The sequence below is a fragment of the Rhipicephalus microplus genome, chromosome 6 (assembly GCF_043290135.1).
Source record: "Rhipicephalus microplus isolate Deutch F79 chromosome 6, USDA_Rmic, whole genome shotgun sequence".
NCBI lineage: Eukaryota > Metazoa > Arthropoda > Arachnida > Ixodida > Ixodidae > Rhipicephalus > Rhipicephalus microplus.
This window is the reverse complement of record NC_134705.1, coordinates 110465252-110537340: the sequence shown is the minus strand read 5'-3', so window position 1 is coordinate 110537340 and position 72089 is coordinate 110465252. Positions and strand designations below refer to the sequence as shown.

Sequence of the window (72089 nt, the reverse complement as noted above, 5' to 3'; positions counted from 1 at the left end):
ACCTGTCCATAACAAGTTTTTTTTCGTTGCCATCTATACCTGCATCGGCCTGCCGCAGCATAATAAAAACATAAACAAGTGATGTATTATTACAGGGCCCCTGTTAAGTGCTAGCCTGCTCTTCAGTGCGGCAGCTCAGGGCGGAAAGTTAATTGCGGACCTATACGTGCCTTTATTATTAATCAATTTTATTGCGACTTGTGCGTTGATAATTGCATACGCGAGATAAAAGAAAAAAATACACCAAAGATAAGAAAGCAAAGATTTATTATGACGTGCTTGCAATATGGACAGTAAAAGAGCACAATATCATAATAGTTCGATACCTCACGCTGGCAAATCGTTGAAAACCCCTGCAGCGAGACAGAAGCTTTGAAAATTTGGGTTTGGCAGGCGTAGGGTAAAGCATCTCGTTGCTTGGCCTGTTGCGTTCACATGCAGTCACCAAAGGTGACGGCATGGCAGCTGTGCCCCCGCGAAAGCAGTTGGCAGTCACAGGAACGGTTATCTACACATTCTGGGAGCTAGTGGAGCTCTGAAATATAACACCAGTAAACAGCTGATAAAAAAATACGTAAACTACGAAATCATCACAAACAAAGTGAGCTATGCCTCGTTGACCAGGTAATGCGCCGAACCAAAGAACACACCGAACTAAACACAAGCTCTGATAGCATATTCCCTAGATACGCCCCCAAACCATTGGACCATGCTACCAGACTGCCTGCATGTGCCCAATGTTTCTGAAACCAAAGGAAAAAAATTGGGCACTCAACTACATACAAAAGTACTGAAAGTTGGGCGAGTTGGTACTCATTCATGACTTCTTTGCGCAAACACGTACACGGACACAAGGAAAAGAGGCAAACAACACGGGCGCCCGTGTTGTTTGCCTCTTTTCCTTGTGTCCGTGTACGTGTTTGCGCAAAGAAGTCATGAATACATACAAAAGCTTGATTGAAGTAATATAACACAAAAGCTTGATTCAAGTAATATAACACAAAAGCTTGATTGAAGTAATATACTAATTGTTTCCGTAACACATAAAGTTAATACTCCTGAAAATAAACATATATTATTTTTCGTTTTCATTGTTTGTCCCCTCCTCACTTAGTCGCACTTCAATCATCACGCGGCTGTTGATGCCTGTCGCAATAGGTTTCGGGACACTTTTCTTTCCAACTTTCACGACCAAATAGATTGACCTTGGAAGCACTTTGCACGCTTCACATGGTTTTAAAATCACAAATTATAAAATAAAAAACACAGCAAAATAAAAGAACAATTCTTTACAGTGGTATCGAATTCGTTTATTTGTAAAAACCTGTCAAAGCCAACACATGCAAACATGTGCATAAATCTGACTTCGTTCAACCAGATCTTAGTATTCCCGGCAACCGTTACGAGCGTGCATGCTCCTGGAGATCGAAACTACCACTGAGTTTTCGATGCCTGGTTAAACCTCGGCCAGTTTTGATTAGATGCGAAACAGCTTATGGTCGGACCTTGCTCCTTGGTTGTTGTCGTAGCCACGCTGGTACTCGGAGTGCCCTCTAGATCGCTTTGCGGCAGAGTACACATTCCACTCCAGCGTGTGCTCTGTTATAGGCACGACGCACTGGCCAGGAGGTGCGGTCTGGCTTTCACTTATTTGCCCAGTTTCACCGACATTGGCGTGTAGGGCTGCAAAAAAAAAGTGCCCTAAGAATAAAAAGACGCGGAGAGACGCTTCGTGGTTTATCACTCATCGCATGAAGGGCATGCGCACTTGAAAACTTGCAGAAGACGAACACTTGCTTTTTGTTAAAAAATGCAACATCACGGCTAATTTTTATCCCGCCTATCCATCTTTGCACCTTTCCCTCACTTCGCTACGCGTTGTAGACCTGCTATAACAGCAGGAAGTTCGAGTGCACCTTGCTTATCAGTGGATACCACTAGCGGCACAGCGCTGCTCACTATAACAAAAGCGCTTACTCCTCTCTCTCTCTCTCTCTTGGTCTCTCACACACAAACACACAGCTGAGTATTAGGAATGAAGGCATTAACACTATGGCGGCAGAGGCGAGGGCTGGCAAATCATCGACTATGTGCACAACCATTAACGTCCACGGGGATGAATAAAGCAGCTAAAAAGGTTGCTTGGGCGTGTTGGTACGACATATTGGGTGAGAACAGTGCAAAAAACGAGCAGCCAGACAAAGGACACATACAGAGTGCTGCGCTCTGTATGGATATGCAGCGCTCTGTATATGTACTTCTTCGTCTGGTTTCTCGTTTTTCGCACAGTTTCTTTCCAAAATGAATAAAGAACATCTCTTTACAGAACTATAAGCCGACGCATGGCTGTTTCACATACTAGTCAGGGTTCCTTCTTACGGGCAGATGCGTGCGATATGTTTTCTGCTCCATTGAGAACTTGTTAGTTCATATAGTTCATCTGGTGTTACAAAAGCTGTCTTCGGGCGGTCTCCCTCTGCCATGGGCACCTGCCAGTAGCCGGAGCGTAAATCTAACGAAAAAAAGAACTCTGCTCCTCGTAGGCAGTCCAAAGCATCATCGATGCGCGGCAGAGGGTATACGTCTTTGCGCGTTATCTTGTTGAGTCGGCGGTAGTCAACGCAGAACCGGATGGATCCGTCTTTTTTCTTAACGAGAACAACCGGTGAAGCCCAGGGCCTGTTGAAGGGCTCGATGATGCCATGTTTCAACATGTCATCCACTTGTTCGTCGATGACACGGTGTTCAGCAGATGACACACGGTACAGACGCTGTCTTAGTGGGGCTTGTTGAACGGTGTCAATACGGTGAACGACCGCAGAGGTTCGGCCTTACTGGTCACGATCGAATGAAGAGCGAAAGCGGAGTAGAAGATTTATAATCTCTTCGCGCTGAGTTGGTGTGAGCTCAGAGTTGAGGGCATACGAGAATACGTCGAGAACATCAATAGGCGTGTTGGTAGGAGTGACAGCACAAATTGGGAGCGAAACCGTAGAATCGGGTGTAGTAGCCGGAAGAATGCACTCGTAAGGTTCGTAGCTTCCTAGGCATTTTCCACGTAGTAGGGATGACGGGCTGTCCGAGGTATTGCACACACAAATGGCAGCGTGACCGTTGCGAAAAACGATGACGGCAAACGGAAGCATGAAATTTCGACGGCACACAGATGTGACCGATGGCATAAACAACACAGGCGACTTCGGAGGGGAGGCACACGACACCGAGACAACAATAGCAAAGAAATGCGAAATGTCAACGTCAGAAGCAGCAAACACTCTACACGAAGCACCAACGTCGGAGTCATAGCACGGCACAGATAACGCGAGTTCGAAACGAGCACAGTCGACCAAAGCAGAATTTGACGAAAGGAAGTCCCACCCAAGGATAACGTCGTGCGAAGAACGGAATAAAACTATAAACGTGACGACGTACATCGCACCTTGAATGACGACTCGTGCAGTGCAGAAAGCTGAAGGCTGAATATGATGGGACGTAGCGGTCTGCAAAGATAGGTCGGTAAATTGAGTGGTCACTTTCTTCAAGTTTTGGCACAGTTTCTCGCTAATTACAGATACAACAGCTCCAATGTCAACAAGTCCGTGCATCTTAATGCCATCAATATAGAGTTCGATTTCGTTCGGGGGACCACAATAAGGTCTTGAAATTTTCGCTGCCAACGCAGTTCTTGCCTCCGGAACTGCGCCCGCCAGTTTTCTCCTCGAGGTGGGCTGTTGCGATGTAAGATTGGAGAAATAAATAGACGAGGAGGAGAAGGTGAACGGCTTGAACCGCATGGTCGGCGACCGGGACGTACGTCTAGAGGTGGATTGGAAGGAACGGGATATCGCCGCTTAGTGGGCATGGTGGGTATGTAATGTGAGGCCCCTGCAAAGTCATGAGAAGGGAAGCTGCGACGACGGCAGTGACGAGCTACGTGGCCTGGATGCCACATGAAAATCATATCGGCCGATTATCCGGAGTGCGCCATTGGCTGACGGTAGGGGCACTGTTCGCTGAATAAGGTACCGTAAATGGTCGTGCAGGCGGCGGCGTCATATAAACGTTCTGAGCTGTTTCGTATATAGCCGGAGACAGGACGGTCAGCGAGCGGGCAGGTGGCATCGGCGAATAAACGCGACAAGTAGCTTCGTAGATGGCTGGAGACGCTAGCGCACATGGCCGAGCAACTGCGGCTGCATTCGTTAGTGGTGCGGTAACAGTTGGTGTAGCCTGAGCTGGCGGCAATGCTTCGGCAACTTGCGATTGAATAACCTGGCGAAACGAAGGTGACAAGGGTGCCATCGGCTCTGTAGTTCTTGTGATTATAGATAGCTGCCGGGTGACCTCCTCGCGTATGAATTGCTTTATGAGTGGCATCAACGCAGAGTGGTTGGCGGTGTCATGGTGATAGTCGAGGGATGAGACGTCCGCGGTGTCTTGAGCAGCGCAACGTGTAAAAGCGCGCTGCCTACGCAGCTCATCTTAGCTTTGGCAGAGCTAAATAACCTCGGCGACCGTCTGGGGACTCTTCGCAGCCAGCATTTGGAATGCACCGTCGTCGATTCCTTTCATGATGTTTTTTTATCTTGCCTGCCTCATCCAGAGTCGGGTTGACGAGCTTGCAGTAAAAGAGCACATCTTCGATGTAGCTCGTGAAAGTTTCATCTGCTCTCTGTACTCCGACCCGCAAGCGCTGCTCAGCACGAAGGCCAAAGACTTCCGAGAGGGTTTTAGCCAATTCCGACCAGGTACTGAAATCACTTTCTGTATTCCTGTACCATAGTTTTGCCGCGTCGGTCAGGTAAAATCTCACATTTGTGAGCTTGTCGGCTGCGTTTCACTTATTGTATGCGCTCACCAGTTCATACTCGGCAATCCAGTTGTCCACATCTTGGTCCTTTGTGCCACCAAATACGGGGGGGGGGGTCATTGTAGAAGGTCATTGTAGAAGGTCAGTCATTGTAGAAGGTCATTGGAGTGTGCGGCTGCGAAGTTCCAGGGTGAGCACCAGATGTACCCAGCACCTCCATCACTTGAAACGGCTTGTTGAACAATCAGGAGTTGACTCGACGAACGAGACCTTTATTTAGCGCAAGGGGTAACTGAACGCAAGCCTGCGATCACAGCAAGTCTTCTTCCTTTTCTATACTCGAGCTCCATGCCCACTGCCCTCGATACAATATATATATATATATATATATATATTTATATTTATATATATATAATGTGACTGAACGAGGAAACGAGGAGGGCGACCCACAGTTTCATTATTACACTTCAGTGCTCTCCTCAACGGAAAGCCAGTAAATGCAATTCTCGATACAGGAGCAACAATTACTTGTATCAGCGAAGATGTGTACAAAAAGCTAAAACTTCAGTTGATGAGAGACTCCAGCATCATGGTCCGGCAAGTTGCATCAAGCATTCGAACTTTGGGTCGCGTAAGCATTCAGTTACAAATAGGGAACGTCTTAAAGAAAGTTTATGCACATGTGCTGCGAGGCATGAGAACGCAATTAATTCTTGGTCTAGACAGCGCTTCATACTTCAATTTTTGTGTAAATCTGGAAAGCAAGTCAGTGACACAAGCACGTGAGAATATGAACCTTCATCATCACAATGAAAATAAAACTATTCAAGCCCCACTGATGCCAACCCTGACTTCAAAAAACTTATCAGAGCATGAGTCTGCGGCGCTCGACTGTCTTTTAGCAAGTATGATGAGATATTTTCGAAATCTCAGACAGATATTGGGTGCATAACTACTGAGAAACATAGGATCGCACATTACCAATGCTGTCCCTATTCGTCGAGCACCATACCGATGTTCACAGGCAGACAAAGTGGAGATCAACAAACAAGTTAACGCTCTCCTAAAGCAAGGTGTTGTGAGGCCTTCATTATCGCCCTACGCCGCACGTTTCATTTTAACAGAAAAGAAAGGTGAAGGACGCACTCGTCTGTGTACTGACTACCGGAAACTCAATGCCATAACGGTACCCCAGGTCGTTGAAATTCTGGACCCAGGTGGTTGAAATTTCTGGAGCCCTTCACTACGGCGTCTCTCGTAATCATGTGGTGGTTTTGGGACGTGAAACTCCACATATCAATAACCAATCAGGAGGGCACCATCAACTTAATTGCATTCATTCATAAAGTTGTGAGGTAACCATGATGCATAAAAGGCGTCGCGTGTAATGTTACTACGTGCATGAAAAGCATATATGTGTTGTCCCAGTACATGCTGCTGAAAACTTACTCGGCTGCTGACCCACCGGTTGCGGGATTGATTCCCGGCTGCGGCGGCTGCATTTACGATTCGATGATCTAAAAACTATGATGTGGTGCTTGTGTGTACGTTAGATGAGTGTGGACTGCTGCTTTTGCGTTTCGCTGCACCCATGAAGTCTGGAGCAAGTCTCTACACGTCACCACGCGGCGCTGTATATCTCTGGCTTCAAGATAGTCGCGACCAACACACGACAGCAACAGTTGGGGAGGCCAATATGGCGGATAAGAAGAGAACAGACCTATCGAATATATACTTCAGTCGGACTCCGGGCAGAAAACGGCGCTGGATTCTAAGGCAAGTAGGTTATCATTCTTTATTCTACTCTACTTTTCGCGTGTGCGATACGGATCGCACTTGCCGGCAACGGGCTCGGTCTTGTATATCGCACGCACGAAATGCATCGCGAAGGTCAGCTTCGGCGTCTGCAGTACGCCTGTGCTTTTCGACCACCTGGAAATTGGCTGCCATTGCCGTCTGCCTCCCATACGCTCGCTCATCGAGTGCTGGCCTCTCTTCGCCGCCGCGATAAGCTCCGGGCTGACGATTTTGGGCTGAGACTTTGTCGCTGTGTTGGGAGTGGTCGAAAACGCGTTGCGGGTTCTCGTAAAGAGCTTAGTTGTAGTATGTAGCGCGCTGTAAGTGCACCAACACGGGCTGGCGGGGCTTTCGCTAGCGTCGGAACTCACTGAAATTTGGTCGCCGTTGCAGTTGGCTTTCCTGTCAGTCGGTCACAAGCAGCTCGGCGCCATCCGTTGGTCCCGGCGGTGGACTCGCGTTTGCGCGCTGCACTCGCTCAAGTTTGTGGAAAAGGGCCGCATTACCGTCGATTACTTCAGCGCTACCTACTAACCAGCGCGGCGCTATTCGTGGTGGCAGCCAAGTGTACGCTCGCTCTTCTGTTCGAAGTTCGCTGGCGGCAGACACTCCGCGTGCAGCGCTTTGTTTGGTCTCGCGTTCGCTTGCTCGAGCTGAACGACGTCGCTCGTTTAGGAGTCGCCGACTTGTTAGCGGCACGGTGGTTCGCGAAGTCGTGGCATCGGCCGCTGCTCCCATAGCTGTCGCGCTACGGGGATCGAAATGAGTCTCTGACGATGTGTGACATCACGGTGAAATTATTAGCATGTCATATCTCACGTATGTTTTTATTTCACGTTGCACGTATTTCTCATATGAATTTGCATTCATCCTTTGTCACGGGCGACTCAATATTTTACATACTTATTGTGCAGCCGTGAGCACACAGCGTGCGGAAGACTGTGTGCGCTGGCGTCTGCGATGCCTGTCATCTATCTCTTTCGTCAGAGCAGCTTCAGAAGGACTGTGCGAGATGTGAAGGTAAAGTTATTTGTGTGTCATATTTTAACGCTTGTTTTTATTATAACGTGCACGTACTTGTCCTATGCGTGCATCTTCATTTTCTGTCACGTGTGTCTAACTAGTTTTACTATGTTTTTGTACGTGCAGCCGTGGGAACACAATAGGCAGAAGGCTTCGTGCGCTGGCGTCTGCAATGCCTGTCATCTATCGCTTCCTTCGGAGGAGCTCCATAAAGAGTGAACTAGATGTTACAACGAGAGTGGACTTTTACACTTCACCATAAATCACTTAGCAGAATGAAGAAACTTCATGTGTATGTAGAAAAATAAAAGATTTCGATGTCTCACTTGATTTTCGTTGTTGCCGTGACTGCGAAAACATGATAATAAGGGTTGCAGCGCGAGCACAAATGTGCTAGAAAAAACAGACGAAAGTCGAGGTATGTAAGGCAAAGAGGACAACACGAGCGCTGTTCTTCTCTTTGCCTTACGTACCTCGACTTTCGTCTGTTTCTTCTTTGCCTTACGTACCCCTTTGCCTTACGTACCTCGACTTTCGTCTGTTTCTTCTAGCACATTCGTGCTCGCGCTGCAATCCTTATTATCATGAATTCAAACCAACTAGCCCAAATCGCCATTCTTCACTGCGAAAGCAGTTACACATAGGCGGCTAACTACAATTTCGTGTGTTCTTTTCTGCGCAATTTGTTGCTCACTGCGCAGAAAAACAGGCGAAAGAAGTATTCGGCCTGCCAGAACATAAACAAAAAACAATGTTTGAACTAGGGACAAAAAGTTCATCCGATTCGAGTATTTAAGTGAATCAACTGTTTTTGTGGCAAGGTGCAACTATGAGGACAAACGGTTTCCCGGTAAGTTGTAAATGTGGGGATTAACTGTTGTTCTTTAAGGTGCAACTGAGAGGACTAAATGTCAGTCTTTTGAGGTGAATCGTGAAACTGTTACTCACTAAGGTGTAATTGTGAGGACTAAATGTTAGTCCCCTGAGCTCGTCTGTGGGAACTAACTGTTAGACCTGGTGCCATTAGTCCTAAAAAGGATTAATGGTTGTGGCAGCCTCATTAGTCCCCAAAAAGACGAACCACATACCATTTTAACACCCTTTTGCCTTAGAGTGTAGTGTAATCTCTCTAAATTATTTTATATGCAAAGAAGCTGCCGCTTAGCGTTGACCACATTACACGCTTGACAGTCGCACCGGCGCCATCACATTCCCGAGTTGAACTCGGGCCTTCTCAGAATCAACGAGTTGGTAACAAAGTTCACGCCTCAATAAGTTTGATTGACAGACGCCCGCGGCGAAGATCAGGTACGCCCACCACGTTTGCTCCTGCCGATGAGCAGTACTCACGTCGAGTGGCACAATTTATCTATCAGCTTTATCGCTCAGGCTATGCACACACACAGGAAGATGTGAAAGTGGCTACGATGATTCGAATTCAATTTCACAGCGCTCACGACGTATTCACTAAGATACGGATTGCCGCCATGATGCAAATTAGCCTGGTGACCAGCTGTACCTATATTTATAGGCAATATTTGATAGGAGCAAAATGAGCAGCACAAGAATGCTCCGGGTGCACCCCTGCTGTCTTCGAGAACGGAACTTTTTATGCTGCAGGTGAAACGAAAAAACCTGTCCGAGAGAGAACAAACGCCTATGAACACGCCACCACGTGTTCAGTTGGCAAAAAAATGCGACAATCACGCTTACGTTGCTGCACTGTTAAAATGGTGACTGAGTGGCGGCGCTGACGTGTTCGCACATGGTGTTTTTTTGATAATCGTTGCAAATGTCTCACATGCGTTTCTTATGCCACGTGCGTTTCTGTAGCCATTTTTATCAATGCTGCTATCACGCGCTCCACACTGTCTTCATGCCGGGGCCGCCGCAGAGCGAGCTCGGAGCTAACTCGTCTGCCCGAGAATCCAGGCCCATCCTGCATAGCACCCCTGTTCGAGAGGTATTACTCTCGCCTAATTTCAACAAAAGGCTAAACACTCCTGCTTCAATAATTTCCAACTCATCAGGGGAAGGCAAGGTTTTAAATGCAACAAAATGAGAGATGCGTGAGTTATCGGTTGTGATGACTTAAGTCAAGTGTTCATAAAAAGTATGGATATTCCTGTTTTATACAGCATTAGGCAGCTCTTTCGCCCAAAGGTATCACTACGAGATGTTTCTGGCAATGTATTGACTCACATTTGCTCCGTACCTTCAGCTCAAAGCTGCAACACAAATGATTATTGATGTTCAGCACAACATAGCCTTGACATCGTTATAATTATTGAATCAACATTAGGTACAGCAGAGAAAAGTGCAGCATGAGGTCAGCACGAATTCACAGCAACAGTAATGGCTAGCCTCTTTTGCACCAGTGCCGCAAGCAATAAAAAAGCTTGAGCGGTATGATTAAGGACAAGGCAAAGGAAGGTAAATGCATCATACAAATGATTCAATATTGTATTTGCTTTGTGTGATAGTATGAGGAACAAAAAAGCGTGAGAGACAGCTAGGGTGCAGCCAGCAACAAAGTTGTCAAGAAAAGAAATCGCAGATCGAGCGCCATGTGTGACTACTGAAGGGCATTCTGCAGCACTTTTTGTGTCAGAATAGCCGCCTAGTAGTGATCTTCTTGTCTAGTTAGAGGGATGAGACGGAATGATTCAAGATGGTAGGAGACTCAAGGGAACATCTAAGCGACGCTCCACGCGGAATTTTCGAAACGTTAGTACTCTGAAGTAAAGATTATATTATAAATGATATAGTTATAATCACTCGATATTTACTAGACTTCATAATTTGAAGAGTTCCTTCTAATGAAAGCGGGGATCTAGCTGAGGTGAACTGAAATCAACATATGGTTATTGGAGACCATGGAAAAAATGTTGAGTACCTGTAGTGTGTCTGACTGTACAGACAGCAACCAGTTTCAATTTTGTCAAGACTGATCACATTCTTCTCACCATGCAGCAAGCCCCTTAAAAGCTGTTGTTCTGTCTTCATCTTGAGGAGTTGTAGGTTGGCAAAATTTGTGGAACTCGCTCAGAATAATTCATGAAATACATATTGTGCTGAGGACTCGCTTGTACTCAGACTAACCGAAATTTTCCTGAGCCGGACTAATTCAAACTCACAATCGATAAAGTTTTCTTCAACCGTGCTCAGACTCTTGACTCCATCCGAGTCTAAGTGAGTCGACTCGAGAATACGTAAATCTGGACTTAGGTATTTGATCATGGTGTCAATGATCTTTGACACCAATATCTCGCGTATACGGTGCTCTTCTTGGCACCTTTTTATATAGTACGTTCGAATACGAGTTGCGAGTGGTTGCAAAAAGCAAGGGGACTTTACTGAAATAGATGATGACTTAGGATATATTTATCAAAAACGTCTGGAAGAGTTGGTGGACGGAAAGTACAGAATGCCCTCTTGTGTAATTCACGTATCTAATTACTAGGTTTTGAAATAGTATAAGAACGATACTATTTTAAATTGCTCGTGGGTAGACGTGAGTATAAAGATGAATCCACGTGAGGCTTATAGTAATGCTGAAAATCAGTAGATAGCAATTTAAAATAGAACTCACTCTGACTCACTCAAAAAATATAGTTTGCACTTTGGGCTACCTTTAGACTCAAAGTTTTCCTAAGTAAGACTCATTCGGACTCTCACTCGTCAAACTTTTTTCAACCACGGTCACTTGAACTGACAATCGCAAAAATATCACTCGCTTGAACTCAGTTAGACTCAGACGTGCGGCTCGATCTGAGTTTGAATGAGTGCGAGGGAGTGAACTCATGATTGAGTTTGCCGACAGCGATCCAGAGTTTGTCGTCCGAGTTGAAGCGTTTCTCTATCTGGTATTTTTTCATGGGCATGGAAATTGTGGGTTCTCAATCGTGGCCAATTTGACACCGGATGCTGTCAGAAATCTGAAAATGCAACGCTACTCCTTAATCTCGAGCCTTAACGATACGAACACCATCCTGTACTCTCACGCACTATCGCATCAATTGGACGGCACTCTTTATAAGAGCCTCTGGTATTTCCTGCGCATGTGAGCACCACCACATGATCTGATTCATTGCAGAGATTCTGATTCCATCCTTCATCCTAGATGTCTTGCTACGTTCTACCACAGCAGCATAGGCATCTATGTCGATGGTCATGTTGTTATCCTTCATACCTTTTCATTTCAATACCTCTTGTAGCAGGCACATTTTGTCAGCCGGTTCTCTGCATTTTTTAGAGAAGTTTTACTTGATTACATTTTTTTACCTAAAGACCCCAATGATAGGGTATTCAATAAGGGGTGGATACATACATAAATAACCAAAGCCATTTTACCACACTGTAAAGTGATGTGTTAAAGGGGTCAAAAATGTTGAAGGACTGGTAATGGTTGTGATGTCATTGCAAATGCCGTTCCAGTCGGTTGCTGCACGAAAAAATAATGAAGACCAAAAAGCGACGGCGCGGGCTCGTGGGCGAGCGTCTTGTTGCTGGTGACCGGTGCCACTGGAGATGCGTGTCGGGGGGAGAATGTACGGTGGCTTACCGTGGGAGCTGTAAAAAAAAAACTTGTGAAAAAGACAAATGCTAGCAGTGCGGCGGTGAGATGTGACTAATGATAAACTGGAATCTGTTTTCAGTGCCGATGTGCTGATGTCATATGAGTACTGAGATTGAACCTTGTAGCTCTATTTTGAAGTGACTCGAGTTGATTGGTCAGATATTGCTGATGAGGGTTCCAAAAGGGGGGATGCATATTCTAATTATAACCTTATGAGAGCCTGATAGGCGAGTAGCTTTACATCTTGAATGGCATGGCGCAGATGGCGTTTTAAAAATCCCAGTGTTTTATTGGCAGATGAAATAGTGGTCGTAATGTGAGTAGCCCAGGTTAATCACTGCAAAGGGTTAACCCAAGATATTTGTAGGAAGAAACTAGTTGAAGGTTAGCGAAAGTCGTTCGGTAAGAAAAAATAAGTGGATTTGTACGGTGGTGGAAAGAGGCAGTGTTGCATTTATTTGGGTTTGGATTCATTAGCCATAGGTTACACCATTCTGGCACACTTCGCAAGTCATTTTCAAGAGACGGATTATCGGAAACAATACTAATGGTATGATAAATTGTGCAATCGTCTGCAAACATACGGATATCAGATGACACATGCAATTGTAGATCAATATTGTAAATTAAGTACAACAGTGAACCAAGTACGGACCCTTGAGGAACACCTGCAGCAATCGGGGTAGCACTAGATATAGGTTTATTAATAAGACAGATTGTGAGCGATTACTTAAGAATTCTTTAATTCGTGCTAGCCTATATGGATTCAGATGTAACGCATCAAGTTTCAGTAGTAGATGATCATGAAGAACTTTGTCGAAGGCTTTTAAATAATCTAAAATAATGGCGTCAGTCTGTAAGTTGGAATCCAGATTTACATGCAGGTCATGAACAGACATGGCTAGCTGCGTTTTTGCACAAAATCTTTTCCTGAAGCCATGCTGTGATGGATAAAAAAGTTGTTAGAATCGAGAAAGTCCATGATATGTGTACAGGTGATATGTTCAAGCCTTTTATATCGCACACTGGTTATTGAGATAGGGCGATAAGTAATGGGGACTGTTTATTACTGGATTTGTAAACTGGAACAACCTTTCCAAATTTACAGTCAAGAGGTTGCATGCCTCTTGAAAGTGACTATGAAAACAAGAAACATAGATATACGGCACAAATATGTTTCGTGTTCTTGAGAACTTTTGATGTAGTATCATTCACACCAGCCGACGATGAGAGTTTTATACTGTCGATTAAGGATGAAATACCGGATGGAAAAATTGTAATTTGTGGCATGGTACATTCAAAAGCGGCATGGGTGACAGTGAATGACACTTCAGTTTCTTGAGTAAACACAGATGCAAAGGCAATGTTGAAGACATGGGCACATTCAGCGTCTGTTAGGGCATCGCGTGACTCGCTTGATATGGAAACAGACCGCGTGTCATGTGGGTTTGTAACCTGCCAAAAATCTTGGAGGGGGGGTTGTTCTTAAGCATGTTGGGTAAATCAGAGTGAAAAAATTAGCGTTTAGCATGACGGATAGCTTCAAGGTAAGCACGTTCAGCGTCTTTGTACGTATTTCATGCATTAGGGGTGTTACGGGACTTGGCTGCGTGGAAACGTCGTTTCTTTTTATTTTCTAATCACTTCCATATTGAAAATCTTGGATTGGTTGATTCTGGAATCGTTGGTGGATTTGGTGGAAAGAATAGTGGATATGGTGAAATATAAAGTGGATATGATTAAAACTGTAAGAGGCAAATAGGCTGATGATGGTGACATCGGAAAAAATGATGGCAGATGGTGGTGGTGGTGGCGACCCAATGATGGTGGTGGTGGAAAATACCGGCTGATGACGGCTAGAGTGAAAAAAATGGCAGCAGATGGTTGTGGTAGTGGTGGTTAGCCAATTGTGCTGATCGTGAAAAATGACGGATCATGGTGGCGAGGCAAAACGTGTTTGTTGGAAGGCTTGGTTAGCAAGGTGGATGACGGTGGCATGATGGGAGCTCTATGGACGATGGTGGCATGATGAAAAAGCACAGGGCAGTATGTGAAATCACTTATTTGTAGTATTTCATTCTTGAATGCGCATTGATGTATGTTTACGGTCAAAAGAAACCGACGCTGCTCATTACGCTTTCTAGCACGCTTGTTTTTTTTTAATGCGAAGCATTTCTTAGAAAACTTCGGCAACTTACAGGGCATCTATCTATCTATCTATCTATCTATCTATCTATCTATCTATCTATCTATCTATCTATCTATCTATCTATCTATCTATCTATCTATCTATCTATCTATCTATCTATCTATCTATCTATCTATCTATCTAGCCGCCTACGACATTTATCTCTCCTGGCTCTTACAATAACCGTATCAATACCATAATTGGTATGGCATAACATGACTGTATTAAGAACATATTTGTCTAGTCATAACATGAAATATATGACATGTACGTCAAGAACGTCAGGGTTTACATTTCTTCGTTCTGCAGCTCTTGCGGTGATTTTGTTCACATTACATGTTGCAAAACTGGTATGGTATGGCATGATTGCATGGCGGACACAAGTGACAGACTCCAACATGAAAATCATGAAATGCGTGTCATGTAACAACATGACTACATGCCATGCCAATGATGCGCTGGTGGACAATTCGCCAGCAGCACATATACATATTTGGTATTACAGTACGTGAATGAATGACGAAAGTGTGTGACTGGTGCAAACATGGTACTTACGAATTGCGTGTCATGTAACAACATGACTGCTTGCCACGCTTATAATGCACTGGTGGCCGTTTCGCTAGCTTCACTTATACCAAATTTGATACTACGGGGCTAGAATAGATGACGAAGGTATGATACTGGTGCAAACATGATAAACATGAGATGCGTGTCATGTAAAAATATGACTACATGTCACACTGATGATGCGCTCGCGGCCATTTCGCTAGCTTCACATGGCCAAATTTGGTGATACGGGACGCCATTGGATGACGAAGGTATGTGACTGGTGCAAACATGATAATCATAAAAGACGTCTTATGTGAGAACATGACTAAATGCCACAGTCTAGGCGCCAACACATTTTGACGTTACGTGGTGCGCATGTTCGCCGGCGCTCATTTCGTCGCGTCACGCTGGCGTTGCCACGCCAGGTGCTGGTCCTGCCGTATACTCGCAGGCGTGCGCTGCTCTACGTTGTTTGGACGCATGCGCATTTCAAGGCGCCCGGCGTTTCTTCATCGCAAAAAGAGGGCGACGCAGTGTTGTCTGGGTAACGCATCAGCGCGAAATGCAGCACGTCGCATTTTGCGCCGGTTGCCTTCGGGCCGCGCCGACGGACGCTGGTAGCGCCGGTCGCGCTTGGCGTCAGACTATGGAGTTCTCGTGGTTCGCTAACGTATCGTAGCTGTCTCGAGCGTGCGCGCGCGTCCACGTTACGTTGGAGTAAATTGGGCCTTTCATGTCACTCGAGGCCGTTTCGCTATACCTACATATACCAAATTTGGTGTTACGTTACAATAGATGACGAAGGTATATGACTGTTGGGGTGCACCTTAAAGAACCCCAGGTGGTCGAAATTTCCGGAGCCCTCTACTACGGCTTCTCTCACAATCATTAGTGGTTTTGTGACGTTAAACCCTACATTTCAATCAGGTATATGACTAATGCAAACATGATAATCATGAGGTACGTGTCATGTAAGAACCTGACAACATACCACGCTCATAGCGTGCTCGCGGCAACTTCGCCAGTTACACATATACTAAATTTGGTATCACGTGACATGAATATATCACGAAGGTAAACGACACATCTAAACATGATAATCATTACAAGGAAGTCGTTTAGGGTATAAATCACCTCCACCTCGTAACGTTGTGGTGATTTCAAAGTGACATATCAATCTTCCTCATTCGTGCTTCGCGTATCATCGATTCCCACTGTGTGTGGGATCTGCCAATTCTTATTCCTATGGTGTCAACAACGTTTCAATTTTTGTGGAGCATAGAGTATGCGGTCGGGAATATGTTTACGTTTCGCGCACGTACTTACATCAGTTTGACATCCGCAATTTTTTTCTTTGTTGTGATGTTAAGAAGACTAGAGGTGTCACTGTGAACATGATTACAAATGTTTTACATTGGCGTGGAGTTGTCGACAAATAAATGGGCTCCAGTTCCCAATTGCCCCTTTCAATGTTAGGGCAGAACACAGCGGTCACTTGATGTCACCACGCTAAAAACGAAACTCTGGTAATTCTTGCACACTCGATTGTGTGAGCCGTACATTCAGGTTAACAAAGTGCGTGCATAAACATTCACTTGCGACATGCGTCGAGATGAGCCCCAGCGAATTTGACTTTCACCCATCTGTTCTACAACCATGATTTCCACCAAAGGTGAGTCATACCGTCCGAGCCCTTACAAGTGTTATCGCCGCTTCTGGGTTTCAGAACACGCAATTTTGACGAGTAAAAATGACAATACAGCACAACCGCGGCATCATTTAACCTAAATGAAGACTTTTCATTGTTTTCAACGCGCAGGAAGCGACAAACATCGATGCGACGTGCTTGCAGCACTTCCACCATATGTACACCTCCCCTCACCGACAGCCGCCGGTCCCACTCACCGGCCCTTCACTGGCTCTTATGTGAGAACATAGACACATCAATTCGTATGCTTACTGAACCAATATGATACAATAATGTTTCTGGCACACTGTATTCGTTTTGGCCAAGCCGGTATGTAGTTGTACCTAACGTCAGAGCAACAGCGTTGCGCTGGCATGACTGCGCTGCGCGTTGCGCGAAAAAAGATCAAAATCGATTGTGTGGGCGTATCTATCGAATGAGCATAGAAGCGTCATAAATCCTGAACTGATAGCGCCCTTTGGAAGGAGCGAGAAACGAATAATAAGCTTGTCAGTAACCGCCGATAAACTATACCTGCTCCTTAGTCCACAGAGTTGTTTCTTTCCTTCCTGCTGGAAATTAAAGAGCTGCTTCACCACCTCTTCGACGAAGGACACAAAATCAGGTTTCAGTGGCTTCCAAGTCACTGCGGCATATTAGGCAACGAACATGCCGATGCAGCTGCTCGATCAGCACACGAAGATGGCGAAGAAGAATCTATACCATTTTCAAGGACTGATGCTGCAATGGCAATCCGATAAATCGCTAACACAGAATTAAAATCTTTGTGGAACGCCGAGTGTTTACGGCACACGCGACTGCATAGACTGGACACTTCTCGTCGTCTCCAGCCTCCGTCTGGGCTCTCTCGACTCGAGACAACGGTGCTTTGCTGACTATGGCTTGGTGTCGCCTGCACCAAAGCTTTCGCCTTCCGAATCAGCATGGAAGACAGTGCTGCTTGTGGTCATTGCGGCAGCGATGAAACTATAGAGCACGTTCTCTGTCACTGCCCTCGTTACAGCGTGCAAAGACGGCAACTAGCTGCTGCGTTAGCTCGCCTTGATGACAGACCTTTGTCTGAACAATCAGTGCTGGAAAGACGACAGGATTTGTGTGCTCACAGAAAATCAGTGAAGGCCATACTGAACTTTTTGCGTGGCAGTGGCCTATTGTATAGACTTTAGCACCTCAGCCCCCCCCCCTTTTTTTTTGCGCGCGTCTATTTCCCTCTTCGCTTTCTTTCTCATCCTTCTTCCCCATTCCCCCTTCCCCTAGAGCAGGGTTTCAAACCGGATGCTCAATTTTCTGGTTAACCTCCCTGCCTTTCTCTCATTTTATTCTCTCTCCTTTTTTTCTTCCGGCTGCAATTTTAACAAAAACATAGCGCTGTTGCAATTATCGCAGTGGAAATTGTTACAGGCAGCAATTGTTCGTGTTTATCAAATGTGCAAACTTTAGTAGCAGGTGCAGGTCCTGTTCTTTCCGAGTAAACGACAAACATAACGGAAGTTAAACAGTGACTTTGTGAGTTGACTACTTCTTTAGCACCATAATTGCCATCTGTTGGCGTGGCGTGGGGTTAGTGTGCTCAGATAAAAATTTTAAGGCGGCAGGTTCGGTTCCTTGCTGTCACACCTTTTTTACGTGTACTTTCTACATCGTTTTTATATACTTATTTTTTTATTTAACTAGTGGGAGCTCGTCACGGTGGTTCTGGCGTATCTTCACACTCCAGCATTGCCAGCTGGAGTGCACCAGCCACCATCCGCTCCACCATACGCCACCATACACCATGCGCCACCAACATTTCCTCCACCATGATCCCCCAAAATGATGTATGGTGGAATCCACCATTCCTATGGTGGACATTTTTTCAATAGGGTTCAGTACTTTATCAAACCAGCGTTTTGCTGAATTAGTAAAGATTGTAAATAAAGGAAAGTATTTGTCTACTAAATTGTTTAGTTCAACTTTAAAAAGGCGCAAGTGTGCGTCTTCAGTATGAGAAGGAAAGGTGCATTCAAATTTTGGATAAAACTGCCCTAAGCCATGGTTATTCGCTTTATAATTTCCTGTATCATATAAACGAATAGTTGTTTTAATAGTTGGAGTCAAGAGAGGTTTTACCACAAAGTCTACATGAATAACCTTGTGGTCACTGATTTCGGAAAGATACGCAATTGATGAGACGCCTTCGGGGTAATTTGTTAGGACAAGGTCGTGAATATTACGGCTTTTACCTGTGAAACGAGTTTGTTCTGTCACCACTTGGGATAAACTGAAGTTTAGGCACGCCTAAAAAAACTCCTTCTATTCCTTTGATGTATCCGCTGGAGCGTGCACGTTTGACCAAACGATATTAGAAAATTAGTCTCCAAACTGAATCACATATCAGGGTATCCATTGTTATCTCATTAACTAGGTTGTTCGGCTTGAAAGAGAAGTCGGGAGCACTTTGAGAGGGCCTAGACCAAAGGCCTAGCAAAATAGAATGAGGTGAGGCATGAGAGTTAAGCCACATGACTTGTAGGTCAGATACGAAGTTTGCAAAAGTACAAGATATCTTTTGACTCACGGCAACAAGTACCCCTCTCCCCTCGTCGAAAAAAGTTGAAAATTTGGTAAGTCAGCGAGAATTTCACTGTCCGTTACACCTCCTGTAAGCCATGTTTCAGTTAATATAAAAGATTGCTGCGAGATACTCAGATTTGGGTGCACGTCAAAGAACCCCAGGTGGTCAAAATTTCCGGAGCCCTCCACTACGGCGTCTCTCATAATCAAGTGGTGGTTTTGGGACGTTTAACCCCACAAATCAATCATCAACCAAGATTGCTGCGAGATGACAAAACCAGATTAGAAATGATATCACGTTTCGGAAGAAAGCTGCGTATGTTAGTGAAGATAGCTGAAAGCGACAAGTTTGATTGTGGAGAACGCAGCGGGCGGCAGGGCGCATGTTGATGACTGGGCAATTGCTATGATATTTCTTTAACATATTCTGTTGAATGGTTAAACATGAATCGTTTAGTTCTAATGTGCAATGTTTTGAAGCGCAGAGAATAAGACGAGCATTTCGATTTAGCGAAAGTGATAAGGTGTTTGCGAGCAGATCTGGTGGACTGCGAGAAATCCTCACCGATGCTATATTGGCTTCCTTTAAATTTGGGGTCATTGAGAAGGAGGGATCCTTTGGTTTTGAAACAGCTGAATTTTACAATGAATGGTCGAGAATGGCGCTCGGAATGGCATCCAAGACGATGTGCACGTTTCATATGATTGCGACCAACGATGACGTTCATATGCTCATTGCAGTGGCGAATGACGATTTCCTCCGATTAGGCAAATGTATCTCTCAAATTGGGATCAGGGATGTTATAAATATAGGATTGTTTAGGCTACACCGGTTTTCGGCCTCTTCCATTTGTGGCCCCGCCACGGTGGTCTAGTGGCTAAGGTACTCGGCTGCTGACCCGCAGGTCGCGGGTTCAAATCCCGGCTGCGGCGGCTGCATTTCTGATGGAGGCGGAAATGTTGTAGGCCCGTGTGCTCAGATTTGGGTGCACGTTAAAGAACCCCAGGTGGTCGAAATTTCCGGAGCCCTTCACTACGGCGTCTCTCATAATCATAAGGTGGTTTTTGGGACGTTAAACCCCACATATCAATCAATCAATCTTTCATTTGTGAATGAAGGCGGTCTAGCTGGCCTACTATTAGAGTGGTGTCTGATCTTAGTGTATCTAAGTCGGTTCGTAAGGTTGAGATATCTTTGTAGTTTTCTTCTGAATCGATCATGTGCTTACATAGGTCAGATAGGGTTTGTTATATTGATTGTAGCTTGCTTTTTAGGCTTAACAATTCATTGATCAGCTTTAACTGGCCAGCAGTTAGCTTTCCTAACTCCGTCATTACGTCTTTGATGTCGGAAGGCCAGGGTTAGTTTCAATATCAGCCGATAAGAGCAACAAAACTTTTAGGACATGAATGCAATAAAACAATTGTAGTGCAGCACTGGGGGCTCGGCAGCTGTATCAGAAAGTAGATGCTTGATTTCTTCCCGAAGAAATGATACGATTCACTCTGCATGACGAAGCACAGTGGATTAGTGATCTGCGCTGAAGCACAGTCACCGAGCCCACTGATCGCGGGGGACGACAGGGGCGGTTTCATAGCTCACGTGGGTGACGATGTTGCAGACGATGGCACTTTCCATGAAAAAGGCAGGTCCAGAGTAGCTTGTGGCGGCGCTGTTGAACACGATGAATTAGTCGGAACAGGTGAAGGCAAGGGGCATGGTGGACATGATAGCATGGCGAACGCAAGCGACAGACCCTAACATGAAACTTATAACATGCGTGTCATGTAACAACACGACTTCATTTCAAGCTCATGATGCGCTCACGCGCGTTTCGCTGAAGTCATATATACCAAATTTGGTATTACGGTACGTGAATGAATGACGAAGGCATGTGACTGGTGCAAACATAATAATACTGAGATGCGTGTCGTGTAACATGACCACATGCCATGCTCATGATGCGCTAGCGGCCGTTCCGCTAGCTTCACTTCTACCAAGTTTAGTATTACGGGACATAAATTGATTACGAAGGTATGATACTGGTGCAACCATGATAATCATGAGATGCGTTTCATGTGTGAACATGACTAAATGCCACAGTCAAGACGCCAATGCATTTCAACGTGATGCAGTGCACGTGGTCAACGGCGTTCATTTCGTCAAGTCACGCCGTCGTTGCCACGCCAGGCACCGGTCCTGCAATATACTCGTAGGTACGCTCCGCGCTGCGTTGCTTTGGCTCATGCGCGTTTCATTGCGTACGGCGTCCCTCTATCACGAAAAAAGGGAGGCGCAGTGTTGTCTTGATAACGAATCGGCGCAAAATGGAGCATGTCGCATTTCGCACCGGTTGCCATCAGGCCACGCCGACGGACGCTGGTCGTGCCAGTCGCGCCGGGCGTCAGACTAGATAGTGCTCGCGTTTTGCTAACGTATAGTCGCTGTTTCCAGTGTGCACGTGCGTCAACGCTACAATGGAGTATATTGGACGCTGGATGATGCTCCCGCAGTCGTTTTTGTAGCTCTACATGTACCAAATTTGGTGTTACGTGATGTCAATGAATGATGAAAATATATGACTGATGCAAACATAATAATCCTGACACGCGTGTCATGTAAGAAAATGACAACATACCACGCTCTTAGCGTACTCGCGGTAGTCTCGCTAGCACCACATATCATAAATTTGGTATCGCGTGACGTGAATAGATGACGAAAGTAGACAACAAATCCAAACATGACACAGACATCATGTACGGCACGATTCACCTCCAGCTCGTAACGTTGTGCTGATTTTAAAGTGACATACCAAATTTTCTCATTCGTGCTTCGCATATCAACTTCCACTGTACGTGGGATCTACCAATTTTTCTCTCATTTAAGAATCACTTAGGCGGCGAGTGGACGCTGCCACGTTTGAACATGTGATCTAATGGCTTTCTCCTTTCCACCGTCACTGACCGCCGGCTGATTCGCCGCCACCGCTCCTGTAATGAAGGCCAGCAAAGCGGGTGCAGGCATAGCGATTTTAGGGTTAGGCGTTTACATAGCAGACAGTGCGGTGAGTGCCGGTGAGTGCTGGTGTTTCACATACTCTCACATCGTCGCCCAGCAGTGCACTGTGCTCGGCAAAATGCTAACGAATATGCACTCAGCCATGTCCCCTTTTTGAAGACAGATATAAGCGTCTTCTCTTAGATTAATCTTCTAAAAAAGATGTACTTATATAATGAGACATATTATTAAGGGCGAAGCTCTTTATGCCTTGCGTCATGCGTCCACGATGTATGTAGTTGTAATAGTACTAGTCCTAGCAGTAGTAGGTGGCCCCCTCTCATTTATTCCTTGGAATGTGCGCTGGATGGCGGTACTTCTATGTAATGAATTTATGATAAAAATGCAAGATGGCTGTACTTGGAGTGTTCGCTATATGGACGGACGGACGCACGGATGGACATAAAGTCAAGCAGACAGACGGATGGATGGATGCGTGGACGGATAGACGGACGTATGCACAAGTGGAATGACGAACACACGGAAGCACGCACGGATGGACGCACAGAAGGACACACGGCGGATGGACGCATGGACGCACGCAAGGAAGGACGCACGGACGCACAGACGGACGGACGAAAGCAAGAACGAACAGACGGTTGGAAGCGCGTACAGGATTTCGGACGCTTCGCCCACTCATCATCATTCAGTACGTGCATACGCTATGATTTCCTTGCTGCGCTCGCCCGCGCCCGCATAGTCTGCGTTGCCCGTTTCTCGCCGCGACACGCCACATAGCGGCCGCGTCGCCGGGGAGCAAGCCAGGGCGCTTCGGTGCGGTGGCGCCGGCTAGTTTCGCTTGAAAACTAGCTGCAGAAAAGCATGACCTCTGAGATGGCGGGCGTGCGTTGCACCCGCCATCTAGGTTGTGGGAAAAGATTATGGGAACAACGTCTATAACAGCGTCAATTTCTGGCCTAAGCTTCTGTCACTCCCGCAACAGGTGGCCGCTGCTGTCACTCTATAAGCTCGAGTGTTGTTACATTATCCAATAGTTTTTGTCTCCCAAACCGCTTTGTTACTTCGTCATGTCATGCATGTCTTACTAGTATCCTCACGCTAAAAACTTATATACCTTAGAGCGTGCCCGACAGGCTTAGTTCTTTTTGTACTGCGCGCCTAGCGTAGATGACCACAGCCAACTCCTAGAGCTTGCCAAGCTAGCGACTTGCCAACAAACAGGCACAATGCACGAGGCGCTGACCATATGGGCATGTCTATGCTGTAAAATGTTTCTAACGAAATGCACATAAGGTAGAAGCAATTTGCGCTTGTGGGGCACTATCTTTAGGTCATATATATGAACATATATCACTTTAGTACAGCAGAGTGACACTGCTCTGGATATCGCGAAAATATTTTTTGGCAATTTGCTGGGGAAACTGCCTTGGTTAAAAATGTTGAAATACTAAGCTTCATATCCACAAAAATTACAACGTTATACGTCCTTAACATCCACGCAAAAACATCGGCCTTAGGCTTCACAACACTCGTAACACTTCACACCAAGAAAAAGGTGAACATAGCAGTTTTTTTATTTCAGTATTTCACAGAAGCTCATGTCATGGTCGAATATTAGCTCGGCAGTGCTACACAAATACGTCTCCTTGGATGGCACAGTGCTGAAAGAAAAAAAAAACGTGAAGGCTATGAAGGACTTCGCGAGAACATTTTACTTGGTATATTTCAAGCATCGACCGCTATATATAATACAAAGCCATCTGAACGTACTTTAAAAAGGAAAATTGACATATTTCCGAGCTTTCTATAACATGACGTCTTCGACAATTAAGGCTGCAACGTGGTGAGAGAGTAAGCATGAAGCGTGGACTATTGGCACTGCCTAGAATGAAAGCACACACGAGCGAGAAAGAAACACGCACTGGATGCTGCTTTCGAACCATTAAAACCTGGCAGGGCGAAGAATCGTGATGTTCACCAGGCGCAATGTGTCACAGCAGCATTCTATAATATAAGTAACTCGGTTGGGCTAATTGGTAGACATTTCAAAAAAAGTAATATTAGCCTGGAAGATCGGAATGAAACTGCGAGACACTAGTACTTAAAGTTGATTGAGTAAACGAATTCAGTATTTTAACTACGCCATACTTTTGGTGGTAACTGCTTGACGCTAGAGGAGAAGAACTGCCTTTCATAATTGGGCCGATTCCTATTCTGGAGTAACTTTCATACTCTAGCAGGAGAAGGAAGCTGCTGAGAGACATGGTTTTTCCGCTGGTTCCAAGGCAGTAACACCGCCTGCAAACCTGCTGGAACTGAATAAAGTCATTCACTCACTCACTCACTCGTCAAGCGCGAATGGAGTCGCAAGCTTTGGGTGATTTTTAGGGGCGAAGCTCTTTAAAGCAGCACCCGTTCGTCCTTCATCGTAGTCGTAGTACGTAACCAGTCTTACGCTTTGTTCTGCAAGGTGGTGCCGGTGGGAAATTTCTCCTGTGCGTTGTTGAACAATAAAAAATTCGCAGTGTGCGCGTTAACTAAAAGCCGAATTCTCCTGTCTCTCAGTCCCAATCAGGAGCCATCGCAATGTACATTCAGCACAATCTCACAAAAAAAACTTTCTAGGTTATAATCGCTGGGCGTAACCTCCTTGGTTTTAGAAAGGTTTAGCGAGCGTTGGGCCACAGTGCAATGATTACAGTGAACTAGTATATACCATAAACTCGAGGTGGTTAAAGGTGGGAAGTAGACACGAAGCGCAAGCCGTAAGAAAGTGTTCGTGTGCCACTTCTCGTTTAGTCCTTGGTATGTGCGCTGGATGGCGGTGGTTCTATATGCGGAATATACGATAAAAAGATGCGAGATGGTGGTGTTTGGACTGTTGACAAGATGAACGAACGGACACACAGACAGATGCATAAACGGACGCACAGATGGCTGCACGGACGGAGGGGCGCATGGACGGATGCAGGCGTGGATGCATGGACGAACGCAGGGATGGACGCACAGATGGACGTGCGGATGCACGAACAGACGCACGCAAGGACGGGCGGATGGACGCACAGACGGTCACACAGATGGACGCACATATGATGAAAAGATGCGAGATGGTGGTACTTGGAGTGCTGGCTAGCTGGATGAACGGACACACAGACAGATGCATGGACGGACGCATGGATGGCTGCACGGACAGACGAACGCCGGGACGCACGCAGGGGCGGATGCATGAACGAACTCTGGGACAGACGCATGGATGGACGTGTGGACGCACGAACAGACGCACACACGGATGGGCAGATGGAGGCACGACGGTCACACATATGGACGCATGGATGGAAGGAAGCAAGAACGAATGGATGGACGGATGCTTCGCCTCACTCTCCATCAATCACCCCGTGGATATGCTGCCATTTTTCTCTTTTTTCGTACCAGCGAGCATGGTGAAAGCTATGAAGACGGAAGGGTGGCAGGGGGGGCAAGAAGAAACGCCTATTTGTCAGAAGACGCTACTAATTTCAGCACATTGTTTGTTTCCTTTTTATGTGCTGCTTGGTGGCATACCATGTACGCTGCATTAATTATGCAGGCCATGAACCTTAAATCAGGCAAGAGCTGTGAGCTTTTGTTTTATAACCGGGTAATTGCGTTTTACGTTATTGTTTGTCGAGAAAAAAAGAGAATGACTTCAAGTTAACTTTGGAAATTACCAGTGAATTTTAGAACGCGCTTTGCTAACGTGCGCTGTGACTTCGGTCACCCGCCGTGATGGTCTAGTGGCTGAGGTACTCGGCTTCTGACCCCCAGGTCGCGGGATCGAATCCCGGCTGCAGCGGCTGCATTTTCGATGGAGGCGAAAATGATTTAGGCCCGTACGCTCAGATTTGGGAGCACGTTAAAGAACCCCAGGTGGTCAAAACTTCCGGAACCCTCCACTACGGCTTTTCTCATACTCATGTGGTGGTTTTGGGACGTTCAACCCCACATATCAATCATCACTCGGTCACCTCTTTCCAGATGCCTGCCCTACTGTTATGCGTCGCCTTCTGACCATATTGAAAAAGTGTTTGTGGGCCATTTTAAGAAGTGATAATGTTGCCACGCGTATGAAACTGTCACTAAGGCTCAGGTGTTGAAATGACATTCAAAGGAAGAAGGTAACAATGTTATTGTTGTGGGTGCAACTATCGTTCTGTCCTGCTAGCCCGTAGTACTGTGCGCTCTGCAAGGCATCAGTTAGATCCACTGTAACCGAATTAATCTGCTCCTTAACGTTATTATGGTCGAGGTAGCGACTCTTCAAACAAGTAGGCTATGAATCACCGCCGCATACACTACCTTTGTTCCTCCACCATACTTCAAAACGAACCACAAACCATGCAGGCTGTGACTGCTCTATCATCTGTCATTCCTTCCCATATCCTCGACCCTGGTAAGTTTTCTGGCATAGACAGCACAAAGGTCGCAGAATGGCTCTGTACAAGACTACCAATACTGCTGCGATTTAATTGCAAAGACCCTGCGATGCCCCGTCCACTCGTGCCTTCTGCCGATTTCGCAAGGGTTTTGTTTGCCAGTTTCTGAGAGTACTGGCACCCTTTTATCTCTTTTATTTAAGCCTTTATGCGCCAAGAGTTGGCCCAGATTGACTTACAGATTACCTTGACCAGCAGCCACACGCCTCAGCCCTTGTGCACACCTGTCCACATTGACTGCCCATGTCTCGCCCATGTGTCACCACCGTAGCTTCGGCTCATAGGTTTCCGCCATGCTACCGAAATCGATCTGAGTGGCGTGCGCAAGAAAATCGACCTATCTGCTTTCTTGCGCTCTTGTTGGGCCCATCGTCCGCCATTGTCGCAGCAGATGGAATTCCTGGCCAAGCTTTCCAAATGACCATCGCCAGGATCACGAACAGTTTTAGCATCCCACTTTTTCAGAGGACCACCTTCAGGAGCTTTCACCTCGTCATTTATCTATACGCTCCAAACCATCCTTCGCTGAAGTCACCACTTAGGGAAATTCGATTTTGCTCCTACAAGTCGTAGTCCGCAACGATTCGGCTACCACCCAAGGATTCTGTGTACGTCTCTCTATGTCGCTCCTTCCACCAGTTTCTGATGGAGACTTTCTGGTGGTTTCGCTCACTCATTTGACTCTCGCTTACATCAACGCACTTCCAAACTCAATACTGGTTGATACTAACAACACAATGTAACTTGCCATGACGAACTTCACCACACCGAACCAAGCTCTTCCTCAAGAAATCACCTTAGCGAAGCTTTCCAGCATAAAAATATGCGATCTCTTCCTTAATACCTAGGACCAATACCTTGGCAAAACCTGTCATCACTCCTCAAAATAAGGTCTTTCTTGACAAAATGATATGTGGGGACCTGTTGTGTTCTCAATTTGAAGCCATATTTAGTGTTATGTTTTCTTTTCTCATTGTTTTTTACAGCGACGACCGTCCCTCTGGACGCACAAGTGTTGTAGCCACCATATTGACAACGGCGACGCCAGTCTACTTCACAAACGCACTTACCATGTGTCTCTATGTGGTGCCACGCTATACAATAGGTGAAGAAAATGATGAGAAAAAAACGTCAATTATCCCTCCTCGAGTAGTTCGACATCCCCTGTGGAGTCAGTTAAAAAAAAGGACAACAGCTAGTGCTCTTGCATGAATTGTCGCCACCTCAATGAGATGACAAAAAGGACATCTATTATCTACATCGAATCGATAATGCATTCGACTTCCTCCAAGGTGCGAGGTATGTCTCGCCAATTTACTCCAGTCCAGATGTTGGCAAACTCTGGTTGATGACTGTTAAAAGACAGCATTCACTACACCCGACGAACTTTACTAATCTAACGTTATGCCTTTTGAGTTGTGCAATGTTCCGGCTACTTTTCAACAAGTAGTTGACTTTCACCTGCACGGTTTGAATTGGTCGACGTGCCTTTGTTTTTTGAATGATAACATTATTTTGATGCCGACCTTTCAAAGCCACCTTGCTCGTCTCTCGGCCATACTTGGCGTTTTGTTGCGTACCTAGCCTTGAACTGATATCGTGGGAAGTGCGAATTCGGACGCTGGTAATTTAGCTCTACGTTCACCTTGTTGACGCCACTAGTGTCGAACCCGACGCTGACAAAACGTAAGCTTTCTGCGAATTCCCGGTTCCGCATTTCACACAAGTTTGCAGTTTTCTTGGGCTCTCCTCATACTTCCGCTTCTTTGTAACAAACTTCACGAACACTGCTCGGCCCCACACGGAATTATTTAGAAATTTTGCTTTTCTCTAGCGTGAGGATTAAGAATATTCATTCGCGTCACTGTTTTCCGACCTGACATCCCCACCTGTGTTCATTGATTTTGATCCAGCTGTTCGGACAGAGTTTCGCACTGACTCAAGTGGCCATAGCATCGGTGCTATTATTAGAACAGACACGGAGTGGCACAAACTGTGTCATAGCCTACACTCTTCGCTTTCTGTCAAAGACAGGAAAAAGATAACTCCATTAGGGAGTGCAAATGCCAATACTTCGTGCGGGCTACCCCGACATTTTGTCCGAGCTTGTACGGGCTTGTGTTCAGAGTCATGACAGACCATCCGCTTTGCCTGCCGTTAACAAGATCCTACAGGAAGACTCGGTTGTTGGGTACTCTAATCACAGGACAAGACATTCTCAGTTGTGTACTTATCTGGCAAGCTGCACAGCGATGCCTATAGCCCATCCTAACACCAAGTACACGTACCCTGTCCCAGTCACATAAATCGTGCCCCTTTATCTATTCTTGACTTTCTGCACGCCGCTGAATAACAAGGCCCAAATCTATCACTGATCTTCGTTGGTTACCGCTTTAATCGGGCAGTCTGGCCCTTTACTTGACAGGCTCCTGCTTTAAAACAAAGTTTTGTACCACCAAAATGTACCCCCAATGACGTGGTACTGGACTCGTAGTGTCACGTCACCTATGCAAGAATGTTCTGCAACAATACGTGACGTTCCTACTTCTGGACATATAGGCGTCTCCAGAACCTACGACCATGTTCGACGACGCATATACCAGAAGGGTCTTCAGAGCTCTGGTTTTCGTTACATTGAAGCTGGTGGCCTGTACCAGCGCCGAAAGAAGCTTACGATCACCCATGCCGGTCTCCTTCAGCCTATTGAAGTTGCAGCAGAGCCGGTTTATGAGGAAGGGTTGGACTTGCTAGGTCTCTTTTTTTTACTTCGACAAAAGGAAATAGGTGGGTTGCAGTAGCCATGGTTTTCGCCACTCCGTATGCAATCACTCTAGCACTACCGACCAACTGTGCAGCTGAAGTTTGTGACTTTCTGCCCTGCGACATCATTCTCTAATATCGCGTCCTTTGTCACTCACGCACAGTGGTCACTGCTTTCTATCTCGTGTGGTTGGTGATGGACTTCATTCAGTCTTGTGCTACGCCTCACCACTTCACCACGTTGTATGATTCTCAGAGTTATGGCCTTACAGAGCACCTAAACCACATTCTGACAGACATGATTTTTATGTACGTATCTAGCGACCTAATTGACATGGACATTGCTCCACCTTTCGTTAGGTCACCTACAGCTTGTCACTTCATTAAAAATCTGGCTACATCAACCTATCATCTACTGTTTGGTCGTTATCACGTACTAAGCTTTCACACTCAGCTTTCGTCTGACCAACCTCCCTCCACTTAGCGCGCTCAAGATGTCGTCAACGATTCCCTCGTGGCCCTCGTTTGGTTATCGTATTTACAGAGAGAACAAAGGTCTTTGTATTATCGTCGACATAGGGATGCCTAATTTTCAGCGGGATCTTTTGTTCTACTATGGCTCTCATGTGGACGTGTGAGGCTCTGCGAGAAACTGTTATTGCGCTACGTTGAGTGCTTCCGAGTGTCAGGTGACACCTGTCGCCTATGTGATATCCATGACAACCGACTCATTGGCTGCTACGTCCAGAAGATAAATAGTCTACGTTTCGCGGCTGAAAACCTATAGTGGCGATTCACTCATTTATTAGGCACCGAGGCCGTGCCTTACTGGACGGGTTATTGTCACACTTATGAAACTGTTACTCAGACGGAGGTTCTGAAACGACATTCAAAGGAGGAAGACGACGAGTTTCTTGTCGTGGGCTGAAATCTCGAACTGTCTTGTTGGCCTGTAATACTTGAAGTGGTATGCAATAAACGCACGAACGAAGAAGTGAAATGAGGGGGGAATGAACGAAGAAGTTTGAATAAAATGGCGGATGACACCCGTCTATCGTAGATTATCTCTGTATAATGTGTTAGTTCCTAGTCGGAATGCTACATTTTGACGCAGCCGTCAGCTTGTAAAGACCGTAAATGTAGGTTAGCTTCTTCACCGACAAGGCGTCTTCGGAGCGCCTGGTTTTCAAACGGTACCAAGTCCTCGGTGAACCGGCGGTGGACATTCTTCACGAACTTATCTAGACCGCACTGATGGACACGTTACTGGCAGAAGTTTCGATGAGCCATCAAGCCCTTCTGGAAAAAGGCTCGGTGAAGGTGAATATGCAGCTCGAGACACTCAGCGAACTTGTTCGGGAGGCCATTTGCTGTTGCACCTTCAAGCAAAAAACAGCTTCCGAGAAGGTGAACATAGTTCTGACTGCTATTGAGCGACAAAAGTGGAACATGAGGCAAGAAACCTAAATAATTGGAACATTGACCAAGTGGCTTAGAGCAAGAGAAGCCACCACAGATTGTAGAGCCAGACCTTGTTAAAGGAGACTCGAAAAATGCAGATTATTGAATGTGGTTTTTTGAGTAAGCGTGCGAAAGAAAATATATGTAGAAAAGTGACGACACGAAGATTGTAAACATGCGCTGTCATTTGGGGGCCTTCGCGAGGAAATGGTATGACTTGCAACTTGGTCGCCTGCATGCTGGTAGATCATTGTGCGTGAAAGCCTAGGATCGGCCGCTGAGCACGCATAGTGAATGGATTACCCTGCACATTGAACTTCAAGGTGAAACAATTACGAATAACGTATTAGCCATCCATGAGGTGAGCTACAATTTTGTTTTGACGCGTCCAGGCATGAAGAGGCTTCATAATATTATCTACTAGGATAACAGACTAATGGTCTAGGACAACGTCGTTCGAGACTCCCTCAGGTGTCTCCCTCAGGTGTCTGACAAAACAAGCATTATTTTCGACCCAGAGGACATTAAATTGAAGTACCCAGAACTTACATGCATGGGCAGCAACCTCCCAGATTGAAATCTCACGTCATCCTTTTCGAAATTAGTGACAAAAACATTGTCCGCGGAGTTCATTATAGTATGCCCAAAGAAAAAAAAAAGGCGTGGCTGAAAAAGGAGCTGCAAGAAATGTTGGATGCCGGAATAGCAAAAGTTCTTCATGCTTTGAGCCTTTCGTAACTGAAAGTCAATTTCAAGAGAAGCGCTTTTTTTAAAGACAAAACTGTATTTATCGAAAGGGTGTTTGACGGACGTACTAAATGCACAAAACGGGAATCAGTAGAAAGAATTTCTCAGTTGGCAAAACCTTATGATGTGCACTTTCTGCGTGTTTTTCTTGGCTTGGCAGGCCACTTCAGAGCATTTATCAAGGACTACGTACTTAAGAAACGATGCCTTACACGCTTAACTAAAAACGACGTACTTTTCCAATGAAATAAGGAGTGCGAAGCTGTTTATTTTGAGCTTGTAAAGCTAATATCATCGGATCTCATGCTGCGAATACCGGAGTTTTCTCCGCCTTTTGTATTAAATACGGACGCATCACACTACAAAACTCGTGCAGCTTTGTACCAGAAACCCTCAAAATAGGTCGATCCAACGAAACATTACGTGATGGGATATTACAGCTACACACAGAAGCCAGCTGAAATTATTTACTCTACTATAGAAAAGGAAGCACTGCCAGTCTTGAAAACGGTTAAGCATTTCAGAACTTACCTTGAAGGGGCTAAGTTCAAGCTGTTCACGGACCATCAGGCGTTTACACAACTTTTGAATATGGCACCACCAAGAGGATGCTTTGCTAGATGGGTCAACGATCTCCAGCAATTGGATTTCCCCTTTTCGCACCATCCTGGCCCGCTTCTCAACGATGTTGATGCAATGTCTAGATTGCTTGTTTATGGCGCCGGCAAAATTCAGAAGTGATCGATGATATTAAGCTTTGAAAAGGTACAGAAGATCTACAGTTTATTGATGGAAAGTGTCATGTCCCACCCACCCTGTTTCAAAAGACTCTTCAACTCTACTACGATACCCATCAATCGGGTGCACACGATGGCTTATGGCACACATACAAGAACCTGCTCATAATGTTCAAATAGCCAGGTATAAATAACGACGTCAGTAAGTATACCCGGACATGCCATATTTGCCAGATAACCAAAGTGAAGTACAAGCAGTCGACAGATGTCATGACAAACTCCGAATTTTCCTCGGTACCCTTTCAGTTGGTTCATTTAGACATCGCAGAGCTTAAAAATAAGGGTGAAGGAGTCAAACGAACACAAGCTTTTCTGCTTTTTATTGATTAATGTACCAGAAATATTGTGGCCAAACGCAGGGAAAGAAGATGCGAATAGTGTCATCAGTCTACTAAACGATGCGTGCTTTAAGCATACCAAGACGCTCGTCTGCGATAACGTACCTGATTTTTCTAGTACGAAGCTAGCAAGATGGGCTAAAGACCTAGGAATTGCTATCAAGTATTCTTCTCCCTATCAACCAGCAGTGAACGGATTAGCAGAACAAACCATACGGCAGATCAAACAGTTTTTGAAGATGTATCCTGACTTTATGAGAGAATGAGAGAGCGGACGTGCTGTCTTGTGGCTGCTGTAAAGCACCGCAACCGATCGTTCACCATGGGTTTAGGCTGAAGTCATCATTTCGCTGCAACTGGACTAGCACCCATACTACCGGCAGATCGTGGTATAGGACTCCTAGAAAAACTCCAATTTATGAAAACCGAGAAAAGTATATATATATATATATATATATAGGCGGCGGATGAACAGAGAATTTGACAAAAGGCACAACAGCGAACAGCGACATACCACCGATTCAACCTGGAAATTATGTCCTTCTGAGGAAAGCAGTTACTCCTTCAAATGTCAAATAGTACAGACCGTTCCAAGTTATCCAGACCACATCTCAGCACGGGATTCTAAAAGACGTGTGGCAAACTGCAGCCTCGGGTCAAAGACAGTGTGCTTTGACTGGCAACGTGTTCAAGTATTACACCACGAGGTGTAATCGAAGAAGGCGGGGAGAGTGAATTGGTCTGCAATTACCGAACGAAACAGAATGAAGTGAAATGAGCGGGGACTGAAGGAAGGATAGGTTAGTATAAAATGGCGGATGACGCCTATGTATCATAGAATATTTCTGTTTAATGTGTTAGTTTCTAGTCTAACAGCTACAAAACTGTGCGCTCTTTATGGCGTTAGCTAGATCCGCGGTAACCGAATACATATTCCCCCTAACGACATGTTAATGACGCATACTCTGCCGCCATAAAAATATGTGCATGTGTGAAAAGCTTAGTCAAGAAACCACCGATAACAATATTAGAGCACGACATTCCTTCATCGACGTCGTTGCCTTTCTGCAGTGCTTATTGCACTGTTTTTTTGGGCGCGGCTACTACACCCATAGCAATAGGCAGCTGAGAGATACCATTGGTACATCTGGGCACTGCACTACTTCGGCAAGCAACCATAGTACAACAACACGCAGTAAAAGACAAATAGCGTAGCTACGTAACTGCCTCTAGGACGACTCCCAGATGTCAGAACGGCGAGTGTTTCTTGCTGGTATCTATATACTTTAACCATCACTTTTCGTGCTAAAAAGAAAGCAAGACAATGCCTGTGCTGAAGGTATCGAAAAACTGAGAAGACCGATTCAGCCTTTTTAAGGACAACTAGTTGAAGTGTATCAAGCATAAATGAATCAGATTCCAACATTGCCCAATGCGGTATTTAAAAAAAAGATTCACCACCTCCCACTAATGGGAACCTTGTGTAGATGTGCTGCAGTGGGCGCTAGCGCTTACACTGGTGGTGACGACGCTGGCGTTCATCGCGGCTTTACGCAGAAGGGAAACTTGGGGCGGCACAAAGCACACAATGAAAAACCACTGTTTTCTGTGACAGACAAGAGACTCCGATTGGACACAGGAACACGCCGTCCAATTTTAGGCGCGAAGCTCCTTATAACAACACCCGTTCGTCCCTCGTAGCCGTTGTAGTAGTGTGTAGCAAGTATAACATTTTGACCTCCAAGGTGGTGCTGGTGAGAGATTTCGTCTGTGCTTTGTTGAACAATGAAAGATAGTGCTCAATGTACATGCCAATGGCTACTAAAGGGGAATGAGAGACAGCAGAATTCGGCTTTTGGTTAACGCGCACGCTGCGAACTTTTTATTGTTCAACAACGCACAGAAGACAAGAAATGGTTGCTACGTTATACTCGCTGGGCGCAACCTCCTAGGTTTTATAAAAGGTTTAGCGAGCGTTGGGCCACAGTGCCATGAATACTGTGAATTAGTATATACCATGAGCTCGAGGTGGTCAAAGGTGAGAAGTAAACCCGAAGCGCAAGCCTTAAGAAAGTATGCGTGTGCCTCCTCTCGTTCAGTCCTTGGAATGTCCGCTAGATGGCGGTACTTCTATACGAGGAATAGAAAGGGGTGGATGACATGCGCACCGTGTCCCCCCAGGTGCAAATTGTAGTATGCACAGTACCGGAAGTACCAGTACGCAACGTCAACCTGCAAAGAGCGGTTGTCGACGCAAACAAAGAGATATGGCGAATTAGTCGAGAGAAGGGTTTCGAGGTAGTGGATTTAAACAGGGAAGTGCACAGGTGGGGTGGATTCCAAAGAGAAAAGATTCATTTCGATAAGAGGCTTGGACACGAGGTGGGCTGGCGACTGGCCGGACGCGCAGTAGCTTTTTTGGGGGGCTCACGGGCCCTTCGGAGTCCGGGGTAGCTCGTAACAGGGAAAACAACCAGGAGGACGCTTTGACAGGTAGAATTGCGAAAAACCAGAAAAAAGGTAAAAGAAAAAGGAAAAAGGCGCGTGTTGCAATTAGTTACATAAACATGCAGGGTGGCAGAAAGAAGGCAAAATGGTTAGAGATTGAGGAGCAGTTAAACAAAGAACAGATAGGCGTGTATGCGGTTACAGAAACACACCTTAGAGACTTGGAAGAGCCACCACATATTAAAAATTATGTTTGGGAAGGGTGTAACAGGACCATATCGGAAAGGAAAGGTGGGGGTGTAGGAATGCTAATTCACCGCGGAGCCAAATGGGTTAGAGTGAAACAGACGTGTTCAGAGCACCTCTGGGTTCTGGGCACAGTAGGTGGAAAGGAAACGTGGCTAGGGGTACCTACTTGTGGACGGGGAATAACTGCAGAGAAAAGAATCAGGAGATAGTGGATTGCATGAGTGCGGATATTAAGGAATTTGGTAATGGGGCCGAAATCATCCTTCTAGGGGACATGAATGCCCACATACATGACCTTGACGGATATTCAGACACCAATGGGAAGTTATTACTAGATCTTTGCGAGCAACATAGTCTGGAGATAGTTAACACGGGGCCTAAATGTGACGGCCAGATCACATGGGAAGTCGGAAACAAGCAATCAAGTATTGATTATTGTCTCATGACTGAAGGAATTTACCACAAACTGACAGAAATGAGGATAGACGAGGAAGGCATTAACAGCTTGGGTAGTGATCATAAACGAATAACATTACAAATGGGATACGAAACTAAAAATATGAGCATGGAATCAAAGTCTGGCAGCTCGTATTTAAATGACAAACAAATAATAAATATAGCCGCAAGAGTCGAGGAAGAAGTAGGCGAAATACCAGGCAAGGACTGGGAGTATAGTGAGCTGTTACATCTAATGACGAAGGAGATAGGGAAAGAGAAGAAAACTGTTTGCTGGAAAGGAAAAAGGAAGCCAAAAAGTTGGTGGAACAAGGAAATCCGGGAGGCGATCGAAAAGCGACGCGAAGCATCACGGGAGCATAGAAAGGCAAAAAAGGAGAAGCGGCCGCAGGACGAAGTCAAAAAAATATGGGAAATATAATTGGAGAAAAAATCTCTTGTACAGAAATTGGTAGAGGCAAAAATTAAAGGTGAAAGTGAACGCTGGATGACAGAGATACACGAAAAAAAGGAGGCCGCGCCTAGGATTTTTTGGAGCCACATAAAGGCGCTAGGTAGGAAGTCTGTCACAACGCAACAACATATTCTAGATGAAGGAGGAAATCAATTGGAAGGGTACGAAGCGCTAGGTTACATCCAAAAGGTAACAGCCGATTCGTTTCAAAAGAGCGTCCAGGGGATCTCCCCGGTGAGTAAAAGTGTGGCGGAGAAAGCAACAGAGGAAGAGCTAGTACTTGATAATTTCAACTGGAAAAAGGCCGAAGGAAAAATTTCAAAGCGCACTGCCGCGGGTTTAGATGGGATTCCCGTTAGCCTCATTAACGAACTAGGACATAACACTAAAGAAGCATTGTTAAAAGCAGTAGAAAAAAGCTTAAAGGACGGACAAATACCGGACAGTTGGCGACAAAGTAGAATGAACTTAATCTATAAAGGCAAGGGAGAAAAGGACAAGATTCGCTCGTATAGACCACTAACCATTACATCGGTACTATACAGGTTGGCGATGCAAGCAGTAAAAATGAAAATAGAAACATGGGCCGAACATAACGATATTTTGGGAGAACTTCAGAACGGATTTCGAGTCGACAGGCGGTTAGACGATAACCTGTTTGTTCTCACTCAGTGTATAGAAATATCTAAAATAGAGAATAGGCCCTTGTACGTGGCTTTTCTAGACATCACTGGGGCATACGACAACGTTAATCAGGAAATTTTGTGGGATATATTGAAAGGAATGGGCATGGGCGACGACTGTATACAGCTTTTGAGGGAGATATACCGAGAAAATACAGTTTGCATAGAGTGGGAAGGAATGCGTAGCAAAGAGAACGTTGAGGTTAGCAGGGGTCTGAGACAGGGATGTCCTTTGTCCCCACTGTTATTCATGCTGTACATGGTGAGTATGGAAAAAGCGCTAGAAGGTAGCAACATTGGTTTTAATCTGTCACACAAACAGGGCGGCATGATGATTGAGCAGAAGCTTCCAGGTTTATTTTATGCGGACGATATCGTCTTATTTGCGGACAGTCGAGATGATATACAGCAGCTGGCGAATATATGCGGAAGGGAAGGTGAAGCTCTTGGACTAGGATTCAGTGTAACGAAGTGTGGATTGATGGTATTCAATGATCCCTGTGATCAGACGGTGTCCATACAAGGCCAAGAAATACCGAGGGTAAGTGAATACAAGTACCTTGGAGTATGGGTAAATGAGAGTGATAGATACATGGAGGTACAGGAAAAAGCCTCGGCAGCAAAAGGAAAGAGGAATGCGGCAATAATGAAGCACAGAGCGTTGTGGGGATACAATAGGTATGAGGTGCTTCGAGGTCTGTGGAAGGGTGTAATGGTTCCAGGGCTTACTTTTGGGAACTCAGTGGTGTGCATGAGGGCAGAGGTGCAATCGGGAATGGATGTAAATCAAAGGACTGTGGGACGCCTCGCGTTGGGTGCTCACGGGAAGACGACAAACGAGGCTGTAAAGGGCGATATGGGGTGGGCAGGTTTTGAGGCGAGGGAAGCGCAGAGCAAAATAAGGTTCGAAGAAAGGCTAAGAATTATGAAGGAGAGTAGATGGGCAGAGAAGGTGTTCCGTTATTTGTATAGGAAGAGCGTGGACACACAGTGGAGAAAAAGAACTAGAAGACTCACGAGTAAATATACGGCTGGTATTGTGAGCCATATGTCAACAAAGAGCGTTAAGGGAAAAGTCAGGGAGGCGGAGAGGATTTACTGGACGGCAGCTATGGAGAAAAAACCGGCTTTGAGTAACTACCGAAAGGGCAAAAATGAAATAAGGAGGGAGGCATTTTACGATAATTCAAGGGGAAGCGCTTTACTGTTTGAAGCGAGATCGGGTTGCCTTAGAACGCGTAGTTATAAAGCAAGATTCAGTAAAGAAGAAGAACAATGCACATGCTGCGGGAAAGATAAGGAAACGGCGGAGCATGTTCTGATTGAATGTGGAGATATCCACCCAGGTGTACGTTTGGGCACGAGCCTACAGGAAGCCTTGGGTTTTAGGGACAACAATGGAAAGCTGAACACACCCGCGATTGAAATAAGTAAGAGACGGTTAGAGTATTGGTGGCAGAAAAATAGAGAGAAAGGACAAAAATAAATATTGGAAAAATAAAATATGGACAGTGTGCCGTAAATGGCAGAGAACTTAAGCTGAAAATTTACCTTTTTTCCATTAAGATAGAATTTATCGAAGTAGAGGCATTAGGCCAACATAAAAAAAAAAAAAGAAAAAAAGGTTTTTTTTTTGTCGAGCCTGGTGGCATACTTGTCACCACCCCGTTATAAAGGGGACGCTCATAGCATCCATCCATCCATCCAATATATGATGAAAAGATGCGAGATGGTGGGACTTGGAGTGTTGAATAGGTGGACAAACGGACACACAGACAGATGCATGAACGAACGCACGAATGGCTTCACGGACGGATGGACGCATGGACCGACGCAGGAGCGTATGCATGGACGGACGCAGGAGCGGATGCATGGACGAAAGCAGGGACAAACGCACAGATGAACGTGCGGGTGCAGGAACAGACGCACGCACGTTGGGGTGGATGGACGCACGGGCGGCCACCCAGACGCACGCATGAATGTACGGAAGCAAGAACAAATGGACGGACGGATGCTTCGCCCCACTATCCATCATTCACTCCGTGGATATGCTGCCATTTTTTTGTTATTGTGAAACTGCGAATCTGCATTGTTCAATAACTTTCGGGAGAAATCTCCCACCGGTACTACCTTGGAGGTAACTTCCTTGGAGGCACTACCTTGGATTATAATTACGGGGTGCCCAGTGAACGATTGTGCCGGGCGAAAATTCGTTTTAAGAAGCGAAGCTCCTTAAAACGAATTTTAAAACGAGAAACGAACAGGTGCGTAGTCGTAGTCGTAGTCGTAGTGTGTAACCAGTATTACATTTCAACCTGCAAGGTGGTGCTGGTGGGAGATTTCTCCAGTGCTTTGTTGAACAATAAAAAGTTCGCGGCGTGCGCGTTTAATAAAAGCCGAATGCTCCTGTCTCTCCTTCCTCATTAGCAGCCACTGGCATGTACATTGATCACTATCTCACAAGAAAGGGTTGCTACGTTATACTCGCTGGGTGTAACCTCCTTAGTTTTAGAAAGGTTTTGCGAGCGTTGAGCCGCAGAGCCATAAATACAGTGAACTAGTATATACCATGAACTCGAGGTGGTCAAAGGCGGGAAGTAGATACGAAGCGCAAGCCGTAAGAAAAAAAGCCGAATTCTCCTGTCTCTCATTTACCATTAGCAGCCATTGGCATGTACATTGACCACAATCTGACAGGAAAAGAATGCTACGTTATACTCGCTGGGCGTAACCTCCTTGGTTTTAGAAAGCTTTAGCGAGCGTTGGGCCGCAGTGCCATGAATACAGTGAACTACTACATACATGAACACGAGGTGGTTAAAGGTGGGAAGTAGATCCAAAGCACAAGCCGTAAGAAAGTGTGCGTGTGCCACCTCTCGTTTAGTCCTTGAAATGTCCGCTGGATGGTGCTGCTTCTATATGGGAAATATATGATGAAAAGATGTGAGATGGTCGTACTTGGAGTGTAAAATATATGGACGAACGGACACACAGACAGATGCATAGATGGACGCATGAACGAACGCAGGGGTGGACACATGGACGAACGCAGGGACGGATGCACGAACAGACGCACGCACGGACGGGCGGATGGAGGCATGGATGGTCACACAGACTGACGCACGGACGGACGGAAGCAAGAACGAATGGACGGACGAATGCTTCGCCCCACTCTTCATCATTCACTCCGTGGATATGCTGTCATTTTTTTCAGTCAGGAAACTTGCGAGCAGATGCTTCCTGCGTCGCCATGGCGAGGCGAGATAGGAGATGCAGACGTGAATGCGCTATGGTGTTGTGCACATCACGGCGCTGAATGCGTAGAGAAAAATTTGGCAGATCCTACGTACAGTTGGAATCGATGATATGCGAGTCAGTAATGAGGAAGGTAGATATGTCATTTAAATTTCAGGACAAAGTTACAAGGTAGAAATAAACTATGCTGTACATGACTGCTAGGTCATGATCAGTTGTTGAACGAGGCAGGCCGAGACATCCGTACGTTGCGAGCATTACCTTTCTCCTCGCGTCGCCGACCGGGCAATGCAGCAAAAGGTTGTACAGAGTCTGCAAGTCACCGCAGTCCATGCAGTATGAACTGTCATGCCCGGAGTGCCGATGTTTTCGCTCAGTGGTGTAGGTGTCTCCGGTGCCGAGACATAAAAGGAAACTGCAGCTGCATCTTGGTAATCCCTTGAGAGGGAGCCGCCACGGCAGCTTTCCAGCTGCTGCGCGCGGGTTGCGATGACGCTCGCGCACGTAGCGGGAGGTGGGGAGACGGCCGACATCCGCGGAGCACACGAAGTTGGTGATGCTGCTGCTGCGGTCGTGCGCATCCCTCGCGACATAGTCGGCCGCCTCGTTGCCCGGTATTCCGAACTGTGAAGGCACCTAGTGTAGCGAAAGGTCACAGCCAGTTTGCTGCAGGGTGTTTAGCTTCTGGGCAACTGTCAGCGCGAGGAGGCTGCCGTCTTTGTCGCGCGAGATCACGGCCAAGGCCACCCGGCTGCAGCGCTCATGATGGTGGCTGCAGTGCTCATGGGTGCCCACTCCCTCTGAAAATGGGCTGTCAATAGCAGCGAGTTCTGCCACACTGAAGGAGGCGAGGGAGGGGAGGTGGCACTTGAGAACCGCGCCGACTGATGGCACAACGCTGGCGACGACCGCGGAGCCATCGCGAAGCACTGACCCGTCGATGTAAATGAGCAGCCGGTCGTTCAGCTGTTCATGAAGAAGGGAAGAGCACTCCCGCTGCATCGCTGCCAGCAGGGTGCGCGCCTTCGCTTTGATGCCGCCAATGGTCTTGGTGATCACCAGTGGGGGTTGTGGTGGTAGGGTGGGATAGCTGGCCAGCTAGGGTACTGCATGTCTGGCACAACCATCAAGAGGTCACTCGCCCGCTTCCCCAATGGATTAGTGAGGTAGAGCGTATAGCCTAGGAGATGCCCCTGCCTTGTGGTTTTTCAGTCGAAGTACATGATTTAGTGTTCGCTGGGTCACCTACATGGAGATGGGAGTTTTCCCCGCTTCGAGGAGCGTGGGGCCCACCTGGGAGGTGTGGGGAAGTCCATAGTACTCCCGCATGGCGTTGCGATGGTCCTCGTCGAAGGCAGCTAGCTGGAAAGCACTTAACGAAGCCACTGCTGCCGTGTAAACCACGCGTGCCAATGCGATTGCGTTGTAGCCTCGAGGGCAAGGACAGGGTTGCAGCAGTGACCTCGTGCGAGGAGACTGCGTGTGGCCCCGAGTACTTTGCGGTTGCTCGTTCACAGATCATTGATGACTGGTCGCCAGCTAGCCGTCTGCCAGTGCATCAATCATGAGCGTAGCATGTAGTCATGTTTGCACTGACACGCATCACATGTGTATCAAGTTGGCATCAGTCACATGCCTTCGTCCTTCATTCACGTACCGTAATGCCAAGTTTATTATATGTGACGCTAGCGAAACGGCGGCGAGCGCATCATGAGCGTGGCATGTAGTCATGTTACATGACATGCATGTCATGATTTTAATGTTTGAGTCTGTCGCTTGCGTTCACAGTGCAATCATGTCATACCATACCAGTTTTGCAGCATGCCATGTGAACGAAACCGCCACAAGTGCTTCAGGACCATCAAATGTAAATCATGACATTCATGACGTATATTTCATGATTTTTATGTCACGTCTCGTCAAATATGTTCTTCATACAGTGATGTTATGCCATACCAAGTTTGATATCGATAACATAATCAACAAGGCCAGGAGAGTTAAAAGTCGTAGGCGGCTAGATAGATAAATAGATAGATAGATAGATGGATAGATAGATAGATAGATAGATAGATATATAGATAGATAGACATAGATAGATAGGTTGATCGATAGATAGATAGATAGACAGATAGATAGGTTCAAAGTGACTTAAGTTCGCTAAGAAATGCTTCGCATTTAAAATCATTCCATGTATGTCATCAATGTCGGCAATGCGCGTTTAAGTACGTCCGGTGTCCCTCCATCACAAAAACAAGGACACACAGTGTTGTCTGGGTAATGCCACGGCTGGACTCGACGCTCCTTCCGCACGCTCCTTACAGCCTTCTCAATACCGGCGCCGCGCATATATTTTTTTCTGACGCGTAGTGTGGCGGCTAACCGCACGAGGGCAGCACCACCCCACTGTAAGCTCCGCCGGCTCCCCGCGTTGCCGCGCTTCGTTCTCCACGGTGTCACCAATTCCTACAAGGTTCCTTGTGCCTACTACTTCACGAAGCAGCTAAGCGGTAGAGACTTATTTGCATGGACCAAAGAGGTAATCGCTGCAGTGGAATCGTGTGGATTTCTTATTGTCAGAATCGTGGCCGACAACTACTCTGCAAATGTAACTATGTTTACGCACATGGGTAATGGAAATTTGTCAACTGTTGTCACTCACCCACACGATCCAAATGGGGTCATATTTCTGAGTTTTGACCCTTGTCATGTGCTCAAGAACGTGCGCAGCCAATTCTAGGAGCGTGAGCTCTATGACAGCATTGGGGTTATCTCTGGAACGTTTGTCCAAAAGCTGTACGACTTTCAGAAGGACAAAACCGTAAAACTGGCTCGAAACTTGACCAGAAAACATGTTTTTTCATCAAACTTGCAAAAGATGAACGTGCTTCGGACAGTTCAGGTATTTTCTCCGCAGGTAACTCCTGCGTTGTGTCATCTCAAAGAGAACCCTGGTGGGGATCCCAGTCTCTAAGGTTACAGGGAAGCCAGCCAAACCATTTTCTTCATGAACTTGATGAGGCAGTGGTTCGACGTTCCAATATCCAACGAAGATGACCCTAGACTCGTGTGGCTTGAGAAGTAGTTCACCGACTACATAAAAGAGGTACAAGAGGCTTCACTTGCATCGGGAGAAGGTGCTTTCACAGAGCAAACGTTTCATGCTTTGTTGTTCACGTTGAGGGCCACAGTGGACACAACACGGTTTCTTTTAGGAAGGGGTGTCAAGTACGTCTCTACCAAGAACTTTAACAGTGATCCTGTTGAAGTTCCGTTAAAGTGCTGCAACTTCTGGTTACCCCACACCTCGAACAATCACCCGTCCTCCTCTGCCCAGAGGGTGTAGACAGCAGCCACGCAAGGCGCACAGCTCGTTTAATTGCGGGCAAATTCATCAGACTTCTCGTTAACTACACCAAGATGGTGAGCGATAGAAATGAAAAACCACTTAGATAGAAATAAAAAACCATGTGCACAAGCCGTCTAGAAAATATTTCAGACTGTGATGAGTATGTCATGGAGGTTCGCTTTATTTGTACCATGCATTTCTGTTTGTGTTAATTTGTATTGCTAGCGTGGGTTTGAAAGAAAAAGGTATTTGTGCTCACCTCGCACAAAAATTGTTTTTTTATTTAAGTTCTAGTCCACCTTACGACAAAATAAATATTGCTTTTTCTTTCTGAATTTTGTGCGCTGTAATGAATTACTGTTGCTTGTGACAACACGCGTGTGCGAAAATCCGGGAAAGCTGCCGGAATGGTTGCCACTGGGTAAGCGGTGCTCTCAGAGGTCGACTATACCATTTTAACCTCATCACAAGCAACGACCGACCTGTATTGTGTGGATAAAACGTTCAACTTCAAGAATTCAGGCGCCACAGTTGGTTCTGTTTCTCGTACTCAGCGCTGTTATGATGGCCATAGCGCTGTGGCGCGCACACTGTGCCCGTGAACGCGCTTGGAGGCGGCGGAGCAACAGTGGTCTAGCAGCGCTACCCCGAACTTGTGGCGGCAGGCAGCAAAACGCCCCAATGCGAAGGCCGTAAGGGGAGCGCCGGAGAAGGAGTCGAGTCCGGCCGTGGTAATGCATTGGCGCAAAATGCAGCATGTCGCATTTGGCACCTGTTGCCGTCGGGCTCCGCCGACGGACGCTGGTCGCGTCGCGCTTGGCGTCAGACTATTCACCTTTTCTTAAACACCTCCCTGAGCGCCGCCATAGCCCTCCTTGGGCTGTGCGAATTGGCGCGCCCCCTCGTAAATGCACTAACAACGCTGCGCCCTTATCCTTCGTACTCCCGCGCACAGCCCATCATGGCGGTGTTTTCTTCCTTCCTTTCGAAAGGTGTATACAGTGCTCGCGTTTTGCTAAAGTGGCGTCACTGTGCCCAGCGAGCTCGCGCGTCAACGCCACATCGGAGTATATTGGGCCCTTCATGAAGCGCTCGCGGCCTTTTCGCTAGCTCCACTTATACCAAACTTGGTGTTACGTGTTATCAATGAATGGCGAGATGTATGACTGGTGCAAACGTGATAATCCTGACCCGCGTGTTATGTAAGAACATGACGACATACCACGCTCATAGCATGCTTGTGGCCATTTCGAAAGCTCCACTTATATTAAATTCGAGATCGCGTGACGTGAACAGATGACGAAGGTAAACGACAAATCCAAACATGATAATCTTGACACAGAAGTCATGTGCGGCATCACTTACCTCCACCTCGTAGCGTTGTGCTGATGTTAAAGTGACATATCAACATTTCTTATTCATGCTTTGCATATCATCGATTCCCACTATTCGTGGGATTTGCCAATTTTCGCCTTCAGGAGATGCTTTTTTCCTCGCCAACGTCAACTCCGCCTCACGCGCACGTTGCTGGCGTTCATGCTGTTCTCACCGAGTCTTCTCGTCACGCTTATGCTGCTTGCGCAGCAAATTGCGTTCCTCAGCACGAATAGCTCCATCGCACAACTTGTGCTCTTCAATCTATGTTCGAAGCGTGTCTCTTGCAAACCAAGCGTCCCTGCCAATCTAATCGGCTTTCTCAGATTGATATCGTGGTTGTTCAGCGTCGGCCAACGTTGCGCACCATTGTGATGGAGTTCTTTGTAATAAGCAGACGTTGCACCAGGGACAGCAACACTCTGAATAAAAAAAGATTAGGCTGTTTTCGTTTTCTTTTCATTTTAAGCAGAAACATACAAAACGGACACACGACAAGGGCGTTGTGTCATGGAGACAAAACTGTTGAAGAAACACACCAGCCCAAACTGAGTTCCAACACGTGAACGTCTCACCAGCGAGAACTTGAAATTTTTGCGGGGCCCGTCTGCGTAGGCACGATGCAAATTTGGGATGCCGGCGCTGCAGGAGTTCGGTGAAGAACGGGGCAACGCTGAAGCAGATGCGTCGATGGAGCAGGTTGGTGCCGAAAACCATGGTAGACGAAGCCATGCAGACTTCTCGAACGCGTAAACCAGGAACCATCAGTACTTGAGGCCAGGCGAAGCAATCCACTCGGACCCTTGAGTCTGCCAGGCACGCAAGACGAGACTACGACCATGACCCTGGTAGACCATCGTCTTCGCTGCCCCCCCCCCTCCACAAGCCGATGCCACGTGGCTCGCTCGCCTTCTTCGTTCTTCCCGCTGCCTTGGCTGGTACCCATAATGGGCGATAGGCCATCCTCTTCGCGTCAGTCGTGCTATAGTGATCCTACCTGACAACGTGACCCGTTATGTCCATGCCGGCATTCTCACCGCACCAAACAAATCACCAGCGCAATTCTCCCACCACAGAAGAGAAGTGTAGTTAAAAGCAGAACGTTAAGTTGGCTATTCTGTGTTGTAGCATTCCGTTGGTACTCTTTCCCGAGTCCTCTAGCACCTTTTTGAGCAGTGCCTTTTTTAGGGGCGAACCTCCTTATAGCTGCACCCGTTCGTCCCGCGTAGTCGTAGTAGTGGTTGTAGTGTGTAACCAGTCTTACATTTTGACCTCCAATGTGGTGCCGGTGAGAGATTTCTTCTGTGCGTTGTTGAACAATAAACAATAGTGCTCAATGTGCATGCCAATCGCTGCTAATGGGGAATGAGAGGAGCATTCGGCTTTTGGTTAACGCGTGCAGCGATCCCCATTAGCAGCCATTGGCATGTACATTGAGCACTATCTGACACGAAAGGGTTGCTACGTTATACTCGCTGGGCATAATCTCCTTGGTTTTAGAAATGTTTAGCGAGCGTTGGGCGGCAGTGCCTAGAATACAGTGAACTCGTATATGCCATGAACTCGAGGTGGTTAAAGGTGGGAAGTAGACACGAAGCGCAAGCCGTAAGAAAGTGTGCGTGTGCCACCTCTCGTTTAGTCCTTGGAATGTCCGCTGGATGGCGGTGCATAATAGTAATATATAATGAAAAAATGCGAGATGGTGGTACTTAGAGCGTTAAATAGATGGACGAACGGACTCACAGACAGATGCATGGACGGACTCACGGATGGCTGCACCGACGGATGGACGCATGGACTGACGCAGGGGCGGATGCATAGACGAACGCAGGGACGGACGCCCAGATGGACGTGTGGACGCAAGAACAGACGCATACACGGACGGGTTAGGGGACGCACGGACGGTCACACAGACGGACGCACGGATGGACGGAAGCAAGAACGAATGGATGAACGGATGCTTCGCCCCACTCTCCATCATTCACTCCGTGAAAATGCTGCCAGTTTTTTTGTCTGAACTTTGCACTCTGCCGCATCATTGGAGTGCGTGAAGTACGGGGGCGTTAGTGTGTGCGCCACATAACTAGCTTGAAGGGCATCTTCATACTCAGCTGCTCGAAACTGCCACCAGTCGTCCATCACTACCTACAGAGAAAAGCCACGCACCGCGAACTAACATTCACTACTTCAACGGTCTTTGCCCTGGTTGTTACACTCATTATCTTCATGTCATGGCATTTGAAATACGTGTCGATAGCGAGAAGCAACATCTTTCTTTTTTATTCAGTGAAGTCTAATTGCACTTGCTCGCACGGATTCTGACAAATCTGCCACGAAGACAGGGGTACAAGTTGTGTTGCAGGGAGAAGCGTGTGACACATTTCACATTCTCTCACTTTGTTTCGAGGGCTATGTTCATTTCAGCAGCCACCATAATATGGACCTGATCAATGCTTTCATTCCGGTTAGACCCATTGCTGCTAGTGCAGCAATTGAGAAATATGATTGAAGAATGTCTTCGGTACTACTACTTTGTATCTCCTTATACCCCACTGTTGTGTACACTGAGGCTTAGCCGGCGTACTCAGATTGGTTTTAGCTATTCAGCCATGGTTTTAGAGCATCCATACCAAGTCATGTCGCACAGGGGCCTCAGCAACTTATCGCGTTTAGTTTCTCGGCTGATAATACTACATGGTAAAAACATGTCATGGTAACGGTAGGTGGGACGATGCATCTGCATGCTGGATAGCCGATCCCGGTTTGTGTTTCATTCTATAGTTGTAGCTGGCCTAAAATAAATGAAATGTCAGTTCTAAACAGTTCAATCAAATCTTTTAGTTTGTTTCCAATAAATCCTAACATGCACATTAACCCTACTTTATTCAATCAAATCGTATTATGCCCGGCAACCACTACGTGCGCAGATGTTCCCTGAAACCGACACTAGCGCTCAGTTTCCAGGGCCTGCTGGGGCATCCCGCCTCACAGTTGTTGCACCTTTTACTTCCAATGTTCTCGGCAAGCGTAATCCCAACCATGCTCTCGATAAACGCGTCCTTGTCGAGGCCGTGAAGCGTTGTCGTGTTGTGCGGGTCATTTGCAATTTAAGCCGATGGGAGCCACCGCCGACGCCTTTGCCGCCATGTTGTATCGGTGGGTGGCTCTTTAGGTGTTTAGTTTGGTGAGCGGCTTTTCAGGCAGCTGTTTAGTGCAGCCAGAGCCGTGAAGAGGATAGCCGATCCACTTTTGCGTGGGTAAAAAATCGGCCTTGGACCGTTTTTTTCGCGTCAGCCTCATGGCGTGGCTTTCCAGCCGCACACACGGCGGAGCAAGCAAGTTTCCGCTAAGTTTTCCGCTTTCGCTCCCTTCAATGGGAAGATTGAGTGCGCCCTTACAGCCCAAAAGTTAGCTTGGGTGTTACGTTCAGATAATATAAAAGGATTTGAAATAACTGCTAAACTTCTAAAAAATTGGGCTCCCTCTCCTGTAGATAACTAAAGTCAGCACTTGCAGTTATCATTATTTACGCGTACGTCACTGTACTATAAAGTGGTATAACGAATTAAATAATCTACACACTACGTACATGCCTCAAAAATAAACTTTGACACGTAACCAGATTTTGCAATTTATCCATGCCAATTAAAATTCAGTTAAAATGAAGACATTTCGCATTATGCTCAGAGAAGACATGGCAGGAACGAAGTTCTAGATGCGAAGCAGCTCTTTGACTAACCTGTGTAACGCTGTCCCTCTGTACAAACGCGCCACGCGCCGCAAGTATTGGCGCGGTGCAAAGTAGGTCACGCCGCTGCGGCGCGTTCACGTCAAGTTCCCTTCGCACTGCGTGCCGATGTCACTCTCTCCCTTGCCTGCCACGCGTTCACCGTGGCGCCGGCAGCTGCCCTCTCGCCCACTCAACCGCAACAAATGCCGCGAGCATCACTCACTACACAGCCGATTGGTCTGTTCACGGCCAATAAATTTTATGCGCGCCTGACGTAGGCATTGAAACTTGTCTGTACGTGTCACCTGGAAGCCATAGCTTAAATGAATCTTGCAGCACTAGCCGTACACCCGCGTTAACGCCCTTAAACCCATGACACCACCCGTGCGCAACGATGCTGCTGTGCATCCAAGCAGGGTTGCAGTCAGGGAAATATTCAAAGTTTTCGCTGTTGTTAACGTAGAAAACACGAATGCAAAGACTCCAATTACCTCGACCTCTGCAAGGGCAATGGCCATAATATACTCCTTGGTAGGATTGCAGGCTGCACCCATGGCCGATTCTTGAACGATGTCGGCAGGTAGGACTATTGAGCCCAGTGTTCACGCAGCAGGTTCCGGGTTGGCACTGACCATCGGATGAACACTCATCACCTATTTCCTGTAAAAGTATATTAGATCACACTTTCAGAGTTACCTTCGTGCTTGTTTATCGCACTTTAGGTTACCTACGTAAGTAAATGTTTTATCGGAGCTTGCTGTATTACATTGCAGCACATTCTATGTTTTGTAGGCAAGTAAGTAATAAACTCCGCATAAATTTAGCTGATATTTACACTTCCAAACGAAAAATGTGTTTTTTCAGTAATGGCCGCATTTTCATATAGCCAACACATTATTTGCCTTTCCTAGAAATAGGAACGCGATAATTCAGTTGCATCAACAAAATTATCGTAATGGATTAGGTATTTTACAAGGCCTACAGCTAATTAAGTGGTTGCGTTTGTATTCCAACGTACTTGTGGGTTGTGACATTATGAAGTTTCTAATTATTCAGTCCATGACTTGTCATTACGTATAAAAAATTACAAGGTAGGCAAGTCCGATTCCCCTCAAAATGTTCGAGAAAGTCGTAACGTTCGAGCAGATCTGGGGCCATTTATCCTTAAAATTCAACACGTGTCTCAAGTGTCTTTTCAGGTGTTTTGACCTTTGCAATGATGATTTAAAAGGCAGAATATTTATTTATGATATCCCGTACGTGGGTACTTTCTACTGGACTATAAAAACCAACTGCAGCAGCAAATGCAATCTTCTTAGGACTACGTACGTGCTTGTTTCTAAAAGAAGCAGATGCATTTTAACTCAATCTTAGAGGAAAACACTTTTTTCCTATTGACAATATGGTCTCGCCTGCTCCAGCAACAATTGGCTGGTATGAAACTTTCACCTAAATACCACAAACTTGCATTTTAGCGAAAATATTCTTGGCCCAGTATCATCACTATTGAAGGGTAGAGTTGGCATTTTGCTCTTATATATTGGTGGTTTTATTTAGGCATCAATTTGCTCGTAAAATAAGTGTAAAATGATTCTAATGTATAGAATAGCCATATTTTGCGATAGAATTGAGATTATTCTTGAGCTTCTGTGAGTGATGTACTTCGTCGCATGTGCGTTATGGCAATTACTAGACTTGAAGAGCGAGTGAACCTTCCTGGCAAAAACCGCATTATTCCGGGTTGTAATCAGTGTATTATTGTTCTTTCAATCAATTGATGGCCTCTAAATGTGTTCCGATTCGTTTCATTCCAATCTGTTTCAGATCACTTCTTAAGGCGAATGTACAGATGCCCAATATCTTCCTTCTATGGGTATTTTGATTCAAATTTATCTTGGTTAAGCGAACGAAACACATAATAATATTACGCGAAATGAGACAGGCCGTGACTATTTTCAAGTGTGTTGCCACCGACCAAGACGTCGTCATCTTCTGTACGCAGAATGGTTCACCCTCCATGGGCTAGCTACGTATCATTGTCCTCCGGCTATAAAACCACTGTCTTGGTGCACTTTATACGTGGTCTTCAGTAGCAGGGCGGTATATTTTCAACATACTGACGTGAACTACGTCACAAGGGATGTTCGCAGACAGGTTAGTCTAGGAGAGTGAAACGACTTCTTAGGTAATGTCCATTACTTGTATTATGATCTGGTAAGTTTCCTTGTACTGAGAGAACAACTTCTCCCGCAAGACGACAAGCTGGGCACCAGAAAAGAACTAGGGAACCAGGTTAGAGGTGAGTGTTTGCTTTTGTAGAGAGCCTTGTGGGTTGCTTGTGAAGCCAACAGCCTAGAGCGGGTATCTAACGTGCGTGATCAGTGCGAGCGATAGCATCACGTGCCTATTCGCTCACTCGGTGGAGGTGTTGTAGTCGGTAGTAGGGTGTCCAGAGGTCAGGTCAGATTACGGCCGTAGAGCATATAAAATGGTGAATAACCTGTGGTATCTTGGCGAGATCAATTACAGGTGAACGTAACGTGAGGTAGTGCTAGGTCCAGGTCTTGGTCGTCAGACGAGAAGTACATCGAGAACGTTTCCGTGAGGGTGCGATGTACGCGTTTGGTAAGATTCTTTGTTTGAGGATGGTGGGAAGTTGTCAACTTGTGCTGTGTTGAAGAAGAGCGCAAAAGGTCATCGAGTACGCTAAACTCGTAGCGCTAAAACTGTTGCACAGAACTCGAAAATAATAAGTGACTTGCAAAAGAAGAAGGAATATTAGCCTTTTATTCTTCATAACCGAGTTCTGTCATTGAACATCATGTGCTCCAGTATATGCCTCCTCGCCCGAGAAAAAAGCTAATTGTGGAAGGTGAATACAATAACAAACTAACTAGGGCACGAATGAAACATTTTGGGTGAGACCATGTTTATTGTTTGGTGACGATTGTAGTCGTAGTGCTGATTTAATGAATGTGGTCACGTGTGATTGAAACAGTTGGAGCAATCGGGTCATTTTTGACCATAGATTGTGCTTTTGAGTTCATGTTAAAGTAAACAATACATCAATTTAATTAAAAACCTTATAAACTAGGAAGGTAATTAGGCGTAATAACTTCCTGTGAAATGTAGCGTAGTTTCGGTTGGTGCATTTGGCTATTTTTTCAAAACTAAACGCCGCATCTGCTTTTGCGATATGGACCGCGCGTTATATTTGTGAGAGGCTGACGAGGTACGAAAGTTTGACTGCAATAGTGTACCTGTACTTGCCTTGGCTCCAATGTTTGTTCGTTGTCATTATTCTTGAGCACAAAAAGAACTTTATTCCCCTTACTCCGTACATTTATAGTGATAGTCTCGTTCTAGCAGACTTGAAGCGAGTGATTATTTTTCAACTGGTAACTGTTATCAAGTTCAAGTGCTAATGGACACAAACAGGGCAAATAGGAGTGCGCATATACACGAGAAAGTCTATGGGAGTATGACCAATGCCATGGCTCACTGATACAGCTTAGGAAAAGCTCTATCAAGATTGCAGGTTGTGCCCTTGCCTGCGAGAAGTTGTGTGTTTGTCAACGTTTTGTTCTTTGCAATTTTAACTCAAGTACTATCAGAATTTTGTGCATCCTGTTAAATGTGCAAGTCAATGCCACGCGAAGAAGTGTGGGATTAGTTGCCTATGCTGCATTATTTCCCTAACGTAAGTGAGTGTGGTGAAAAACATTTCCCTGGAGAGTGTGGGTCATGATTTGACGTAGAAAATGGGTGTGCGGGGCCGATTTATTTGTGATTTGTGTGCGGGGCCGATTTAGTATTTCAGGGGGCGCGGGAATCGGCATGATGGTGATAGCTGTGAAACGATAAAGCTCGCCTATGCGCGTGATCGTGCGCGTACCTCGTGAAAAGCTCCTGAGCCACGGGGACAGCTCGGCTAACCTCAGAGAGCAGAGCACAAGGACAAGTTTGGGCCACGGCCTGACTGCTCGTTCTGACCCTCCATGTCCGGGCCTCGTCTCGGCGTTGAAGTCCTCGGGTGCGTGCCGGACTGGGCATTGCCCCAACTCACCCCCGGGTTTGTCTGAAGCAACGTTCGTCACGGTCAGCTGCTGCTCTGGTCTCGGAGGGAGACGCTGTCCGAGGTCTGTTCGCGGCAGTCAGCGGTACGCTGTGCTCGGTGTGTGTACAGGCAAGCCCAGGCATTGACCACCGTACTGGAATGCCCCTGGTGGTTATCTTCTGGGCCGGGCCCCGCCTCGGTACGAACTCCGCGAGCACAAGGCACACTGCCTCCTGACTACGAGAGAGCTCAAGGTCAATCGCAACGTTCACGCTCCAAGAGTAGAACGTGAGTAGACCAAATAGAACATTAACTTCCCTTCCGCGTGAGACCGTGAATGCGTGTACATATGTGTGAGTTTATGTAGTGTGTATTCCCTTGTTCGCCTTCGTATATATAAAAGTCTGTTGTTGTTCTCGAGCGTCCTTTGTCTTCATCTGGCTAACTTGCGTCCACAGTTGTCCACAGTGAGATATCGCTTGCATTAACGACTTTGTGTATTTTGCGTAGTTATTGATATATTGTTGTCAAGTTCGTAGCGAGTAACTTATTTCTGAGGGTGGTAAGAGGAGGCTTTGATGAAGGCCTTGACTATCGAGGAAATCAATCATGTCAGGAAATATTATACTTATCAATTACTGCAGTCTAACGTCCCAAAACCTCCCAAAACCACTATATGATCATGAGAGAGATAAAGATTCAAGGAAAGGCAGGGAGGTTAACCACACGCACATCCGGTTTGCTACACTGTACTGGGGAAGGGGTGAAGGGGAGAAAAGAGGTTGCAGAGAGATAAGAAGGTAAACACAATCACGAGCACACTCGGAGGAGTACACGCGGTCTAAAGGCGGTCGCTCACATTTGTTGGCTTTAAGTAGGAGTGCTGTAGTCGCTTTCTGCGCTACTAAGGCCGATGCCCAAGGTCCCAGAATCTTCTGCACACAGAATGGTCTAGAGTCAAATTGATTCAAAACCATCCGGAGCTGGCATCGCTGTGTGTCGTAGCAAGCGCAGCTTCACAGGACGTGTTCAATGGTCTATTCAGCTCCACAGTAGCCGCATGTAGAGGTGTCTGCCATACCAATGCGAAAGGAGCACACCTTTGTGAATGCAACACCCAACCAAAGGTGGCATAACAGTGTCGCATCAGAGTGGGAAAGTTGTGATTGTAACTGTCTTGAGCGAAGGATCCAGTTCATATAAGTGACACCTTTGGAAGCTGGTAGACGACCGGAACGTGCGTGTAAGATCTCGAGCCAGCAGGTAAATTTGTCTTGCTGCATCATTCCTTGATAAAGGAATCGGGACCGCACGGGTTCCTTCATGGGCTGAGCGTGCTGCATCATCGGCTAATTGATTTCCGGTAATACCGATATGTCCAGGCAGCCAATAGTATATAATATTATGCCCTCGTGCTAGCTCTTCATGATGGCAATGTCTTATTTCATGTACCAATTGATCATGATTCCTCCTACGCATGGCAAACTGCAAACTCTGAAGTGCTGCCTTCGAGTCACAGATAATGACCCTTTTTCCTGGACGCGCTCAAACAAGATATTGTAAAGCAGCCCTTATAGCAGCAAGCTCTGATGCCGTAGATGTAGTCATATGTGACAAGTTAAATTTGATTGTCATTGCTGCAGCCGGAATTACAGCGGCACCTGATGAGCTGCTGGACGACACGGACCCATCAGAGTATATCTGCGTTCCGTCCAAGTACAACTCTTGTAATTATAGCAGTGTTGCTTGCTTCAATGCTTATCTGGAGTGAATGCTTTTCTTTCTGATACCCGAAATTTCTAGACGTGCTTGCGGCTGGCCGAGGCATCACAAAGGACATGCAATTCTCGTAGTTGCGTCATCCTGATGGAGTTCTGTTTAGGTGCTTGGCTATGACGTCAGAAAACATAGCACGTAATGTTTTTTATGATCATGAGAGATGCCGTAATAGAGATATCCTGAAATTTCTACTACCTCGGGGTCTTTACCGTGCGCCAAAATTTCCGCATACGGGCCTCAAGCAGTTTCGCCTCCACCAGAATTGGGGCCGCCGTAGCCGGGATTCAATCTCGCGACCTGCAGGTCAGTATCTCAATGCCTTAGCCAGTAGACCACTGTGGCGGGTAAACAATATGCTTGAAAAAGAAACATTGTTGGGAAAAAGTTCCCTTACGCACACACTCTTGCAGATGCGGATATAGTGGACTACCCAGGCACGTCGAGCACACTGAAACCCGAAGCGTATCGGATGGTTTGACGTATCAACAATACTCGTTTTAGAACAACAGATATCAGATTTCTCGAATTGAAATGGACGCAAAAGCTCGATCATTTATATATAACTGCACGTTTTGAAGTGATTTTCAGGCCTAATAGTCCTGCTGTGCCCGAAACGGTGCTATGGCATTTCTTATGGTTGTGTGTTTATGTCTCAAGTTACTCTTGTGTGGCGACGTGTAAGTGAACATTGGACATACACAAGAAGAAACTTTTCAAGAGCTGCTCCAAGGAAGGCCTTGAAATGTCACCTATATGAATTAAAAGCTGAAGCAGCAGACATGAAAAAGGTGATAAGAATCCTTAACGATAAAGTGAGTGAAAGTAGCACTGAACCCTCCTTTTCTTCAGGACAAGCTGATGGAGTGCAGGCAGCGCTGCAGTCGGTAGACCATGTCAAGACAGTTTAAGCAAACAAGAACTTAGAGATCTGGAGGACCGAAGTAGACAGTATAATTTGATAGTTCATGGAATACCCGAATTACCCGATGCGACAGAAACGTCTCCTATGAACAAGGTTGTGAAATACATGTTTGAAAATAAACTTGGCGTGAAATGTAGATCAATTGGTCGCATTCATGGACTTGGACATCACAAAGTAAAGCGCCCAGTAATCATGTAAATTAAATATTTCAACGAAACGAAGAAAATCTTCCCTAATGTAAAAAAAGCTAAAAGGTAGATCAACGTTCGCACAGAATGACTACTTCGCATCAATATTAAAGGAAAGCTAAAGCACTTTTCTAAACAAAATAAGTAGGAGCGTGTGAGGATAGTTTGATCCATGCTGAATCATAAAAGGAACGTGAGTGAACGTTAATGACACTTTTTGGAGAAAAAATATCGTGGCTGTGGCCGCCAGGCTTCTTGAGACCCTGAGCAAACGGGGTGACGTCATTCTCGATATTACGCGTCTAATGCAACAGCAGCACTGCTGAAGTGTGGCCTCTACGATTAGTTCATTTAACGGCACATGATGAGTTAGTCACGGGGGCCATGGCTGAAGATAAGAACACTCTTTCGGGGCCAGAGAAAAGAAGAAGATGTATGTTTCGCCACCCACACTTTCAGCGCACTCGTGGGGTCGGAGCTAGACTAGCTCTTATTTCGCCTGTTCGAAAGCTCCTCCTGCTACAACCTCAAAAACAATTATGACATCATCAACAATAATGTCGGTGCTTCCTAAACACGAACCTTGATTGAATGTAAAATTCCTTCAGCTTCCTTTTAAGAAAACGATAACTACTCTGGAAAAGTGTCAAGAGTGAAAAGTAACTTAGATAGAAGGGCTCGCTTATGCACGACAGGCTATGAATAGATAAAGAGTACTTTAATTACGATGAAATGCTGAAAAGCGTGTCAAAAGTACAAAAACGGCACAGTCCACGCACGTAGAAGGTCATCGCAATAATACATCAAAATTATTTTGTGATGAACCTGATGCCTGTAAAGCCTAATCATGTCCGAATATTCAATGTAAACACCCACGGTGTGAAAAACAAACCGATACCTTGGAAAGTTCGTTGCTGCAGTATGATCCTCATGCAAATGTTTCGACAGAAACCTGGCTTAATCAGGAGATATGTGGCAATGACTTATTCCTCCTTTCTTAGGCAGTATTTCGTTTGGAACGGCAGGCAAAGGTTGGTTATGCGGTTATTTTAGTTAAAAATAGTGTTCAGATGATGCTATCAGATGACTTAGCAGGCATCAAAAGCCTGCGTGATAAATTCGCTAGCTCGGACCAGAGTTTTATATTGGACGCAATTTCTAAACCTTTGGACGCGAGAATGGATGTATTAGCGATGCTGCATAATGAAACGCGGATGTATGGAAATAAGATTTTTGTTCTTATCGGTAATTTACCCTACCAAGAGTAGATTTAAATGCATTGTTTCTAGTAGCTCACAAAATGAACACATTAAAATTACGTTCGATAGAATTTTAAGGTATAATTTAAAGCAGGTAGTCGTTCAACCAACTCGTGTAAAGAATATACCTAGCTCTGTGTTAGACTTGGCGTTCTTTAGTCATGATTTTTCTGGTTACACTGTAGAAGTCGAAGCAGGGCTCCCTGCCCACCATATCGTAAGCACATCGTTAGCGATCCAACGACTACTAAAGTATAGGCACGTATCTGAACGTCCCTTTAAAGACTTTTTCTCCTAGCAACGACCCAATAATTCTAGAATACATGAAAAACTGTTTCAGTTATTCAGAGCACAGCAACGCTGGATTATTTTAGAACAAGTTAAAAGACCTGTGTCACTATTTCCTAGAAACTTTAGAACCCCCCAAAACGAAATAAAGGTTAAAAGCAAACGACTTGGATGAATCGTGAATCAATTAAACTAAAATTCAGGATAAAGAGATATAAAAAGGAGCATGCGAAGAATGAAAAATAAGACAGATGAAGATGACTTCGCACGTGCGCTTCACGCAGAAAAAGACTATTATTTCAAGTATTGTTTCCTAACTTCACAACAAATGATGCTGACAAGACTTGACAGTACTTAAAAATAACAAGAAACCATTTACTAGAATATCAGTTGACGGGAAGCTGCTGACAGATTAGCGTGACACTACTCAACACTTCAACTACTTCTAAAGTGTATTGTCTAGAGCCGCAACGACCCGATGCCGAAGACGGAGAGTATTATATCACAAACCAACGCCGACGTTCTGCAGTGGTACAGAACGAGCAGACGCCTCTACCCACCGCCTCACCGAGACCTACAACGCAGAGAAGCAGCCACACGACGGCAGTTGCAAGTACAAGCCATATGAACCGCCGTCTGTGCAAAGCACGTTTTCCCAGAGGTTTACACCACTGATGTACGCCAACACTGCAAGAAGGCGCGAGCCACCCAGAGACACCTCCTCTGGGACTGTGCACCACCGCCTGGTAACCGAGAAGTAATGCCAACTGCCATAAGCAGCAAAATCATCAGCCGAGAGCCGGGCAACCAAAGAGACGTGGTCCAGCACGTGCTTAGCATCCTTGAACGCCAGCGGCTGAAAGCGGCGCCCCCACGGGTTTGACCCGAGTAGGTTGCAGCTCCGGGACGTCCGAGCACGCTAGTGTCTCGCTTTAATCCCCCTACCCCTTCTCCCTTTATGCCGGATCGCCAATAAAGTTGCTTCACTCACTCACTAGAGCAACTGTATGCGCTTGTGACGGCACATCCCTAACTATCAGATGCGAGTTTTCTATCGTATTCTGGAATATTTATTATGCTACGTAACTTGAAAACCTAGAGTTGTTGTGGTGCCCTAGCATATTTCTCAAACAATATGCCGAGCTTCTTGCCAACTTTACCGTAACTTTGTTTCGTGTGTTATTCATTACTGCTCAATTGCCTAATGACTGAAGACAGACCGAATTCTTCCTGTGTTCACGAAAATTGGCAGGACACGTATACAAAATTATTGTCCAATAACACTGACTTCCCCATGTTGCAAACTCGTGGAGCATATTATAGCAATTCCTGTCCGTGATTTTCTGGAAAATAATGCTACACAGCAGAATATCAGCATGTTTTTTCGCAAACGGTACTCAACGATCACCCAACTAATAACGGTAATCATTCGTTAGCTTCATTTCCTGATTCTAACGGCCAAGCAGACGTAAAATTTCTTGATTTTACCAAAGCGTCTGAGAAGGTTCCGCATGATAAACTGTTCATAAAGCTTAGAATTCTTGGCGTCCCTGAACATTTTATTGGATGAACTTCTGCTTACCTGACTAACAGGAAGGAAAATACTGACACTAGGTCAACTTTCTGAAAGTTTGGCAGTCACTTTAGGGGTGCCACAGGGCAGTGTCCTAGGCCCCGTGCTTTTCATGGTTTATAATATTGATATTGTAAAAGTAGTAAGCCCTGGTCGTCAAGTACGAATATTTGCAGAGGACTGCGTATTTTTCAAAGGAACTGTTCATCCCGATGATCAAATTGAGTTAAAATAGCAATCGAAATAACGTACTGCAGTGGTGCGAAAAAAGGGGAATGGTTCTGAACACTGATGAAACCACACTGTTTCATATAACGCGTGAAAAATACCCTGCATTTTACTTACCAGCTGGGGTTTTCGCCACTTGCGCAAGTCGACAGCTATAAATACTTAGGTGTTACGATAACAACTACCTTATCGTGGAATAAATATACAATTATCATTTCCTGTTCCCCATTCAAGAAGGTCTGCTTTCTGAAACATAAGCGTCATTATGGGCCGAGCAATTTGAAATTACTTTCGTCGTAATCTTGGACAAGACCTGAATTAGAATACGTGAGTGCAGTAGGGGACCAATACACTCAAGCTAACATCAATTGCCTGGAAATAATTGGGAAAAAGCAGTCTGGTTGTTTTTAACAAGCTATTACGAGTCGACTATCTTTCTGATATAATGAAAGCGAATAGCACTTCCCTTCTAGGCACGCGTCGAAAATAGACAAGAATTGACCTTCTTTTTCTTCTCAGTTGCGAACTTGCGATTCACCCATCGCCATACCGTACATCAATGTCAACCACACCCACAAGGCACCATCGCGCTAAATTCCAAACACCTCATTTCTGCAGAACAGTAGCTTATAAGTACTCAAATTTTCCACGGACAGTATCAGTTTTGAATAAAATAACTCATGCATCCTCATAGTATCTATTATCTCCTTCGCTGCAAAAGAGAATTTTCTTGGAAATCGTCTTGTATATACTTTTTTTATTGTATGCATAAGTATTTATCACTTTCTTGGCATGAACAGTGAAAATGCTTGAGTTTATCTTTTTGCATTTATTATGTATTTACTTTCAAAGTAATCGCACAACATATTAAGTATAGAGTTGTAGAATCCTTCTTTTATTTTTGTTCAGTACATGCATTATTTTGAAATAATTTTAATGCCGCTCTTTGTGTTTTCTATGATATTATGAAACCCCGAGCTCAAACAATTTGTTGTATCATTTATTGCATCAAGTATGTCCTCTTCAAACTGCCCACCTGTTTGAAGCTAAGGGTCTGCAGTATATAATAAATAAAAAATACGTGATAAAAATGTTGTCTTGAAAGAGGTGATCAATGTGTTCCTCCGAGTTCAGCAATGCCGGACAATAGCCCGGCGAGCTTTAGGATTTCATATATATAATGTTCATTTTATTCATATAAAGACCGAAAGCGTCCCCTGCAATCAATGTAAATGTTGCCGTGAGATGACAGAGCTATAGTGTCTCTTTCGGGAACTGTTTTGAGGAGTCGCGCAGCTCGGTGGTCGAATACATGACCTGAACTAGAATGCGTTCATTCAATTCGGGTACTAACCGCTATTTTTTATAACCACGTCCCCGCAATATTTGCGCCTGCCTAGCATTTTGTGATATACTAGTTACACAAAGTTATCCCCGAATATTGTCTGAAATGCAGGCATCGCTGTGGCGGCTTGGAGAGAAAATGTCGATAACCAATGGCTTATACCCCTATTCTCGGGACTGTGTTTTGCCTGAAATGTGCCACGCGTGACGGGAGGGAACAGTTTCACGACGCATGCGACAAATATCCAAGTCTATTGATGGTATGACCTTCTTGCATTCGTCATGCAATATTATCATCTCAGACACATTTTGGCGTAAGTGAAGTTAAGGACACAATCACGTGAGCACACAGACGTAGGGGGCAATATATATATATATATATATATATATATATATATATATATATATATATATATAAAACCGCAAAAGCTTGCTAGGTTTGCTGAAAATGCTTCACATTGCATGTACTCTCGGCTATTTTTCTGATGTGCCTATGAACACATAACCAGCTGAACCTTTTAGAATTAATAATACATGATATCTCGAAACATCGATAATTTCTTCAAATTCAGAGTGCTCAAGAAAGCATCTGGCACGATTCTCGCTGGCATGCACTTTGTCCTCTCATTGACTAATTGTTTTCTTGGAGGCAGATTTGTTAGATAAAAAGGAGCCCACATACTGTGCTGTCAGGAACAAGTAACACTAGTGTAAAGGTTTACCATTTGATCCTCGCAAATTGACTGTTACATAAACGCGATGCCCCTGAACATCTCTACGGGACACTATTTCGCGAGAATCTAGAGTACAAATAAGCGAAATCAATTTCCTCCCCAGCCCTCGCAGAGGAAACATGCCTCAGCTCTGTGAAAAAAGCACAAAGGCATGTGGGTTGAGATGATTGTTCTATGTATAGACCATGTAGTTAGTAATAATGGCCTGTTTGATTGTCGCCCCGTCTAATTATGTTCCCGAAGCGTATGGCATGATTCGCATCCGTCGTGCTTTGTGGTGGAAGGATGCGTGTACGAAAGCGATAAGAAGGACAAGGCATTACACGATTGCCTTTCGACTACGTGTACAAAGAGAGCACTTAAATTTCAACTTTTTAATTTCTTTCAAAGCACGCGGAGGCATTTGAGACAATGCTGGTAGTTTCACACGATAGGCGTTATACGAAGTTGAACGTGTTGTCAGCCAAATCTCAAGCTATCGTGCATATGTGGCAGTTTTTTCTGTGTATTTGTTGTCGTACGACTGAATTACCTTTCAAAAAAAAAAGGTGAGGACAAGTGTACGGCGACAAAGCACACGCTGACGGAGCAATTTTTTGCAACTTTACTTCATAATATGCCGCTGAGAGCCAAAAAAGTGGCCGACTGCGCACAACTGTTAGTTGTGGCCGACTTAAGTTGCTTTGGAGAAGATTGACTGGTATGTGGGGTATGACGTGCCAAAACCACCATATGATAATGAGAGACGCCGTAGTGGAGGGCTCCGGGAATTTCGACTCCCTGGTTGTTTACCATGCGCCCAAAATGAGCACACGGGCCTACAGCATTTTCTCCTCCATCGAACATGCAGCCGCCGCAGCCGGGATTCGAACCCGTGACCTGTGGGTCAGCAGCCGAATACCTTAGCCACTTTCGATAAGATCGAATATTGAGGTACATCCAGAAGCTAACGCAAACTCCTTGATAACCGTTTCAGGAAATCACGCCTGATTACGAATCATTGCAAAGGCATAACAATCTCATCATTTCATCTGTCCAGCAGTTCTTCCATGATATGGATTAGGTGTTATGAGACGCAACATACATGGCTATATTGTAGCGTGGTGTGCGCATTTCAAATATGAGAGTTACCGAAAGCCACAAGGAGACTTAGTCTTTCGTGCTGCTGCTTATTTCAGATTTCTCGAACTAAATCACGATTGCTTTTTCTAACAAGAAAGTGTTTCATTGTGGTGTTCATTAAGACTTCAGTGACGTATTTTTGTGACGGGTAAGACGTTGTGAAATGAACGCCAGAAAATGAGAAGGAAAAAAGTCAAAGCTTTGCCGCAATTGTGAAGCAATGAACGCGACAGCAACAAATTGGATGGTTACGTGCAGAATGGAAAGCATATCGAAACGTGCCCTGCGTTTCTCACGAAAAAAAACGCACAAAACGTACTCACAGGTACAGAATAACGCGAGCAAGCGTCTCAGTTTTTACTTTGTTGTGTTAGAAAAGCGCACCCGTTTCGCAAACGGAGGCTGCGCAACGATTGCAGTGACGTCTGTGCGCCCCGTAACTACAACAGAATCGTTCCAACTAAACTCAAAGGCTAGACAAGACTTATGATTCTCCCCACTGCAAGACAAGGGCGCGTGATCGAGCGCACACCGCATTGTTCTTTACGCGGGCTATAGTACGCGTGAGAGATGAGAGCCGTCGCGCGCTCACTGCGCCATTTTGCTGATAATGGTGAAAACACGATAGGTCCCTTCCCCTCCCAGAGATGGCCGGCAAGAGCGGTGAGTGGTAGATATGAATAGCTTGCAGCTTGAACGTTGAAGGAGGTGCCTCTCGGTGGCTGAGTGGTTAATGCCTCGCATGCACGACGCGGAAGTCCCACATTGATTTTTACGCACCGGGGTGTTTTTTTCTGGGTTTTTTTTCTTTTTTTCCGTTTTCATACATATAACTACGTATACATATACGATGCATGACATCGACGACGATGTCTACGTCGACGCCGACGCCGGCGGCGATACCCAGTTGAGAGTGTGCATATAATTATTATCGCAATAAAATAAACGGAATCGGTTCCGCGCTACGGCGGGACAGCGAATGAGTGGGCCCGTCCCAAACGGAATACAAAACAGGGAGGGGTGGCGTGGGCAAAGGAACCACGTCCCCCGCACCTCGTGACTTTGAGCACTTCTTGCTTTTTAAAGACGATAGTTTTTCTTGGGGTTCTTCAACGGAAAAAAATAGGTCTGCCTGTCTGTCTGTACATTTTTCTGTCTGTCCTCTTCTAACGATACCTCAAATAGCACCAAACAACCAACCCCATCCGCAGCACCCACCAATATTTCTAAAAATTTAGCGTTCATAGCTGTGCAATTGTCAACTAAAAAGCAATTATTACTCATATTTCAGGCGCCATAACAACACATTGATGTTTTTGTATGTCTGCCTTTATACTAAAATAGGCACACACAAGTAACTCTAAGGGCTGTAGCGTATAATCGCGCTGCGCTGACATTGCAAGGCGATGCTCAAAAAGAAAGTGTTTCCAACGCTTTGCTACGACGACACGGTGGTGGCACCTGCTCGTCGCTTTGCGTTCTACAGCTTATCACCTCCGAGACAAGTGCACATCTTTCTGCGCGTGCGCGCAGGCCTTTGTTTTTTAAGAGAACTGTAAGATGGCGCTTGTGTTTAACGTGCCTTGATGTGCTCGTTCGCCTCCGCTACACGCTCGACGCACTCTAAGGCAGTGTCTCTATAATGTGGCATTCACCAATTTTCTTGCGCAGAACATCAAATAAACGTTTTGTCCACTCACTCCAGACGCAAGACTATCGTCTTTCGACGACACTTGTAGTGTAAGATGCAGATTCGGGGACAATTTTTTTTGAGTGCGTGGTTTTTTCAATGTGATCGCTCGCGCACGCGTTGGCAAGTAGTGGCCTCCCGCAGCGATCTCTGTAATAAGCTTTCTCGCTCAGACCTATGGGGCCGATGCTGAAAGCGGAGTTTCTGCGACACGAGCTCTCAAATGATATCGCGTTAAAATAATGCAGAATAACATCTTCTGTTGAGCGCCGAACCTATGAATGCTTGGGCAACGACGAAGAGCGCCCTGTGCTTACCGACTAAGCTAAAAACACTTACTCTATTTGGTATGAACGCGCCTTGTATCTTTCACACATTTTCGCTCGCTCTGTGCTAACGGTTGGCGAAGTGGGGTGGTGCCGCCACCTGTGAGTGCCCATCAGTAGCATCCCGTAGCGTTTCAAAAAACATTTCACTGTTGTCCACCACATATACTGCAGGCAATGAAACGATCTTGTTTTCTTGACTTACCCGCCACCACTTGACACCAGGCGTTAAATATGCCAAAGTTGATGGGTCAAACTGTAAAGGCAAAATACATGAAACTATTACATTATTTTACTTGGTTAATACTGTATCACTATAACGGGCCCACATCTAATAAATGAAACAAGTCCTAATTACACTGATCTTGCCGGCTACCGTCACATTGGTGAACTATCAGTGAGTAACACTGATAGTGTTTCTTTCTAGCTTGCCTCTAGTGTGTTTCCGAAACAGACCATTTATTATCTCAAAGGTCATTATAAATTCAGAAGTTCTCAATTTATTCTGAGCTGTGGACAAAGTACCACCAACATTGCAGCCACCTAATTTCCAAGTGTCGCAACGCAGAAAGAAATGCTCTGAGACACGTAGGAGTGTGCTTGGTAATTATATACTCATTACTGACAACGTTGATTATCACGAAAGTGGTAAACGTTAGACCCCTTCAATTCACGAATAATATTTTGTGTCTCCTGAACTGGCAGTTCAATGCAGTAATCTTAAACACCATGATATCATTCAACCAGCTTTCTCGGTTAAACATCAACGAAAATAAATTCTATTTCAAGTTATATGTGCAAAGATGAACGAGTTCCCCCCAAGGAGGATTAAAAAATTGCTGAAGTGGAAGCTCCCGCAATGCCTTGCCAGCAGAAGTGAAGCCATCTTCTGCCACTGCCAAGATGGCGGAAACATGCTCTTTTCTGATAGTGCTCACTTAGAAATCAAGTGGCTCTGATATGTTAGTGTAATTCTACGTTAGTTCTATATTAAAAGACAGTTGTTCTCGACGAAATAACACACAAAAACGAGTATGGATTACTGAATATTCAAAGGGCTTTGAGTCCGATCGGAGGCTCACTAAGAAAAACTAGCAACTTTAAGACGCACTTGGAGCACTATGTGACCCGAAAAAGTTTCCACATTACACTCGTTGGGCGTGTGAGTGAAATGTTCCGTTCTTAATCGCTGAACGGTGATGTTTTATCATGCCCCTAGAAAGGTGGCCGCCGCAGCCGCCATTCTGCCAGAGGTGCGGCTTCACTCCTAGGCTACGATTTCCTCTCCAGCAATTTTTTAAATCCTCCTTGGTTTTTATCAGTGAGCAACGCAGGTCTTGAAACGAAACAGCCGCTAATCAACTTTTGTTCTATATTCTATAGAATGTTGTGCATCCATGGCGCTATGTTTGCATCCCAAACATAGCCCCGCCGCGGTGGTCTAGTGGCTAAGGCACTCGGCTGCTGACCCGCAGGGCGCGGATTCGAATCCCGGCTGCGGCGGCTGCATTTCCGATGGAGGCGGAAATGTTGGAGGCCCGTGTGCTCAGATTTGGGTGCACGTTAAAGAACCCCAGGTGGTCTAAATTTCCGGAGCCCTCCACTACGGCGTCTCTCATAATCATATAGTGGTTTTGGGACGTTAAACCCCGCATATCAATCAATGCATCCCAAACATAATCTGATGGCATACTCGCAATATTGCTTTGTACTTGTAAGCCACATTTTTGTTTTCAAAATACTCTGCGAGCAACATGAGATAAACATTTCCTGGCTCTATATTTCATATTGACGCTATAGACTTAGTGATTTATATGTATAGAAGAGTTTTAATAACTGAACACTATGGCGTGTGCATAAACTTTAGTGAAAGTAATTTCTAATAGAGGCCGACGTTACCGTCCAAATAGAGGTATAAGCACGAAAATGGAGCAGATAGCATGGCGAAATAATGTAGCTGCCTGAACATTTTAATACCAAAATGCTGAATCAGCGCCAAGCTTCTGGAAGTTTGAAACTCTTTTTTTCGTTTTCTTAAGTACTGTGTTTGCTCCTCTCGTTCCTGATTTTTGTGTTTTCCCGCATTTACTGTATTTGTACCTTTATTTTTGTTCGGTTAATTTTTTTCTCAGTTTTCTTATCAGTTGGTTTCGGCATTTTTTTTTTCAATTTTTCTGACATTGTAGTTGTATTGGGCCAAGCACACCACAGCGGGGGTCTTCAATGCGTTCTGCCCTTAATATTGAGTAGGCGCTCGAAGAACAAGAAGCAAAAGACTTCTTGGCGCGAGCGAGGGTTCAACGTGCTGCAAATGGCTTTTGCCTGAATTACGCCAAAAGACTCCGATAGCATACGATTACAGCACACGACTACAACGTACGACATCATACAGCAGCCCGGCTCACTAAAGCGGTCCGCACTAATAAATAAAACATTGCTCGCACTTAGCCGTCTGTAGTAATGCTTTGTGGCCCAGCTCTTACAACGGCAGCCACTTAACAATGCGGGCATCACAAAAGCTACAATACCGCTTACTTACACCTGGTGGAACTGTGAGTGCAAAGTTTACGAAGAGAACCAGAAGGCAGGCAAGAAGTACATGTCGGCTTTCCCTATCCATGTTCCGTCAAGTAATTCTTTGTTAAAGCATTCAAAGCGACACTCAGTTTCTAAGCTTCCATTCGTCAAGAGAGACAAAGACAGAAGAGAAAAAGGTTCTGTTTTTAGGGCTGCTTCATGGAAATTAGCGACAAGAACATGTGCGGGGCCCTCCGCGAATTACTGCGTGACACAAAGAGATTGTCTTGCTAAGTCATTCATAAGCAGTATTTCAAAACCAAGCTGAGATTTAGCATATCAGGCCTACTGTAGTTTCATAGTGTAGCGTTGTTACACTGCGTTACTGTAACCTACTAAGAAATCACGCATTTGGAGTATTTCTGGCATTCGAAATTTAATTTATTCTCTTGTTTCATTTCGTTTTTTCGGTTGGTGTAAACATCACCCTGTTCTGTTGAAAAAAAAAGTAACCACTCATTTTTTTGCCCTGCGTAGTCCTAATTGGTCACTTACAATAACCGACAGCTGCTCGGTCATTCTCCCTTTCTGGGTAAGAATGAGAACAGAGGAACACGAAAGGAAGCAGGATGCTTTTGCCGGTGGCAGTATATCACTGGCATGTTCCAAATATAGAGGTAAAGGCGACTCTACGTATATAAATTGATAAGGTTGCTATACTTGACAAGTGTTTGATCTATTTTTTTGTCTTTAGGCAGGCTCTTGTAATGCGCACTTTTTTTATGTATGCAGGAATAGCAAAAGCTTATAACTGCAATCATTCTTTATGACGCCGTAAAAAAGAACTATTTCAGTGGAGGAGCACTGACGCGTGGCCATCTACTGTCTATAATGTCTACGAAATCACCAATTCATATATGCGCTTCTTATGCAAAAGCCCATATCTTCGCATCTACATACACACACCCAAAACACACACACCAACTACTGAATGTCATAACGTCGGGCTCAATTTTAACGTTAAGGAAATCGCGTTGGGCTAGTATGGCAGCCAATAGTTGCGAAAGGAGCCACTGGTTGGCATTCAGTCAAGCTCGACAAGTTAGGGCTCGTTCTCTCAACCATCAAATGACCCGTCGCGTTACTATGACGTCAAAAAAACGCAGAGAATGCGTTACGAAGCTGTGTACGAACAGACGATGGTGGTTGTAGGGCTGACAGCAGCACATGTTTGTGCACGATATATTCCTTTCTCCACGACCGCACAAACACCCAGTCGTTCTACCCCCACGTTCCCGTGTTCTCGCCAAGTTTTTTTTATTGCAAGATGCGCCGAACGGGAACCGGCCTTGGTACAATGAGGAATGGGGCTTCGTCCCAACGCTGGTGACGGAAACTTAAAGCATGGCTCTTCGTTACCGTAAACCCGTTTTTGAAGAGAAAAAGTGTTGGAAATACTCTCTCGTAACAAAAATCGATAACGTCATTGTGACGGGACGGGGTGTTTGACGACTGTGGAAACGAGCACTTCGCCTCATATAAAGACACTTGTGTTCACACCAAGCGCAGATCCAGAAAGTGGAAGGGCGGTTTCGGAAAGCGGACGAGAATTATCAGCAAAAGCGGAAAATCCGTGGCCGCTTGTCAAAATCGCACCAGGACCAATTTTCTCCCCGCGGAAAGTTTGCCACTTTGGTCGCAGCCAATCAGAGCCCGAAATGCGCGTGCGCAGTATTCCGCAGTGCTGCAAGATGGTGACAGGCCCACTATAAATTGGTAGACTTCGTCGTGCTCACGGCCGAGCACGCAGAATGCAGCGCGATCAATCTGAACAACCGCGCAGTCGCTGCCACTCTGCTTTAAAAATCTGTTTGCCCGCTTGCTTGCTCCGCGCTTCCTGTGAGTACGTCTTTACTGGGGACATTTATTAGTAGGATGCCGGATGTGAGCGTAGCAGACGCACCAACTACAGTGAAAAGCCGGAGCAGTAGTGAGAGCCCGACTAAGCATTCAGGTTTCTGGACACGAGTAAGTTCACTGAGAGAGATGACGTGAATAGTTGTTTTTCTTCACAATACGGTCCGTTCAAACACTCTTTTTTGGTAAAGCGACGCTGGACGATATGTCGTAGGGTCAGGGTAGTGTGAATCTTTTTTTTACAGTAAGGGGGGAGTAGATCTTCTACGGTATGCAACTGTAGTTGATAAAACCCTGGACTGTAAGCAGCAGGGTGACGCAAGTTTATGAGATATTAGCGTCAAAGCTTTAGATGCGTCATCAAATGCGAGAACTCGCCACAGGCGTCGGCTTCGATCAAATTATTATAAATGTAATGCCACATTACGTAACCATATGACACAATTGGCAGGTGAAAAATATCCTATTTCTCCTCTGAGTCCCCCTATTGGTCTCGTTCCACCTCCTTCACAACCCTTGTGCACTCAACGCGGTCTAGCACTGCCTCTAGGATCTGAGACATTGCAAGCTTTCCTATCCTTACCTTCTTTTTTAATGCATCTGAGATCTGAGCAAAGATTTATTTATTTACTTGTTTTGAACAAATAAAAAATTCGGCAGATCTCACGTACCTGGAAATCGACGTTACGCAAAGCATCCGGGGGGTCGGTGACCAAGTTGCGATTTTTTTTATTGAGCGAGATGTCATGAAGCTACGCTAAATATATGTACAAATGTTGCACGCACAGATATAGGTTAAAGAGTTGCAGATATTCACATAACCAGCTATTTGCACTTTCGCAACTTTGCCAGCTGGAACTTGTGTATAAGCAACACCAGAAGCTGATATGAAGCGATGATGCTCGCGAGGATGCTGGCCTTGGGCAGTGCTTCGTAAATCAAATTCATCGCATGGAACTAACCGAAATTCACGTTAACCCGACCTGACGACTGTATCAAAGGAGTACATAAGTAGTGTTTATGAAATTGGGTAGGCAGCATTAAAACCGCTCATGACATTTCACGAAGGTTCGCGTCCATTGGTAAAGTAGTTCCTAGACCTGGCCTAGCTCTGTGGTAAAATGCTTTATTGCCACGCAAAATGCTTGGGTTTCATTTCAGCTGGGCCCTGATACTTATTATTTGCGTTCGATGGGTCGACGCTACCGATGCCTGGTATTTCTTAACGGTCACGCGTTAAAACTGCTCATTGGTGTTCTCATCGTTCCTGGGGAGGTACCAAGTGTCAATCGCATGCAGCACATACCCGCGGCCCATGGGACTGTCTTGTGGGAAGAGTTTGATGACGTATGTGACCGGATTGTGACATTATTCACGCCTTGACCAGCGCTTCATATTCACCAAACCAGCTTACCCTCCCACGCTAATTTTTGTTCACGCTAAGTCAAGGCGGTGACCAAGAGACTACCTAAACTTAAGTGGCTGGATAGATAGATAGACAGATAGATAGATAGATAGATAGATAGATAAATTTGCACAAGGTCACCGAGGATCGCTAAGAAATTCTCCGCATTTAATACACAAGGACGCAGAGGAAAGAGCGAGAGAGCAGCCTGGAAACTGCCAACTGAATGGCCACAACTGCTTAAGTCATGCGAGGAGAGAGTATTTCTCCGTTGTTGTTGCTTTTATGCTTTGAAACACTGGAATGAGACATTCGGAAGAATATTATGAAGGAAAATATTAGAGCACATATTAGAGAGCATATAGCAGTGAGCCACGTGTGAGGACACTTCCAGGACACTTGCAAGGTGCAGAAGATGGACATCAAAGTTTTTTGAAAAGACGACGATGTCGTCCAGATAGCAAAGACAAGTCTGCCAGTTGAGGCATCGTAGTATGTTGTCCAACAGACGCTCGAGGTGGGCAGGGGCGTTGCAAAGACAAAACGGCATCACGTCAAACTCGTACAAGCCATTCGGAGTTACTCAGGCAGTCTTGGCGCGTTCAGATTCACCCATGGGTACTTGCCAGCTTCCTGATCCAAGATCCAGTGAGGAAAAGAACTCTGCTTCTTGCAAACAGTAGAGAGCACCGTAATTTCTGGGGAGCGAATAAACACCTTTGCGTGTAATCTTTGCGTTAAAGCGTCTGTAATCAACACAGAATCAGATGCTCCCGTCCTTGTTTTTGACCAGTACCACTAGGGAGGCCCACGGACTGTTCAACGGCTGTATGACGCCACGATTGAGTATATCAGACACTTGATCATCAATAACTTGGCGTTCAGCGTGCGAGACCCGGTATAGACGCCGACGCAATGGTGCGTGGGTGCCGGTGTCTGTACGATAAACAGTTACAGATGTTCGGCCGAAATTGGTTTGCTTGAAGTCAAAAGACATCCGGAAGCAGTCGAGAAGTGTCAAGAGTTGGGTCCGTTGGACAACAGGAAGGTACGAATGAATAGATGGAAGGAAGCCGTCTAGGGAAGATGTGGTGAACGTGGGAGCGGGAATAACACTGGCTATCTAAAGGCTTGTTGCACGATCGAGCAGTTGACTGGCACAACCACAATCAATGTCCTCAAAACGGCTAACGTATTCGCCAACGAATAATATCGCTGGCACTGAAAGGAGATGCGCGGCGTAAATGGTTGCGGAAGTGTTTTTAACCATTAGACGAGCTAAACGTTGAAGAACGTTTCTTTTGAGAAGTGCAGTCTTCAGTGGGCGTGACCAACACGTTCGAAAAAGCAGCGTGGTCACAGAAGATCGGCCCAATAACCGAAGGCATATGTGGGACATGCGTGTCTGTGGAGGCAACAACACGAGAAATGGAAGGCTTGTTAGAATCGTCGTTGGCGACTTATGGTATTTCTAGTTTGGCCCGGTCAAAATCAACAACGGCATGATTGTTGGAAAGGAAGTCCCACCTGAACATCACGTCGTGCGAGTAGTAAGGGAAAACGATGAATTTGACCACGTACAGAACATCCTGGATGAGTAGCCGAGCCGAGCACGTCATAGAAAGGTTTACTTGATACGCGGTTGCCGTGCGCAGGGAGAGGCCAGAAAGCGGAATCGTAACTTTCTTTACCTTGTGACATATTGCTTCACTCAATACACACACGGCAGCTCCAGCATCAAATACTGCTTAAATAGCAACGCCTTCGATAAAAACAGTTATTTCATTAGTGGGTAGAGGAAGAGGCCTTGTAGAGTTCGACGGTGGCGCAGTTCTTGCTTTCGGAACTGCGATGGTCAGTTTTCCGTTTGGGCAGTTGGTGCACGCAGAAGCATTGGTGAAGGCAAACGTCGCCGTGGGAAGAGCGATCGGTGCTGGTTGTAGG

At 45.7% G+C, this 72089-nt stretch overlaps 1 protein-coding gene across 1 annotated transcript; it reads right to left on the bottom strand.

Moving 5' to 3' along the window:
• Window positions 1-23804: 23804 nt before the first annotated feature.
• On the bottom strand, window positions 23805-66979 carry LOC142764870 (uncharacterized). The gene is made up of 4 exons (XM_075865414.1): window positions 66846-66979; window positions 64512-64562; window positions 49288-49456; window positions 23805-23887 (listed from the first exon to the last, which is right to left on the bottom strand). Exons 1-4 carry the CDS (start codon window positions 66924-66926, stop codon window positions 23841-23843), a joined length of 348 nt encoding a protein of 115 aa, XP_075721529.1. The 5' UTR covers window positions 66927-66979; the 3' UTR covers window positions 23805-23840.
• Window positions 66980-72089: the final 5110 nt, after the last annotated feature.

Excerpts from the sequence above, each read along its gene's own strand:
- LOC142764870 (XM_075865414.1), bottom strand. The coding sequence starts at position 66,926 with ATGGATAGGGAAAGCCGACATGTACTTCTTGCCTGCCTTCTGGTTCTC. Across the intron at positions 49,457-64,511 it reads CTGGTGTCAAGTGGTGGCGG|GAAATAGGTGATGAGTGTTC; the intron begins GTAAGTCAAGAA and ends ATACTTTTACAG. Across the intron at positions 23,888-49,287 it reads TTGCCCTTGCAGAGGTCGAG|CACTGTGCCATCCAAGGAGA; the intron begins GTAATTGGAGTC and ends TTTTTCTTTCAG.